This window comes from Coregonus clupeaformis, chromosome 35, assembly GCF_020615455.1.
Source record: "Coregonus clupeaformis isolate EN_2021a chromosome 35, ASM2061545v1, whole genome shotgun sequence".
NCBI lineage: Eukaryota > Metazoa > Chordata > Actinopteri > Salmoniformes > Salmonidae > Coregonus > Coregonus clupeaformis.
In genome coordinates this window covers 15274338-15346426 of record NC_059226.1, presented here as the reverse complement: position 1 = coordinate 15346426, position 72089 = coordinate 15274338, and the positions used below count along the sequence as shown (strand labels likewise).

General features: G+C 43.3%; 2 protein-coding genes across 2 annotated transcripts; both read left to right on the top strand.

Moving 5' to 3' along the window:
• Nucleotides 1–22338: 22338 nt before the first annotated feature.
• LOC121550793 (beta-1,4 N-acetylgalactosaminyltransferase 1) lies at nt 22339–43681 on the top strand. Its single transcript, XM_045211150.1, has 12 exons — nt 22339–22407; nt 23441–23488; nt 28063–28074; nt 28544–28662; nt 29000–29106; nt 29245–29282; nt 35329–35506; nt 35606–35692; nt 37574–37755; nt 40586–40729; nt 41574–41805; nt 42624–43681. Exons 1-12 carry the CDS (start codon nt 22339–22341, stop codon nt 42806–42808), a joined length of 1401 nt encoding a protein of 466 aa, XP_045067085.1. The 3' UTR covers nt 42809–43681.
• Nucleotides 43682–47471: 3790 nt separating this feature from the next.
• Nucleotides 47472–50529, top strand: LOC121550472 (guanine nucleotide-binding protein G(I)/G(S)/G(O) subunit gamma-T2-like). The gene is made up of 3 exons (XM_041862738.1): nt 47472–47578; nt 49351–49440; nt 49586–50529. The coding sequence occupies exons 2-3, from the start codon at nt 49357–49359 to the stop codon at nt 49712–49714; spliced, it is 213 nt and encodes a 70-aa protein (XP_041718672.1). The 5' UTR covers nt 47472–47578; nt 49351–49356; the 3' UTR covers nt 49715–50529.
• The last annotated feature ends 21560 nt before the right edge of the window (nt 50530–72089 follow it).

Below are 72089 nucleotides of genomic sequence, written 5' to 3'. Positions count from 1 at the left end.
CTGGGCATGGCTCTCCACCGGCGCCAGATCGTTGTTCTTACTAGAGCGGTAACTTGGCTCACCAGTAGAGTTTAATTGTCTTTGTCTTCAGCCTGGCTCTTTACTCTCCTTAACCTGTCGTTTGTTTTGTCTTCAGTTCAGACATACCTCCCTGCCTGCCGGCCTGCCTGCCTGCCTGCCTGCCTCAGCCTCTCCTTCCTCCGGAGCCGACTAGCCCACTCTGTTCCTTTTCTTCAGTTGTTTTTGGACTAAGACAAATTGAACTTTTATTAAAATAATTTTTGTTTCTTCCACTCCCTTAGTCGTGTTTGTTTCTCTGAGTGCTGGGTTGAACCATAGCCTAACAGAACGATCTGGCCATGGACCCAACAGAGAAACAGCACGGGGCAAACGAAGACAGCTTCCAACAAGCTATCCAGGCTCAAGGAACGTTGCTAGGACAGCATGACCAATTGATTCGGACTCTTTTGGAAAATAATCATCAACTGCTGAACCAGGTGACTCAGTTAACTACACAAGTCTCTAAATTGTCTGTTATCAGTTCTCCATCTCTCTCTGACCCCCAGTTTGATGCACCCCAAGTTGTTTCCTCTGACATTATGCAGGCTTCGTTCCATCGGGAACCCCCTGTCACGTCGCCTGAACCGTTCAATGGAGAATTGGACAAGTGTCGGGGATTTTTGCTTCAGTGTGACTTGATTTTTCGGCAGAGACCACTGTCGTTTTCTACTGATTCCTCTAAGGTACATTATGTTCTGGGGCTGTTAAGAGGGAGACCTTTGGTTTGGGCTGAGGCTGTGTGCTCAAATCAAACTTTGACTGGATTGACTTTTGCTGATTTTTCTGCTAAATTGAAGACTGTTTTTGACCATCCTGACCATGTGGGTAATTCCTCCAAGATACTTTTTAATTTGAGGCAGGGTTCTAACAGTGTGGCTGAGTACTCTATTGAGTTCTGGACTTTGGCAGCGGACTCCAAGTGGAACAATGTGGCACTTCAAGGAGCATTTCTAAACGGTTTGAATGAAGCCATTAAGGATGAGCTGGCTGCTCGTGACGAGCCACATGATTTACATTCTCTCGTTTCCCTGTCCATTAAGCTAGACAACCGGTTGCGGGAGAGGCGTCGGGAGAGAGGCGGTCGGCCACATCTAGGAGGACGAGTTCCCCAGCCTTCAACCACTCGAGTCTCGCCTCCCCGGAGCCGGCAGCTTCTTGTTCCTGATCCCATCCCGAGCACAGAGGAGGAACCAATGCAAGTGGGTCGAGCTCGACTACCTCCAGCAGAGCGGCAACGGCGCCTCCAGGCGGGTGAGTGCCTGTATTGTGGAGACGCCACACACATTCTGGCTACATGCCCTAAGCGACCAAAAGACAAGGCTCGCTCGTAACGGTGGGTCTACTTGCGAGCCCAGAGTTAGATCCTGAACCCATCATTCCCCGATTACAAGTACCTGTAACCTTACGTTTCCAGAGTCATTCCCTGCCACTCTCAGCTCTCATAGACTCAGGTGCAGAAGACAACTTTATTAGCCACCAGTTCGTTACACAAGCTCGTATCCCCATGGAGCCACTACCTACCCCCATTCGGGTCACAGCCCTTGATGGCGCCTCCTCGCGGAGATAACTCATCAAACCACCCCCGTTTCCCTAGTGATTTCTGGCAATCATTGTGAAAGCATTCAGTTAAGAGTTATGTCTGGCTCAGCTACCTCCCTAATCCTTGGCTTCCCCTGGTTGGCTCTTCACAACCCACAAATTGATTGGACACGTCACACCATTCTCAGTTGGAGCACTAACTGCCATTCAGAGTGCCTTAGGTCAGCGGTTCCCCCACTAAGTGTAACCCAACTCATCCCTCAGCTCCTCTCGATCTCTCATCTGTCCCCAAAGAATACCATGACTTAGCGGAGGTTTTCAGTAAGGACAAGGCTCTGTCTCTACCACCACATAGGCCTTATGATTGCCCTATTGAACTGCTTCCTGGTGCTCCCTTGCCCTCTAGTCGCTTATACAATCTGTCCCGACCGGAAAGAGAGGCAATGGAGCAGTATATTGGTGATTCTCTGGCCTCGGGCATAATCCGTCCCTCGTCGTCTCCTTTGGGTGCAGGTTTCTTTTTCGTTGAAAAGAAATTGTCACCCACAGAACGGAATTACGACGTTGGAAACCGGGAACTGCTGGCGGTCAAGCTAGCACTGGAAGAATGGCGGCACTGGCTGGATGGAGCTGAACTGCCGTTTGTGGTCTGGACAGACCACAAAAACTTGGCTTACATCCAAGCCACTAAGAGACTCAACTCACGCCAAGCCAGATGGGCCCTGTTTTTTAGTAGGTTTAACTTTATTCTTACATACAGACCGGGGTCAAGAAATGTTAAACCAGATGCTTTGTCCCGCCAGTTTGCTGACCCTTCAGAGACCAGCGAGCCTGAGGCAGTCCTACCTTCCTCATGCGTCGTGGCGGCAGTACAGTGGGAGATCGAGTCTCTTGTGAAGACTGCACTTGCCACGGACCCGGGACCTGGTGATGGACCTCCCAACCTACTCTTTGTTCCCGAGACGGTCCGGTCTCAGGTGTTGCAGTGGATTCACACCTCCCGTTTTGCTGGTCACCCTGGGATGAGACGCACGTTGACGCTGCTTAGGAGACATTTTTGGTGGCCTTCAATGGAAGCTGACGTTCGGGCTTTTGTGGCAGCCTGTTCAACCTGTGCTCGGGGCAAAGCCTCCCATCAGTCCCCTTCGGGGCTGCTGCTACCCCTCCCAGTTCCCAGCCGTCCCTGGTCCCACATAGCCATGGATTTTGTCACCGGCCTACCCAAGTCTGAAGGTAATGATACTATACTTACCATTGTGGACAGATTCTCTAAATCTGTTCACTATATAGCATTACCAAAATTACCGTCTGCCAGTGAGACAGCGGACCTCCTAGTCCAACATGTATTCCGTCCCCATGGAATACCTGTGGACATCGTATCTGATAGAGGCCCACAGTTTACTTCCCGTGTTTGGAAGGTGTTCTGTTCTGCTTTGGGTGCTTCCGTTAGTCTGTCCTCAGGGTTTCATCCCCAGACCAACGGTCAAACAGAAAGAGCCAATCAAAACCTCGAAGCAACCCTTCGTTGTGTGGCTGCTCAACATCCATCATCCTGGGCCAAACATCTGCCTTGGATAGAGTACGCCCACAACTCCCTCACCACCTCTGCCACCGGCCTTTCACCCTTCGAAGTAACCATGGGTTATCAACCCCCTCTGTTTCCTGCTCAGGAGAAGGAATTGGCTGTTCCTTCGGTTCAGGAGAACCTCCGCCGCTGCCAGAGAGTGTGGAGCGACGCTCGGGAAGCGTTGCTTCGGACCACCGACAGGAACAAGACGACAGCGGATTGCCCTCGCTAGAAGCCTGTGTTTCAGACATAAGGAAGTGGATGGCTGAAAACTTTTTACTTTTAAACTCGGACAAAACAGAGATGCTTGTTCTAGGTCCCAAGAAACAAAGAGATCTTCTGTTAAATCTGACAATTCATCTTGATGGTTGTAAAGTCGTCTCAAATAAAACTGTGAAGGACCTAGGCGTTACTCTTGACCCTGATCTCTCTTTTGACGAACATATCAAGACTGTTTCAAGGACAGCTTTTTTCCATCTACGTAACATTGCAAAAATCAGAAATTTTCTGTCCAAAAATGATGCAGAAAAATTAATCCATGCATTTGTTACTTCTAGATTAGACTACTGCAATGCTCTATTTTCCGGCTACCCGGATAAAGCACTAAATAAACTTCAGTTAGTGCTAAATACGGCTGCTAGAATCCTGACTAGAACCAAGAAATTTGATCATATTACTCCAGTGCTAGCTTCCCTACACTGGCTTCCTGTTAAGGCAAGGGCTGATTTCAAGGTTTTACTGTTAACCTATAAAGCGTTACATGGGCTTGCTCCTACCTATCTTTCCGAGTTGGTCCTGCCGCACATACCAATACGTACGCTACGGTCACAAGACGCAGGCCTCCTAATTGTCCCTAGAATTTCTAAGCAAACAGCGGGAGGCAGGGCTTTCTCCTATAGATCTCCATTTTTATGGAACAGTCTGCCTACCCATGTGAGAGACGCAGACTCGGTCTCAACCTTTAAGTCTTTACTGAAGACTTATCTCTTCAGTAGGTCATATGATTGAGTGTAGTCTGGCCCAGGAGTGTGAAGGTGAACGGAAAGGCTGGAGCAACGAACAGCCCTTGCTGTCTCTGCCGGGCCGGTTCCCTCTCCACTGGGGTTCTCTGCCTCTAACCCTGTTGCAGGGGCTGAGTCACTGGCTTGCTGGTGCTCTTTCATGCCGTCCCTGGGGGGTGCGTCACTTGAGTGGGTTGAGTTACTGACGTGATCTTCCTGTCTGGGTTGGCGCCCCCCCTTGGTTTGTGCTGTGGTGGAGACCTCTGTGGGCTATACTCGGCCTTGTCTCAGGATTGTAAGTTGGTGGTTGGGGATATCCCTCTAGTGGTGCGGGGGCTGTGCTTTGGCGGAGTGGGTGGGGTTATATCCTTCCTGTTTGGCCCTGTCCGGGGTTTCTTCGGATGGGGCCACCGTGTCTCCGGACCGCTCCTGTCTCAGCCTCCAGTATTTATGCTGCAGTAGTTTAGGTGTCGGGGGGCTGGGGTTAGTTGGTTATACCTGGAGTACTTCTCCTGTCTTATCCAGTGTCCTGTGTGAATTTAAGTATGCTCTCTCTAATTCTCTCGTTCTCTCTTTCTCTCTGAGAACCTGAGCCCTAGGACCATACGTCAGGACTACCGGGCATGATGACACCTTGCTGTCCCCAGTCCGCCTGGCCTTGCTGCTATTCCAGTTTCAACTGTTCTGCCTGCGGCCACGAAACCCCTACCTGTCCCAGACCTGCTGTTTTCAACTCTAAATGATCGGCTATGAAAAGCCAACTGAGATTTATTCCTGATTATTATTTGACCATGCTTGTCACTTATGAACATTTTTGAACATCTTGGCATGGTTCTGTTATAATCTCCACCCGGCACAGCCAGAAGAGGACTGGCCACCCCTCATAGCCTGGTTCCTCTCTAGGTTTCTTCCTAGGTTTTGCCTTTCTAGGGAGTTTTTCCTAGCCACCGTGCTTCTACACCTGCATTACTAGCTGTTTGGGGTTTTAGGCTGGGTTTCTGTACAGCACTTCGAGATATTAGCTGATGTAAGAAGGGCTATATAAAATAAAATTGATTGATTGATTGATAGGAGCAGGACTCCCGCACCTGTGTTTCATCCTGGTCAAGAAGTTTGGCTGTCATCTAAGAACGTACCTCTTTGTACCAAATCACGCAAGCTGTCTCCTCGGTACCTGGGTCCGTTTGTGGTGGAGTCCATCGTTAACCCCGCTGCGGTTCGTTTGAAGTTGCCTTCAGCCATGAAGATACACCCTACTTTCCACGTCTCCCAACTGAAACCTGTGTCCTCCAGCCTTTTGTGTCCGCCGGCAGATCCACCTCCACCTGTTCGCCTCATTGACGACCATCCTGCCTACACCGTCAGTAGGCTCCTGGACTCTCGGAGGCGGGGTAGGGGTCTCCAATACCTAGTCGATTGGGAAGGTTATGGATGAGAGGAGAGGTCTTGGGTCCCTAAGCGTTTTGTGTTGGATCCTCAGCTGATCACGGACTTCCATCACGACAACCCTGACAGGCCTGGTGGGTCGCCAGGTGGCGACCATTGAGGGGGGGGGGGTACTGTTGTGGGCAGCTTGTCTCTCCCTTTTCTGTTTCCCTTCCTCCTTGTTTTGTCCCCTCTTTGTCTGTTGTATCTGTATGTGTTTTTGTCCCCATTATGTGGGTGTGTCTGGAGTGGATCGGGGGGCGTGCTCAGGATCTGCCTCTCCTGTGCAGCTGCGGGTTGTTTCCAGTGATTCCTGCCTACGCAGCTGCATCCTATTCTCTCATCAACCTGCACTACTAATTCCTGGGCATGGCTCTCCACCGGCGCCAGATCGTTGTTCTTACTAGAACGGTAACTTGGCTCACCAGTAGAGTTTAATTGTCTTTGTCTTCAGCCTGGCTCTTTACTCTCCTTAACCTGTCGTTTGTTTTGTCTTCAGTTCAGACATACCTCCCTGCCTGCCGGCCTGCCTGCCTGCCTGCCTGCCTGCCTGCCTCAGCCTCTCCTTCCTCCGGAGCCGACTAGCCCACTCTGTTCCTTTTCTTCAGTTGTTTTTGGACTAAGACAAATTGAACTTTTATTAAAATAATTTTTGTTTCTTCCACTCCCTTAGTCGTGTTTGTTTCTCTGAGTGCTGGGTTGAACCATAGCCTAACAGATCTTTTTCCGGTCCTGATGCTACCAGCTGACACCCCCCTTTCGGATCTTCTGGGCACCCCTAGAATCCTTGCTCCGGGCCCCTATAAGGGTTCACCGGTCCTCCAGATGATCTTGACTGGCCCCTGTATCTTCCTCTGAAATTCCCTCTGGTGTTTCCTCCTGGCCCATTACACTCATAGCAAAGTCACCAACCTGTCCACAATTATAACACACTTCTGAAGATTGCTGGAAGTATGGCTTAAATCTTCCTCCTCTTCCTCTTCCTAAGCCTTCTCATCCTCTTCCTCTCTAATTCTGTGTCTGTCCAGAAACTGGCTGTGGATATGAAACAGCTAGTACCGCTATTGGTGGCTGGTACAATTGCGGTTGGAACTGGTCCAGTTGAAGCTGTGGCAGTGATTGTTGATTTGGTGCACACTGATTCTGCATAAACAAAGCTTGTTTCTTCTCCTTCTTATTCTCCACCAGTTGTATTTGATTGAGTTTTCTGAGAGTTTCTTGGTCCTGTTCTTTCTGGTTGTGTTCCTTTTTCCGGTACAGATCCACTTGATGGGCTATATGATCTGTATAGACACCTTTTGTCATGCTTCCAAGTCCAACCACCTCTGCCAGTTTGCTCCTTACTGGTGAGGGCAGTCCCATCTGCAATTTAGCTCTCAAAATTGACTGCTCAATTTGACTCACATCTGGATAATTTCCGGTAATATTTCTCCACACTTGATGAACTCTTGACACATAGGCTCTCGGATTTTCTTGTTGTCCTAGTGGGTCAATCAGAATGTTGTCAGGATGCACATTTGTTGGAAACGTATCTTTCAGTGCTCTCCACACCCGATTTCTACTTGCAGCCAACAATTCAGGATCATTCACTGCAGTCCCCACATATCTATTAAGTCCAGCTCTCTGAAAAATGTCTTCCATATCTGGAATCCCAAGGAGATTAGCCAAAAGTATCTTAATGTCTCCTATGGCAGACTGTGTTCCCACTGTAATTTCTTCCAATTTTGAAATCCAAGGATATGCTCCATCTTGAAGAGTAGGCAGCTTCTCAAGTATATCTGACATATCGGTATTCTGCAAAGGCTTATACTCCAGGTTCTGTCCTCGAATTATCACTGGCATCATCTTCTTACTTGTGCTCTCTTTTCTTGTAGGATAAAATCCTCTTGAACATGAAGCACCTTTAATCTCCAAATCTTCATCGCTTTCTCCATCTTCACTTTCATCAGAGATCGAATCTCTTGTATCCTTCTTCCAACTTCCATCACCCCTTCTTTCCTCTCTGGCCAACCTCCGTCTGATCACAGGGTCATATCCACCCATGATCTCTTCTGAATCACTCTGATCATCATCATCATCATCATCTTCAAGTTCCATCCTCCTGAACCTCACTCCACCCTTAGTTTCCAGACATCTCGTTTTCTTCTTACTTTTGGAGTTTGGATTAATCTTTATGGTCGTTTCTGCTTGTCCTGTCTCTATTATTCATTCATCTTCATCTCTGATGCAATAATCACCCTCCTGAATGATCATTGGAAGCTAAGGATAGACGTCCTTAAACTATACTTCTTCCTCGTAAGGTGGGGGTCTTTTTGCTGAATCCGTATGTGAGAAAGGTGTATTGACTTCTGCCATTAGTTTTTCTGTCACCTTCACCTCTTTTACCATTTTCTCTATACCTCTGTTTCTTTTATCTTTGGTATCTTTTATCAGTTTTTGTCCTTCATTTTCAAACAGCTTAAGAACACCCAGCTCTCTTTGTCTCTTTTCTTTACGTTGTTCCCTTTTTCCCCCCTTCTTTTGATCTGCCTCATAAATCGACACAAGCACTTTCATTATGTTGATGACGTCAGGTTGAGTCCCTTCCACTGGCCATGGTTGTTCAATGTCAGGCCAACGTTTATTCAATTTTCCAGATAACCTTGCAATACCATTAACTAGAGGATTACTATTTTCTGCTACATCAACAGGAGTAATTACTTTCATAGTTTTGATCTCCTTTTTCCCCATTGTGTCACGATCGTCGGGAAGAGAGGACCAAGGCGCAGCGTGGAATGCGAACATATTTTATTTAAATAATGATCACACGAACAAAACAACAAAACGATAATGTGACGTCCCTGGTTACATACACAAACCAACACGGAACAAGAAACCACACCAAATGAATGCCTAACGGCTACCTAAGTATGGCTCCCAATCAGAGACAACGAGCTACAGCCGTCTCTGATTGGGAGCCACCCTGGCCAACATAGATATACAAAACCTAGAAATTAACACCCTGGCTCAACATACGAGAGTCCCCAGAGCCAGGGCGTGACACATTGTAACAACTCTTTTATATTCCTTTATTGTGAATTGTTTTATTATTATTATTATTATTTTAAACCAATTAATTTGTAAACCAAAAAATACTTTTAGACTATGTAGCTTATGTTTCCCTCCCTTTTTTTTCTTTCTCCAAATTAATTAATTAATTAATCAATATATCTATTTATTTTTATTAATTTATTAATTTATTTTTATTTTATTTTATTTTACAAAATTATTGATTAGTGGCAATCTTACCACATCCGATCAGGAAAAGTAAAGGAAAGTAGTCAACTTCAGAGCAATCCAAAAAAGAAAGACCTGTAATCCAGCAACACTACAGCACTCACAAACCAATTGCTTAATAATCACCCAATTACCTTAATTTTACAGAATAATGTCAGTGCTGGATTTCCAACACAACTCTAATTAAACCAACCCATGCACAAAAAACTCCAATGTGCAATTCTTAATTACATCAATTGACCAGTCTGTTGCCAAGTCCCTGTCAAATTGTCACAACATGAAATATGCTAGGCACACACAATATCCTGTATGGAAAGGTACGTTTTGTGAACAGAACAGTACTGGCCTTGATTGGACTGGATCCGTGGCAGCACACACTGTCGCACTGGTCAGCACCTCCTCTCTCTCTCTGTCTCCTCCTTCTCGTCTCTCACTGTCACGATCGTTGACAGATGCGGACCAAGGCGCAGCGTGATAAGCGTGCATTCTTTATTCAGTAGTACACACGAACCAAAACAACAAACAAACGATACGTGAAGTCCTAGGTTAATAACACAAACCTTAACGGAACAAGATCCCACAATAAACTAGTGAACACAGGCTGCCTAAGTATGGTCCCCAATCAGAGACAACGAGCTACAGCTGTCTCTGATTGGGAACCACCCTGGCCAACATAGAAATAAACGATCTAGAACAAAACCCATAGAAAACTAAACATAACAAGTCCACACCCTGGCTCAACATTTAAGAGTCCCCAGAGCCAGGGCGTGACACTCACATGACAGAAGAACAAAGGAACAGACAATAATTTAGTCTTTCATGCACTCACTGGGTTATTTCAACCATACAATACCCTTTTAGACATACCTATGTTCACACTCGCGCTAAGAAATAAGCAAACAGCTTAACTCAGGAATATTATAAATAGCTCAATAACATTTTATTTTATTTATTTATTTAATTATTTTTATTTTTAATCCGTCACCATATCTCTCATTTATACATTCAATAGATCTCAATCAAATAGTTTCATCGTTAAGCAACAGCCGATTTAACAAACAGAATACTTTATTCGTGTGTAAGTCTCCCCCTCCTTCTCTGTCACAGCAGCTCAGTGCAGGCAGGGGAGTGGCATATTTGCTCTACGTAACTCTAAACTCATAAAATCCCACGCATGCGTAGTTCATTCACCAATGCGATTTCAGAGTGAGAAGAGCTCCCAAACAGCTCTCTCCAAGCTAAACAACAGAAAGTAGACAGACCAGCTGTCCCTCCGTTATTTCCAACATAGACAAACAGTAACACTTAACAAAACTCCCAAACCAACACAGAACATAGAACACAAATCCTACTTCGAAGTTTCTTATCTTTACTTATCCTAATCTGCAGATTTATAGTTATTTTCTTATCCATTACAAATAATCGTCCTCCCAGGGGCTCATATATACAGTGGGGTAAAAAAGTATTTAGTCAGCCACCAATTGTGCAAGTTCTCCCACTTAAAACGATGAGAGAGGCCTGTAATTTTCATCATAGGTACACATCAACTATGACAGACAAATTGAGAATTTTTTTTCCAGATAATCACATTGTAGGATTGTTTATGAATTTATTTGCAAATTATGGTGGAAAATAAGTATTTGGTCACCTACAAACAAGCAAGATTTCTGGCTCTCACAGACCTGTAACTTCTTCTTTAAGAGGCTCCTCTGTCCTCCACTCGTTACCTGTATTAATGGCACCTGTTTGAACTTGTTATCAGTATAAAATATACCTGTCCACAACCTCAAACAGTCACACTCCAAACTCCACTATGGCCAAGACCAAAGAGCTGTCAAAGGACACCAGAAACAAAATTGTAGACCTGCTCCAGGCTGGGAAGACTGAATCTGCAATAGGTAAGCAGCTTGGTTTGAAGAAATCAACTGTGGGAGCAATTATTAGGAAATGGAAGACATACAAGACCACTGATAATCTCCCCTCGATCTGGGGCTCCACGCAAGATCTCACCCCGTGGGGTCAAAATGATCACAAGAACGGTGAGCAAAAATCCCAGAACCACACTGGGGGACCTAGTGAATGACCTGCAGAGAGCTGGGACCAAAGTAACAAAGCCTACCATCAGTAACACACTACGCAGCCAGGGATTCAAATCCTGCAGTGCCAGACGTGTCCCCCTGCTTAAGCCAGTACATGTCCAGGCCCGTCTGAAGTTTGCTAGAGTGCATTTGGATGATCCAGAAGAGGATTGGGAGAATGTCATATGGTCAGATGAAACCAAAATAGAACTTTTGGTAAAAACTCAACTCGTCGTGTTTGGAGGACAAAGAATGCTGAGTTGCATCCAAAGAACACCATACCTACTGTGAAGCATGGGGGTGGAAACATCATGCTTTGGGGCTGTTTTTCTGCAAAGGGACCAGGACGACTGATCCGTGTAAAGGAAAGAATGAATGGGGCCATGTATCGTGAGATTTTGAGTGAAAACCCCCTTCCTTCAGCAAGGGCATTGAAGATGAAACGTGGCTGGGTCTTTCAGCATGACAATGATCCCAAACACACCGCCCGGGCAATGAATGAGTAGCTTCGTAAGAAGCATTTCAAGGTCCTGGAGTGGCCTAGCCAGTCTCCAGATCTCAACCCCATAGAAAATCTTTGGAGGGAGTTGAAAGTCTGTGTTGCCCAGCGACAGACCCAAAACATCACTGCTCTAGAGGAGATCTGCATGGAGGAATGGGCCAAAATACCAGCAACAGTGTGTGAAAACCTTGTGAAGACTTAGAGAAAACGTTTGACCTGTGTCATTGCCAACAAAGGTTATATAACAAAGTATTGAGAAACTTTTGTTATTGACCAAATACTTATTTTCCACCATAATTTGCAAATAAATTCATAAAAAATCCTACAATGTGATTTTCTGGATTTTCTTTTCTCATTTTGTCTGTCATAGTTGACGTGTACCTATGATGAAAATTACAGGCCTCTCTCATCTTTTTAAGTGGGAGAACTTGCACAATTGGTGGCTGACTAAATACTTTTTTTCCCCACTGTAGTTAACAATTATTAAACGTAAGATTTTAACCTTAACTAACATATTTCCTTACAAAAAACTAAAACCCCTGTTCTCAACCAAAACATATATACGTATATATCTCTAACATAAATCTTATCATACCATGAGTCGACACACAGCTGAAGCACAACAGAGACGTCTTTATTTTTTTTATTTCCCCCCCCCCCACACACACACAATTCAAGAGGAATGCATCCGTTCCTACGGTCCTCTAAAGCATGCTACCGTCGTTCCTTATTTCTCATAGTTCCTAAATTTCTGCTACCTCGAGTTTGCAGATATTCAATGAGAGGTTACATCGAACATATACCTCGTCAACTATAAGTCGAGGGGTAACTTGCAAATGAATGTATCTACCACAAACTCCAGTTCCCAGAACTGACCTTAAAAATCAACCTAGTGAGTTTTCAGGATTTTCGGCCCATCCTAATGATCGCCTCGTTTGAGGGCTTCCGTAGATCAACGACGTCCTAATTAGTATACATTTTTCCTTAGTTCCTGGCCTTATTCCTTCATTCTATTCTTTTTCAATTGTATTCAAGCCAAATATCCCTGTGCCCAGTGTTATCAATTCCTATAGACACTCCCCCCTGTTTGCGTTGTTTTCAACGCAAACAAATGTAGAAATTTAGAACGGATTCTCATCACACAGCAAATAACAGCAAAGCGCACACGCAAGTTCTTAACAGTGCAGTCATTCAACGCACACACACGGACACACGAACTGACCAGTGCCCAAAGTGGTGAGAAAACTCACCCTTATCTGCCGGACTCTGGAGCGAGAGTCAGCCCCGTGCCCATGATGCAACGTTGAAACAGACGCAACACGTCCAAAATACCTCGTCGCCATTAATGTAGTGTCGAGATAACGATGCTAATTCTGCTGTGATGACAAGAAATCCACTGACACTGTCCTTGATTATAATGGTTTATTAAATCAAAGATTTCAGCGTCAATTTACAGACTCCTGCAGACATCTGGAGAACAACTGACCCAATCTCTAATATGTTATATTCTCCCCGTCCTTTGTTTCAACCATGGTATTTATAATATGTAACATAATATGGGTGGTTCTCCTACAGACCAATCCCTGGCCTTCACATAACAGACTTCCTCTGTTTTAGGGGGCCCCTATAGTAATGCTTTCCAGATGCTTCCGCAAGCTGAGTCAACTTCCTCTAACACACCATTTGCAAACGTCAGCAAAGTCATAAACTGTTTAGATACTACACTAGCTACTAAGAAACTTTCCAATACACTTTCAAATCAACAAACCGAGCTCTCCCTCGTTCCGCGTTCAACAGGAAGTGACAATGCTTGATCTGGCTTGATCTAATACTTGATCCAATTGAAGTTTCGTATTGCTTAAGTTGTTACAAGTGTAATGATATAAGTAGGACACGTGACATCCCGGCAACTTTGAGAAAAAACACTTTATTTCGGAGTTGTGTCGAGATGGCTATGCATATTCATGACATTAGGCTAGTAGCATAGTGTGACCCCTTCAATTATCTTAATGAAGTGTCTAAAGATTATAACAATCTTATAATAATGTTTGCACATTCCTCAACTCAGCAGACAACAAAATAGTTTGAATATTCTTTAGTGAATAGGGGTTGAGATACAAGCATACAGGGGATACAATACATACATTTCATTCAACAATTAATAACCCTGAGCAGTGTTTGTTGTTTTAAAATTAAAATTAAAAAACGACTAAAAATTATAAAAAATATGTGTGCACACTTTAGAGATATCTCGCAGGGCCCCCCTAATATCAACGAGGTGTCGAGTTAATTGACTCTCAGTCACATTCAGTCCTCAGCTCAATGGTAAAGATGTCACGAGTTACAAAGCCAGAACCCAGAAGCAGACCAGGACAAGGTAAGTTGAAACGAAGGTGAGTGTTTATTTACAAATTCAAGAGTGATGCTGAATAATCCAGGGAACAGAGCGGGCGGCGTTGATTAGTTGTTGGGGGTGCAGTGGTTGATCCAATCATGGCTCGGCAGCCGCCGACCACCAGGCAGAGGTTGGATGAAGGTCCCGGATGAGTGATGTTCATGGCTAACGATCCGGCAGGGAATGGATGTTAGGCCAGAGCCTAAGAAGGGTGATGATCAGGACCAGGTGTGCAGATTGCTGATGGGATGCAGGTGCGGAAATCAAGAGAGCTCCCCGGAGCGTTCCAGAACCCTCGGGAAACTGGAGATCACGAGCAGAAAAACTAGTCCACAGACAGGACCCGACTCAGACTGCCGGGATCGTTACAGTACCCCCTCCGACGAACGCCACCGGGCGGACTCCCGGAGCGCCAGGATGGAGGCGGTAGAAGTCACGGATGAGGTCAGCATCTAGGATCTGTCGCCGCGGAATCCAACTCCTCTCTTCAGGACCATACCCCTCCCAGTCCACGAGATACTGGAAACCCCGGCCCCGCCGTCTGGAATCCATGATGCGTCGCACCGTGTAGGCAGGACCACCTCCGATCATCCGAGGAGGAGGAGGAGGAGGCGGAGGAGGCAACAGAGGACTGAGGGAAAACAGGCTTGAGGCAGGAGACATGAAAGGTGGGATGGACTCTGAGCGTCCTCGGGAGTTTGAGTCGAACTGCCACCGGATTGATCACCTTCTCCACCACAAACGGACCAATGAACTCCGGTAACAACTTCCTAGACTCAGTCCGTAAAGGAAGATCCCGTGTGGCCAACCAGACCCTATCTCTGATGGTGTAGGTGGGAGCGGGGATCCGGCGACGATTCGCCTGGAGCTGATACCGGTCCGAAACTCTAAGGAGTGCCTTTCTGGCCCGATGCCAGGTCCGGTGGCAACGAATATGGGCCTGAACAGAAGGCACTGAGAGCTCCTTCTCCTGAGAAGGGAACAAGGGAGGTTGGTAGCCATACAGGCACTGGAAGGGAGACATCCCAGTGGCAGATGTAGGGGAGAGTATTGTGGGCATACTCAACCCAAGGCAACTGAGAGACCCAGGAGGTGGGGTTGGAAGAGGCCAGGCAGCGTAGCGTGGATTCCATCTTCTGGTTGGCTCTCTCCGCCTGACCATTAGATTGGGGGTGAAAACCAGATGTGAGACTGACTGTAGCTCCAATGGCCAAACAGAAGGACTTCCAGACAGCAGAGGTAAACTGAGGGCCACGGTCGGAAACGATATCACTGGGCAACCCGTGGACCCTGAAAACCTCCCTAACCAGGATCTCGGACGTCTCCGAGGCAGAGGGAAGCTTGGCAATTGGCACAAAGTGGGCGAACTTGCTGAATCTGTCCACGATAGTCAGAACGACCGTGTTCCCCTCAGAAGCGGGCAACCCAGTGACAAAGTCCAGGGCCAGATGCGACCATGGTCGCCGGGGAATAGGAAGGGGGTGAAGTAGTCCAGAGCTGGGCCGATTGGTACTCTTATTCTGCGCACACACTGGACAGGCAGCAACATAACCCCCGAGTATCCTCGGCCATGGCAGGCCACCAAAAACGTCTGCGAAGAAACGCCATCGTCCGAGCCACGCCAGGGTGACAAGCCATCTTGCTGGCGTGGGACCATTTGAGGACCGCAGGACGAACCGACTCAGGCACAAACAACCGACCGGGTGGACCGTTACCGGGACCGGGCTGCGTCCGAAGAGCCGCCATCACCTCCTCCTCAATCTTCCACCTAACAGCTCCCACGACGCAGTTCCGGGGGAGAATTGTCTCGGTCTTGGACCCACTCTCCTCCGTCTTGGAGAACATCCGAGACAAGGCGTCCGCCTTGCCGTTCTTAGATCCAGGTCGGAACGTCAGGGAAAAATTGAATCGTCCGAAAAACAACGACCACCTGGCCTGGACGGGAGTTGAGACGTCTAGCCGATTGCACGTAAGCAAGGTTCTTGTGGTCAGTCCAGACAATAAACGGCTGCTCCGCCCCCTCCAACCAGTGGCGCCACTCCTCCAAGGCAAGTTTCACCGCGAGAAGCTCCCGGTTACCCACATCGTAATTCCTCTCCGCAGGCGAAAGGCGACGAGAGTAGTAGGCGCAGGGATGGAGTTTACTGTCCGTGGAGCATCGCTGCGACAGGATGGCGCCAACTCCCACATCAGACGCGGCCCACTTCAATGACGAACTGACGGGCCGTGTCCGGTTGAGAGAGAATCGGTGCGTTGGTGAATCGCCTCTTCAAATCCAGAAACGCTCGATCCGCCTCCGGATTCCACTTGAAGCTCCTGATACTGGAAGTCAAGGCCGTTAACGGAGCGGCCACACGGCTGTAATCCCGGATGAATCTGCGGTAGAAATTCGCAAACCCCAAAAAATCTCTGGAGCTGCAATCTCGTACCGGGCTGGGCCCATTCCAGAACCGCTCTAACCTTCTCCTGGTCCATCCTAATCTCTCCCCTGGAGATGATGTACCCGAGAAAGGATGTCGTGTGGGCGTGAAACTCGCACTTCTCGGCCTTCACGAACAGGCGATTCTCCAACAATCGCTGCAGAACCTGCCGGACATGCTGGACGTGGTCGGGAAGGTTCCTTCGAGAAGATCAGAATGTCATCCAGGTAAACAAACACAAAGAGACCGATCATATCTCTCAGGACGTCGTTCACCATACTCTGGAATACCGCTGGAGCATTGGTCAGTCCAAACGGCATCACCTGATACTCGGTGACCCATCGGTGTATTGAAACCCGTCAACCACTCGTCTCCTCTCTGATCCGGACCATGTGATACGCATTGCGTAGGTCTAGCTTGGTGAACACCGTAGCACCCTGTAAGGAGTCGAAGGCAGAACTCATCAAGGGCAGGGGATACTTGTTCTTGACCGTGATGTCATTCAAACCCCGATAATCAATACACGGTCGAAGAGAGCCATCCTTCTTACCCACAAAGAAGAATCCTGCCCCCAGGGGTGATGACGAGGACGAACGAGACCAGCAGCTAGGGACTCCTTGATGTAGGTCTCCAAAGCCTCACGTTCAGGGCGGGAGATACTGTATAACCTTCCCTTGGGGTAGACAGCTCCAGGGAACAGGTTGATGGCACAATCATATGGTCGGTGGGGAGGGAGTGACAGAGCCTTCTGCTTACTGAACACTTCCCCCAAATCGTGATATGTCTCGGGAACCAGGGACAAATCTGGGGGTTTAGCCTCAATCACCTGACTGGGAACCGAATGGGGACAGGCAGTCTTGAGACAGTTAGCATGACAATCAAGGCTCCAACTCGTTACCTTGCCCGTCACCCAATCGAACGTGGGATTGTGTTCCTTCAGCCAGGGGTATCCAAGGACCAGAGGAACATGGGAAGACGGCAGAATGAAGAATGAAATCATCTCCGAATGATTCCCCGACAACAGCATCTTAACCGGTTCAGTCCTCATCGTGATACGTGCCAGACTACTGCCGTTCAGAGTGGTCGCTTCAATGGCTTCCGGCAATTGCTCCTTGGAAAGCCCCAGCTGTTCCACCAACTCGGCATCAAGAAAGCTTCCATCGGCACCTGAATCGATAAAAGCGTTAATCGCTAAGCTCTGATTCCTGTTCACAAGGGTAGCCGGGAAACGGGGGTCTGACAGAGGTACTGAGAGGTTGAAACTGGCTCGCTAAAAGTCCTCCCAACTTTAGCGAGCCGGGCAGTTTGACGACCGCCGGGAACAAGTGGAGATGTAATGTCCCGAGCTACCACAGTAGAGGCAGCAGTTGGTCTTACGTCTATGTTGACGCTCCTCCTTGGTTAACCCGTGCCGCCCCACTTGCATGGGTTCAGAATCGGGAGAGAGGACCTCTCCACTAATCCTTTGTGGTGGAGAATGATCGACGTGTTCTGGTCCACCACCCGACCCGACTGGGAACTGAGAAGCTGATCGATTGGACGGACCCCATTGCTTCTCCCTCCTTCGCTCTCGGACTCGATTATCCACCCGAATAGACAAGGCTACCAAGCTGTCCAGGTCACTAGGCTCCGGATAGGAGATCAACTCATCCTTGAGCTGCTCCGACAGACCCTGGTAAAAGGCCGCTTGCAGAGACTCCTCATTCCACCCACTCTCCACAGCCAACGTCTTGAACTCGATCACGAAGTCGGCCACGCTGCGAGTTCCTTGGTGAAGCGAAAACAGGCGCCTAGCTGCGTCCCTCCCCTCGGACGGAATGGTCGAAGAGCTTCCTCATCTCGGCCGTGAACCCCTGGTATGAAGCCATGCAGGGGTCTTGTCGTTCCCAAACGGCTGAAGCCCACTCCAGCGCTCGACCACGCAGCAACTCAATCACAAAGGCTATCCTAGCCTTGTCTGTGGCATAAGAGTAGGGCTGTAGATCGAACACTAACCCACACTGCATAAGGAAAGAACGGCATCTTCCCAGCTCCCCCTCATATTTATCCGGCGTCGGAACCTTGGGCTCACGGAAGGACACAGCTCCAGACGCGGCAGGCGAGATGGGTGAAACCGGTAGTGGATCCTCCACCGGAAACTTGCGCTGGTTCTGGACCTCCGTCAGACCGGTAGAAAGGTTCCGAACTGACAACGCTATCTCCTGTAGTGTCGTGCTATGTTGTCCCAACATCTTCTCCTGATGGGAAATGGCATGGCGAACAGAGTCCAGGTCCGCTGGGTTCATTACTGGCCGGATCGTTCTGTCACGAGTTACAAAGCCAGAACCCAGAAGCAGACCAGGACAAGGTAAGTTGAAACGAAGGTGAGTGTTTATTTACAAATTCAAGAGTGATGCTGAATAATCCAGGGAACAGAGCGGGCGGCGTTGATTAGTTGTTGGGGGTGCAGTGGTTGATCCAATCATGGCTCGGCAGCCGCCGACCACCAGGCAGAGGTTGGATGAAGGTCCCGGATGAGTGATGTTCATGGCTAACGATCCGGCAGGGAATGGATGTTAGGCCAGAGCCTAAGAAGGGTGATGATCAGGACCAGGTGTGCAGATTGCTGATGGGATGCAGGTGCGGAAATCAAGAGAGCTCCCCGGAGCGTTCCAGAACCCTCGGGAAACTGGAGATCACGAGCAGAAAAACTAGTCCACAGACAGGACCCGACTCAGACTGCCGGGATCGTTACAAAAGAGCAAAGCAGAATGCAGCGTTGAGATCACATGCAGATATGTCAGCTCAACGAATCCAACAGCAACAGGCAACGAACAGTTCAGCTCTGTGACGTCGGCAGCAGCACTATGTGAAGTTTTTAAAGCACAGTAATGTACGATAAGCAAGGAGCAAGGATGTGACTCAGTGCCTCAGCAGCATGCCTAAAACACATGCACATCTAATTTGCATATACAGACTACTTTTCTGCAGTGAAATAACATCTCTTAAAGAATACACATGAAACCGAGTTTCATACAAGTGCTAATAAGACTGTATAGCATACTGTACCATAACACTTAACAAACTTGAGGTATGAAAGGCACTTACAACATTGACAATTACTAACCATACAAGGATGCTCTGGAGCTAGTTACTAAAACTGGTTAGCGTGGCTGATTTACAAGACGAGGTAAAAATGACTATATTTTCAATAATCACTTTAACACCATTACCCATGGAACTGCGTTATAGTAAGTACTCATAAAGTAATATAAAACATCTCACAGAAGTATTATTTGCCTATATGAAGTTTTTGAAGCACAGTAATGTAGGGTAAGCAAGGAGCAAGGATGTGACTCACTGTCTCAGCAGCATGCCTAAAACACGTGCACATCAAATTTGCATAGGCTAGGACCTAGCTGCATTACTATCAGAGGTCAGAGAGGGGGCGGAAGGATACGGACTGTACCTCTCAAAGCCCCAAAATAACAAGGGTTACATATTCCCCCCCCTAATTACTCGAAAGAGTAACTTGCACTGTCAACTGATAAAACTTGGACCAATAAATCATTCAGCCTATCTACTTGCTCCAACATTATGGTAGTTTGTTGTCAAACAAAAGCCACCGACTGTGCAATAGATTGGCTAACTAAGTGCAACTGGTCAACTGACAGCATCCGAGAAGCCACATCAAAGTTTCTCAGGTAAGTAGGCCTTCTTCTCCCTCTTGTAGACCGTCTAGGCAATGATGACACGGATTCAGGTTCCATCAACTCTTCAGAACTCCTGGATGTTTCATTCACCTGGCTCTGAGTCTCAAAGGTTCCATCCAATGGTTGCTGCTGAGAAGGCAAGCCCTGGTTGTCTTCCACAAGGGTAGAGGATTCAGGTGCGTCAGGATTCAGTTCATGAGTCCTCAAATCTTCTGTTTCATCAGCAATATACTCCTGGGAATGGACATCCTCTGCTTCTAATGTGACATCTTCCATTTCAGCCTCTCTGGCACGTTGTCTCATCCGAGGAGGTTGGGGCCTTGGTGGTGAATCTTGACATCTCACATCTGGATTAGAAGTATTGAATCCACACGGCTGCAGTAAATCCTGTTGAAGAGTCCTTTCACCACTTTCGTCATCATCTTCTGGCTTCACAATGTACACAGGCAGATCATCACTGGTCCTTTGGACTACAACATAGACACTAGGTTGAAATACATCCACAGGTACACCTCCAATTGACTCAAATGATGTCAATTAGCCTATCAGAAGCTTCTAAAGCCATGACATCATTTTCTGGAATTTTCCAAGCTGTTTAAATGCACAGTCAATTTAGTGTATGTAAACTTCTGACCCACTGCAATTGTGATACAGTGAATTATAAGTGAAATAATCTGTCTGTAAACAATTGTTGGAAGAATGACTTGTGTCATGCACAAAGTAGATGTCCTAACCGACTTGCCAAAACGATAGTTTGTTAACAAGAAATTTGTGGAGTGGTTGAAAAAGTGTATTTAAACTTCCGACTTCAACTGTAAGTTGACAGTGCATGTCAGAGCAAAAACCAAGCCATGAGGTCGAAGGAATTGTCAGTTGAGCTCCGAGACAGGATTATGTCTAGGCACAGATCTGGGGAAGGGTACCAAAACATTTCTGCAGCATTGAAGGTCCCCAAAAACACAGTGGCCTCCAACATTGTTAAATAGAATAAGTTTGGTACCACCAAGACTCTTCCTAGAGCTGGCTGCCTGGCCAAACTGAGCAATTGGGGGAGAAGGCCTTGGTCAGAGAGGTGACAAAGAACCCTATGGTCACTCTGACAGAGCTCCAGAGTTAATCTGTGGAGATTGGAGAACCTTCCAGAAGGACAATCATCTCTGCAGCACTCCATCAATCAGGACTTCATGGTAGAGTGGCCAGACGGAAGCCACTCCTCAGTAAAAGGCACATGACAGCCCGCTTGGAGTTTGCCAAAAGGCACCTAAAGGACTCTCAGACCATGAGAAACAAGATTCTCTGGTCTGATGAAACCAAGATTGAACTCTTTGGCCTGAATGCCAAGCGTCATGTCTGGAGGAAACCTGGCACCATCCCTACGGTGAAGCATAGGGGTGGCAGCATCATGCTGTGGGGATTTTTTTCAGTGGCAGGGACAGGGAGACTAGTCAGGATCGAGGGAAAGATGAACGGAGCAAAGTACAGATAGATCCTTGTTGAACACCTACTCCAGAGCGCTCAGGACCTCAGACTGGGGCGAAGGTTCACCTTCCAACAGGACAGCGACCCTAAGCACACATCAAAGACAATGCAAAAGTGGCTTCAGGACAAGTCTCTGAATGTCCTTGAGTGGCCCAGCCTGAACCCGGAGTTGAACCCGATCGAACATCTCTGGAGAGACCTGAAAATAGCTGTGCAGCGATGCTCCCCATCCAACCTGACAGAGCTTGAGAGGATCAGCAGAGAAGAATGGGAGAAACTCCCCAAATACAGGTGTGCCAAGCTTGTAGCGTCATACCCAAGAAGACTCGAGGCTGCAATCGCTGCCAAAGGTGCTTCAACAAAGGACTGAGTAAAGGGTCTGAATACTTATGTAAATGTGATATTTCCGTTGTTTATTTTTCATAAATTTGCTAAAAAATCTAAAAACCCGTTTTTGCTTTGTCATTATGGGGTATTGTGTGTAGATTGAAAGGGAAAAAAACAAGTCTGAATACTTTCCGAATGCACTGTAAATACTAACATATTTTCAATAAACACTTTAACACCATTACCCATGGCACTACGTTATACTAAGTACTTATAAAGCAATTGTGGGGTTCTATTTTCTAATAATTGGATCTGTATGTGATGAATAGCTTAGAAGGAATGCATTAATGACAAGCATAGGTTTGTACTGTACTGAAATGAATTGTTTCACATAACAGGCTGTGATTCATGTAAGAACGTTAGGGGGAAGGACAGATAAGACTTGTATTTCTTACAGATAGGAACACTGCCTCTTTGTTGTCTGTGAACCGTTGTCTGTGAACCATCCTTGGACGTAGGAATGGTGTCTAGGGGAGCTGGCTCTTCTCACCATGACAGGTTGTTATGATAAGAACTTATGCCTGGCAACAGAGAGCGCCAAGGGAATGGGACTAGCCTGTGCGCCAACGGATTGGCCCAGCAGAGAGTGGGAACTATCTCTGTCAGAGTATTTGAAGAAGAACTCATAACAATGGATTAGTTCTCTGTCTGCCCTGCGTGGTATTTCAGGGAGCCCGTATATATACGAACATCATATTTACCACTGAAGGTTTTGCATTAATTAAAATACTAGTCTATTTTAGAAGACGTGTATTGACCTCTTTTGTTCCTAATACCAGATTTGAATTGACACAACTTTGACACAATATAAAAGAGCTCACAGGTAAGCAATACTTCTATGTGTCGTTTTCGAAGTAATGTGCAATAAGCAAGGATGCTACTCCGTGTCTCAGCAGCATGCCTAAAACACTTACACATCTCATTTGCATAGCTGTACCTCTCAAAGCACCAAAATAACAAGGATTACAATAGCATCTCTCTCCATTGAATACAGGCGGTTGACGTCAACGACCCTCATCGAATATTCAGAAAAGGATTACAATATTGACATATACACCAATCGCGCTAGACAGCCGCTGTGCTGCTTTGTGGATAACGACTCCCATTGTTGGGGCAGAGAGATGTGTTTCTAGCAAAAATATCCATCATCTTTGGTTTACCCTCTGATTAGAGCTGCTGTAGTTTTTCTTTTTTCAAAAGTTAATTGACTGGACTGACTGGACCATCGTAGAATTGTCTGCAAAAAGGTTCGTATTTTAGCCTTACTTTTCACTAAGCAGTTAAAAAATTTAGTTAGAATAATTTATATAGGCTTTCCGTTAGTAGGCTATTTATTTATTTATTTTTATTTCACCTTTATTTAACCAGGTAAGCCAGTTGAGAACAAGTTCTCATTTACAACTGCGACCTGGCCAAGATGCTTCAAGGCATATAATTAGCCCTATAAATTAATTCGTAAAGCTGGAATTAATTCGAAATTGTCTGTAAGTGTCATATATATATATATATATATATATATATACTACCGGTCAAAAATTCAATGCATATAAATGAATGCAATGCTATGCGTGTGCTTAACCTGAAAACGAGGGTGCGTCGGTTTTGACAATTCAGTGTAGGGTGCACGTCTGACTGACTGTCAGCTGGCTAGAGATCGTGTGTGTGGGGTAACGTTACTGATTCAAATAACCCATGAAATGTAAGAATACAATTATAGGGATTATATTCATTACAGGGATAATAGATTGAAGCTAGTATAAATTGCTGATCGCCTCTTCTGGGAGCAGGTAGGACAAATCTATTGCTTCATGCTAGCTAAATAGGTTTTGACATTTTGGTAGGGGCGCGTCAGTTCTAGTTACGTGGCTGTCATTGGCTAGACATCGTGTGTGGTGTACTGATTCAAAGAAACCATCAGATGAAATTTCAGAAAATATATCATTATAGGGCTGATAGATTTTAGTTAGTATCAATTGCTGATCTCCTTTTATGGGAGCATGTTATTCTATGCTCGCTAGCTAGTTAATTCATTGCTACGCGTTCCCGACTGTAAGCAATGCCTTGTGATTGGGCTACACAACCCACAGCTAGGCTATACAATCTATTGATTCTCTGTGGCTAAATTACAGGCCTACTCCTGGTGTAGTATTCTGAACAGTGGCGGCTGGCCGATAGAGGGCGCTAGGGCGCCGCCCCCTTAAATAAAATTATTTTAAAAAATAAAAAAATAAAAAATAATAATAATAATAATAATAAAAACATCAGTATGTCAATATTTGTGTGTTTGAAATATGGAATGCACACAGTAATATGTGTAAGATATGATAGAAAATCATATTCGCAACCTTTCCTCTGCCTGTCAAACGCCTCGTCAGCTCTGGGCGATACAGAAAGTGCCCCGAGGAGGCGGGTCTACGTAGCAGTTAAGCCAATTGCTAATTTAAGATATGAATGTATGACATAAAATGTAGTCAATAAGCGATCTTAAATCGAATCCAAGGAGGGCGATTATTTTACCGCCCCAAGCTCGCCCCTGATAAAATAAGGACCGGGGTCCAGTGACGCCATTTTTACTAGACAACAATGGCGAACGCAAACGTTACTCCTCCAAGACCCAACCCTAACTCGGTGAAATCTCTCCTCCAAGATCCGTTTGAGAGGAGAACTTTGTCAGAGAAAGTTCGGGTGAAAGAGCTGGGCCCAGATCAACCTGACCTCTCAATCAGACAGCAGGCTAGCGAGAAAGGGAAGCAGTATATGCGCGGCTTCTCCCGTAGCTGGTACACCAGGAAGGCTTGGCTAGCTGGGTGCACTGATGCTAATGCTTTATTTTGCTTTCCGTGCTTGCTTTTTAAAACGACGGGGTCAGATTCAGCATGGACAGGTACCGGAGTGAGGGATATGAAGCACCTGTCAGAGAAGGTAAAGAAACATGAGAACACCAGGGCACACATGGACAACTCTGTAAAGCTAGCTGTATTAGGAAGGGTGAACATTGCTACGCAGCTGGATGACGGCCACAGGATTGCGGTGAGGAAACACAATGAGGAGGTGGATAAAAACAGGCACATTCTATCCAAAATTATCGATTGTGTGAAGTTCTGTGGGGCTTTTGAGTTGGCCTTGCGTGGGCACGAGGAGACTGACTCCTCAGACAACCCCGGCATTTTCCGGGGCTTAGTGGATTTTGTTGCCTCCCTCGACAGTGTGCTGGAGGAGCACCTGAAGACAGCTACCGTTTTAAGGGCACGTCAAAGACGATACAGAACGAGCTGTTGGACTGTATGCTGTCAATGCTTAAGGATTACATCCTGGAGGAAGTAAAGAGTGCTGATTTTATCGCCATTCAAGCTGACGAGACGACTGACGTTTCCACCCACTGCCAGTTGGTGCTTGTGTGAGTGATTATCATAGAGCCGTCACAATTATATTTGTTTTAGTATTTTAAAAGGAAAGAGAAGACACAATCAGACGTTGATAATAATGCAGGAAAGTACTACACAGTTTGTAATAATTATTCAGGTGTCCACCAGGTCAATTTCTAGAAGAGGCCTAGTTGTTATTGAATATTAACTTTATTGCTAAGTGAACAGCAGAACAAAATTATGTTGCATCCCTCTCACAAATGTAATAGAAAAAGGCTTTAAAACGTAATAACATCAGTTAATTATGTACATCACAGGTTAAAAGCAGTTACTAGACATAGTTTGTGTGTATATACACACTGTCTGTCTGTCTGTCTGTCTGTCTGTCTGTCTGTCTGTCTGTCTGTCTATATATATATATATAAGTCACTGGTTGTGTGTTGAGGGGGAATTACAGTGAGTTAAGAAGTCTGATTGCAAGTTATCAAATTAAACTTTATTTTTGGACCCAGGGCCTCAATTCCCTCTTTGTGTGGGGACAGCGCATCTGACGAGCAGCAACAGCCCATCAAGCGACGGAGGATGCTGGGACCAGGAGAACAACAGAGGTTGGCTATAGAGGTAAGTTGTGATGTAATTGTCAGTGTTTCCCACCTAGAACTTTTTTCAGGCCTGGTAGTATGTAGCCAAAACCCTGAACAATCAGCACCTTGGTAATCATATACTTGAGTTGGACATAGGCATGTGTCAGTCAGGATCACTTGCATCAAAATAGCTTAATTGCAAATTAAAGCTGATGATGTATCTTTTACAGGTATGTGATACCATCCTGAGTCATGCCAAAGAGAGGTTCTCCTTCACCCAGCACCTCATCAGCGCAACACTATTGCACGGAGAGTTGTTCCCACAACACAGTGTGAAGTTCCCCGATACAGCGCTTGAAACAACCGTGGAGGCGTACCCCATGTTGAACAAGGCCAAGCTCAAAACCAAACTGTCCCTCATCTATGAGAACAGTGAGTTCAAGGCTTGTAGTGGTGCAGTGCCCCTGTACCAGTTCTTCATGGAGAACAACCTTCAGAGCACTTTCACAGAGACTGCCAGCCTCCTCAAGATCCTCATCACCACACCCATGACAACTGCTGAGTCAGAAAGGTGCTTCTCTACACTGAAAAGGATCAAGACCTTCCTGAGAAACAGCATGACACAGGATCGCCTGAACGCTCTGGCCATGCTCTCCATGGAGAAGAAACTTGTCAGGGACATTCCTGACTTTAATCAAAGGGTCATTGAGAGGTTTGCCACTCAGAAGGACAGACGGGCAAAATTCCTGTACAAATAAGATGACAGACACACACACACAGAGCAGCTCTGGCCGCATGTTTCTTTGTATATAGTTGACCTTAGCATAAAAAATCCAGTTATATATGGTACTCTAGAAAGTCTTAATAGTGTCTTTGCTAATATTACTGTATATATGTTGTTTTGTATCAATTAATTGTTGCAGTTCTGGAGCACATTAACAATTAGTCACATTTAGTATGATCATAAAATACTGTATGCTATTCTTCCAGTCAAAGGTTTGAGTTCATCCACTTGATATCCATTTCTATATTATACATCCTTTCATACAGTGTAAGATTTCCTATAAACTTTATAATAATTTCATGTTATTGTCCACTTTCCACTCTGTTCTGACAGCATGCCTGTTGCGTTGCCTGTTTACTACCAATGGTGAAAAGTTCACTTTAAATGCAAATGAAAGGCTTGGGTTTGTGTAATATGTTTTTGTGTAAGAATGCCTCAACTTTTTAATATTGGCATTAAATAATTACTGAATGTTTCACTGAGCACTGCTGTCCTGCAGTTTGTGTTAAAATATATCGCGATGGTTACAGGAAAAAAAAGTATGGCACAGCCCCACCGAGAATATTTTTCACCAGCCGCCACTGATTGAATATTTGAAAAATAATAATAATAATAATAATAATAATAATATGCCATTTAGCAGACGCTTTTATCCAAAGCGACTTACAGTCATGCGTGCATACATTTTTTTGTGTAACTTTGGCAAATGTATTTCAATTTATCAGGGGTGCTCCAGCACCCTTCCCATGGCTATGATTCTATACGGAAATAAATGCTGAAGTACAACTCTGGAGAGATGGTAGTTGCAGGCTCATGCAGAGAGAGAGGGAAAGATCATTAAATTAATCTCATTCTGCTTCTGTGAGAGATACAGGCATGCTTCTCTCTCGCACCACAGCAACTGGTCTCTAGGCGACAATATTGTGCAAATCCTAAACCCGGGCTGTAGTGGAAGGACCACACACCATTTCCCGAGTTGTAGCGGGAGGACCATACACCAAGATGGTTATGATATCAATATTTGCGTATAAAGACGTTTCCACCGCCATTTCTTGCATAATTAATTTTACAGACACAAAAAGATCCCACCATGTCAACGAACAAATTCGGTCGGTGTTTATAACATTTCCATCACAGCTGTCATTACTTTTTTTTTTTTTTTTTTTTTTAATATGGTGTGACTTTATTTGCAAAAAAAACGTGCATAGAAATGGTGATTGGAAACGTGGTGATAAATGATAAGCTGCTACTAACCCTTCACATGGAAGTGAAAGGTTAGTAGCAGAGCTGTAATTTATGAGTGAGAAAGCATATGCAGGAGCTAATATGCCTACAGCATATTACCCACGGGGCACAGACATACGTTTAAGGTCTAGTTTTGATTAACATTTGAGTTGTCAACTATCAAACAACAAAAAGTGGAACCATGTCATTGGATTTAGGTTTTTGCAAATCCAATCTATATATTTATGATGGCAATAATGTTGATTCAACCAGTTTGTTCCCAGTGGGTAGCCCTTCAAGATTTTACATTGCTTCCCTGGTCAGAATTTGATGCTCTTGTCTTCTACAGATGGACAGTCTTTTACAGATGGGTAGATGCAAGCAGGCACTTGTCCTAGCTATTCTCTGTCTGTCAGCATCAATGATGTACTTCTTCTTACTCCACTATTGCCCAACAGAGGAAGACACAGATCAATTAGTTCCTCAGCAAATAAGGTATATTTTCTTTTTTAGCAACTGTTTGTTTTAACTTTTGGTTTGAAGACTTCCACCAGTTATGGTGAAGCCTGAAATCACTTAGACATTTAAAAATGTAAAGGTACAATACACTTGTTTTTAAGATAGTTCTGCCATCGTGAAAATCAATAAAGTACTGTACCAGTTTTAAAATTGTATATTGGGCCTCTATCCTCAGCAATGTTCTTGTAGATTATTTTATATTTGTCCCTGTGAATCAATAGAGTCTTACCATCCACCAGTCCCAGACAACCCAATTGCAGTTGTCAGGGAAAGGGAGTGCTTGTACTGAAAGATCACCTTCCAAAAGACCAGTATGATGACATAGTCAAACGAAGAGCTGAGGAGTACAGGAAGCATCATATCAGGTGGGTGAAAATACTACAAATGTAACCTGGTGTTATGGACATCAGTAAGCCTTTTCCCCTGATTTGGCGTATACCTGGCTCGAACTCGGGACCTCTGCTTCGCAACACTCGTGACCGCCCTCCTTAACAACATTTCAAGCTAACTGTGGAGTTAGTTTATTGCACATTCTTAATTCCGTTACACTGGCAACAAGGTCATTTCTGGACATGATATTCTTCCATTTCAAGAATGCAATAAAATCCACTAAATTGATTGTTATGTCTTAAATATGCACATGTGGACGGCCTAGGTGCTGTACTCAGGAAACATTTATGGGACCATTTGATAATCTCCTAGGACAAGCTCCAGTCTGAACAGGCTTATCTTTGCTCCATCCAACTCCCCTCTTCAGTATCCAATCCAGGGGTTCACTGTTGTCCCTCTTCAGAAGACATTGATACCAGGTAGCCTATGCAAGAACCACTTGTTTATGTACCGTCCATCATTAATAAAGAATAACTGTATACAGTATGTTCTTTGCAAAGCAATTACACAATAGATTAGTAACTATATTTAAATTGTTCTATAAAATATTATTTCAGGTTTAGCTCTCCATGCAGCAAAAATACAAAATTACAAGGTTGGTTCGAAACGCTTTGAATGGATAATGGTCTTGAGGGTCTTATTTTCTCCATGTTGTAATGAACAACTGTTTGTTGGTGTTTGATTGGAATCTTTGGTAAGACTTTACAGTAAGGATAGTTATTGACATAATTTATGCAGTGTATGTTATGGCTAAGGCCAGTGTACAGACAAATGCAGAAGTCAATTTTACCCTTAATGTTAAGAGTTACCTGCTCTTTTTGGTGGTGGTTCTTTACATCAGGTGTCATACAGTGGGGGAAAAAAGTATTTAGTCAGCCACCAATTGTGCAAGTTCTCCCACTTAAAAAGATGAGAGAGGCCTGTAATTTTCATCATAGGTACACGTCAACTATGACAGACAAAATGAGAAAGAAAAATCCTGAAAATCACATTGTAGGATTTTTAATGAATTTATTTGCAAATTATGGTGGAAAATAAGTATTTGGTCAATAACAAAAGTTTCTCAATACTTTGTTATATACCCTTTGTTGGCAATGACACAGGTCAAACTTTTTCTGTAAGTCTTCACAAGGTTTTCACACACTGTTGCTGGTATTTTGGCCCATTCCTCCATGCAGATCTCCTCTAGAGCAGTGATGTTTTGGGGCTGTCGCTGGGCAACACGGACTTTCAACTCCCTTCAAAGATTTTCTATGGGGTTGAGATCTGGAGACTGGCTAGGCCACTCCAGGACCTTGAAATGCTTCTTACGAAGCCACTCCTTCGTTGCCCGGGCGGTGTGTTTGGGATCATTGTCATGCTGAAAGACCCAGCTACGTTTCATCTTCAATGCCCTTGCTGATGGAAGGAGGTTTTCACTCAAAATCTCACGATACATGGCCCCATTCATTCTTTCCTTTACACGGATCAGTCGTCCTGGTCCCTTTGCAGAAAAACAGCCCCAAAGCATGATGTTTCCACCCCCATGCTTCACAGTAGGTATGGTGTTCTTTGGATGCAACTCAGCATTCTTTGTCCTCCAAACACGACGAGTTGAGTTTTTACCAAAAAGTTCTATTTTGGTTTCATCTGACCATATTTTTTTATTTTTATTTTATTTTATTTCACCTTTATTTAACCAGGTAAGCCAGTTGAGAACAAGTTCTCATTTACAACTGCGACCTGGCCAAGATAAAGCAAAGCAGTGCGATAAAAACAACAACACAGAGTTACATATGGGGTAAAATAAACATAAGGTCATAAAATACAACAGAAAATATATATACAGTGTGTGCAAATGTAGCAAGTTATGGAGGTAAGGCTATAGTGCAAAATAATTACAATTAGGATTAACACTGGAATGCTAGATGTGCAAGAGATTATGTGCAAATAGAGATACTGGGGTGCAAAAGAGCAAAATAAATAACAATATAGGGATGAGGTAGTTGGGTGGGCTAATTTCAGATGGGCTGTGTACATGTGCAGTGATCGGTAAGGTGCTCTGACAACTGATGCTTAAAGTTAGTGAGGGAGATAAGAGTCTCCAGCTTCAGAGATTTTTTCAATTCGTTCCAGTCATTGGCAGCAGAGAACTGGAAGGAATGGCGGCCAAAGGAGGTGTTGGCTTTGGGAATGACCAGTGAGATTTTACCTGCTGGAGCGCAGACTACGGGTGGGTGCTGCTATGGTGACCAATGAGCTAAGATAAGGCGGGGGGGGATCCTCTTCTGGATCATCCAAATGCACTCTAGCAAACTTCAGACGGGCCTGGACATGTACTGGCTTAAGCAGGGGGACACGTCTGTCACTGCAGGATTTGAGTCCCTGGCGGCGTAGTGTGTTACTGATGGTAGGCGTTGTTACTTTGGTCCCAGCTCTCTGCAGATCATTCACTAGGTCCCCCCGTGTGGTTCTGGGATTTTTGCTCACTGTTCTTGTGATAATTTTGACCCCACGGGGTGAGATCTTGCATGGAGCCCCAGATCGAGGGAGATTATCAGTGGTCTTGTATGTCTTCAATTTCCTAATAATTGCTCCCACAGTTGATTTCTTCAAACCAAGCTGCTTACCTATTGCAGATTCAGTCTTCCCAGCCTGGTGCAGGTCTACAATTTTGTTTCTGGTGTCCTTTGACAGCTCTTTGGTCTTGGCCATGGTGGAGTTTGGAGTGTGACTGTTTGAGGTTGTGGACAGGTGTCTTTTATACTGATAACAAATTCAAACAGGTGCCATTAATACAGGTAACGAGTGGAGGACAGAGGAGCCTCTTAAAGAAGAAGTTACAGGTCTGTGAGAGCCAGAAATCTTGCTTGTTTGTAGGTGACCAAATACTTATTTTCCACTATAATTTTCAAATACAGTGGGGAAAAAAAGTATTTAGTCAGCCACCAATTGTGCAAGTTCTCCCACTTAAAAAGATGAGAGAGGCCTGTAATTTTCATCATAGGTACACGTCAACTATGACAGACAAAATTAGAAAAAAAAATCCAGAAAATCACATTGTAGGATTTTTAATGAATTTATTGGCATATGATGGTGGAAAATAAGTATTTGGTCAATAACAAAAGTTTCTCAATACTTTGTTATATACCCTTTGTTGGCAATGACACAGGTCAAACGTTTTCTGTAAGTCTTCACAAGGTTTTCACACACTGTTGCTGGTATTTTGGCCCATTCCTCCATGCAGATCTCCTCTAGAGCAGTGATGTTTTGGGGCTGTCGCTGGGCAACACAGACTTTCAACTCCCTCCAAATATTTTCTATGGGGTTGAGATCTGGAGACTGGCTAGGCCACTCCAGGACCTTGAAATGCTTCTTACGAAGCCACTCCTTCATTGCCCGGGCGGTGTGTTTGGGATCATTGTCATGCTGAAAGACCCAGCCACGTTTCATCTTCAATGCCCTTGCTGATGGAAGGAGGGTTTCACTCAAAATCTCACGATACATGGCCCCATTCATTCTTTCCTTTACACGGATCAGTCGTCCTGGTCCCTTTGCAGAAAAACAGCCCCAAAGCATGATGTTTCCAACCCCATGCTTCACAGTAGGTATGGTGTTCTTTGGATGCAACTCAGCATTCTTTGTCCTCCAAACACGACGAGTTGAGTTTTTACCAAAAAAGTTATATTTTGGTTTCATCTGACCATATGACATTCTCCCAATCCTCTTCTGGATCATCCAAATGCACTTCAGACGGGCCTGGACATGTACTGGCTTAAGCAGGGGGACACGTCTCGCACTGCACGATTTGAGTCCCTGGCGGCGTAGTGTGTTACTGATGGTTGGCTTTGTTACTTTGGTCCCAGCTCTCAGCAGGTCATTTACTAGGTCCCCCCCGTGTGGTTCTGGGATTTTTGCTCACCGTTCTTGTGATCATTTTGACCCCACGGGGTGAGATCTTGCATGGAGCCCCAGATCGAGGGAGATTATCAGTGGTCTTGTATGTCTTCCATTTCCTAATAATTGCTCCCACAGTTGATTTCTTCAAACCAAGCTGCTTACCTGTTGCAGATTCAGTCTTCCCAGCCTGGTGCAGGTCTACAATTTTGTTTTTGGTGTCCTTTGACAGCTCTTTGGTCTTGGCCATTGTGAAGTTTGGAGTGTGACTGTTTGAGGTTGTGGACAGGTGTCTTTTATACTGATAACAAGTTCAAACAGGTGCCATTAATACAGGTAACGAGTGGAGGACAGAGGAGCCTCTTAAAGAAGAAGTTACAGGTCTGTGAGAGCAAGAAATCTTGCTTGTTTGTAGGTGACCAAATACTTATTTTCCACCATAATTTGCAAATAAATTCATTAAAAATCCTACAATGGGATTTTCTGGAATTTTTTTTCTCAATTTGTCTGTCATAGTTGACGTGTACCTATGATGAAAATTACAGGCCTCTCTCATCTTTTTAAGTGGGAGAACTTGCACAATTGGTGGCTGACTAAATACTTTTTTGCCCCACTGTAAATTCATTAAAAATCCTACAATGTGATTTTCTGGATTTTGTTTTCTCAATTTGTCTGTCATAGTTGACGTGTACCTATGATGAAAATTACAGGCCTCTCTCATATTTTTAAGTGGGAGAACTTGCACAATTGGTGGCTGACTAAATAATTTTTCCCCCCACTGTATCTACCATTTTCTGCTTAGCTTTTACTTCATGTAGGGGAGACCCGGGATGAAAGTAACACTTTTAGATTTTTCCTATTTACTCAGAGATCGATAGTGCTAGAGAAACCATATTTTATTATAAACAACTTACAGTATATATGTCCTACAACCTGCAACTGTAATTAAATGTCTAGGATAAATTACTTTAAAATATAAAGGCAGAGAACGAAACTAGCACAATGCTACCTTTGTACCTGCCAGGCGGGTCTAAACTAACACAGGCTTGGGTCAAAATTAACAGCTGGTCAAAAGTGCGCAATATCTGTCTTATTTACATTTTTCTGGTTTGTAATGCTGCTTACGTTCAACAAAGGTACTATCAGCCATAGTTTCTTGTTTGTGTAGATTCAATAAATAAGTATATGATTTTGAAATTAATTCAAATTAACCATGCGTCAACATCGCAATGTTGCGCAACCACTATTTTGATTTTGATTAATCGGACTAAAATTATCACATAATAGCTATATTAACAATAATTTCTTTAATGGAAATGTTCAATGACTATTCATGTTTAGCCCTTCAAATCAGATGTGCGCCAGTTGTCTTTGTCATGCGTGCTCCTCGTGTCTTGATAGAATACACATTTATATTCTCTTAACAAATGGCAAACTCATCATGCTTTCCATGGCTTGAGGTAATTGACCCCCAGAATCATAGATATTTTTTTAACCACTAACCTGTTGATAAAGAAGCTAATCAAGTCAATTAATGCAGAATTCTAATGATGTCATATGTAATTTTAAAACTTTTAGATGACATTATGAAAGCAATATGAACTAGAAGAGACAAGGGCCAGTGCTTAAACATCTCTTTATTTTATTCAAGGTCGTCCCACCTGTCTCTCCTGTAACTTCTCCAAGGCTAACACCCAACACTAGCTATGATGATACTTAAAACCTGTGCTGTCGTTTAGTCACTAGATGGGTTAAGAAAAATGGCATATGAAAGCACAACTCTACAACCAAAAAACATTTCTGGGTCGGATTTGGCAGATTTTTTGCAGGGAGGTCGTCCATTAGGGACGTGCTGACTTCACTACATCATTCTAGGTTCTGTGTTATCTGAGAAAATGGGCATGTTACTTTCGCCCTGTGTTACTTTCGTCCCAGTATTATGATACTCATGATTTGTCCCACAGATGGTTTGTTTACGCTTCTACAGTTGTGACTAGATGGAGTAGGCCTACAACAGCTTCATCTAGTGGACGCATCGGGGACAACAGTTGTTGACCATTGTAGCAAACCCTAACCTATTCTCCTAACCTGCTACATTTATTCACCTAACCTGCTGCGTTAGTTCTCCTAACTTGCCACGTTAATTCACCTAACCTGCCGCATTAATTATCCTAACCTGCTATGTAAGCAAACCATCTGTGGCGACAAATCATCAGTACCATCACACCGGTTCTCCCTGTCTTCCTTTCCTTTTTGCAATGAAGTAAGCAGCAAATAGTTTTTTCCTCAGTTACAGTATGTCTGTTTGAGACCGCATTGATATGAACAGGATTGACAAGGTTTTTTCAAATATTTTACCTAGCTAACTGCCTATCCACAGACAGTTACACAAATATTAAAGGCAGATGTTCAAATTAAAGTTTTACCATGTAGAACAAATCCTCCACCTATTTTTCACAGTTGTTTACAATGACAAGTTTTGTTCTCCAAAAGACACAAATCATTTTTGAACTGTATATCTAAACGCTAAATCTCAATTCACAAAGTGTTGTTCTGCTTCAATCTAACTTCTAACAACAAAACTTAATTTTAATACACATTTGAGGAACTTAATTGATTATAGAAAGAAGTATGCAGATGCTAACAGGAACCACATTAATTCAACAACTGTACAATCACATAAGTTCCATAGAAGTGGAAAATGGTCCATCTTCTCAACCTTTGACCTCAGTCTACGAAAATGCTATGGTGTTATGTACCTGCAGGTTACTCTGAGTGTGTCCAGTGGTGTCCTGGCCATCAAGGCCCTTGGAGAGGGGGACAAAGAGAGACAGGGAGAGAAAGAAATCACTGTCCAGTCTACCAGCCTATCTGACCTCAACAATCTTCTGGGACGAATTACCTACACCAGCACTGTGTACCGGATGAGGACTGGAGACCTGGGTAAGGCCGTAGATCCAGGTTTCCTACCATACCCATGTCTTTCTCTCTACATGATCTGAGACCATCATATGACACCACCCTTCCCTGCTCTTTCACCAGCTCACTTCACGTTTGAACACCATGAGGCTGTCTTCCCTATTGTCATCCAGCAGCCATCAGTGCCTGTTTTATATGACATAGGAAACGGTGAGATCCCCCTTTATTCCCTTGTAATGTAGCCTGTATCTGAAAGTGAAAGTGTGGCATTAAGCATCCTCATGAACGCTGGTGTATTGACATAGTCAGGTCCAACATTTTTGGCACCCTTGATAAAGATGAGCAAAAAATAATTAAAATACTAATTTGCTGTATATTGTATGCAAGAAAATAGAGAAATTATGTAATTTTATAGTAATACAATTGCTCAGAGAAAGAGATTTTGTTTAAGAAGTAAAAAAGATAGGGGTGAAAATGATTGGCACCCCTGTTTTCAACACTCAAGCACCCTCCCCTTGCGAGAATAACGACACTGAGACTTTTTCTAAAATGCTTTATGAGATTGGAGAACACATTGGGATGGATCTTAGACCATTCCTCCATACAGAATCTTTACAGATTTTTGATATCCTTCGTCCTGGTACTTGGTAAAGTTCATGATGCCATTGACCTTAATGGCCCCTGGACCAGTGGAAGCAAAAATAGCCCCATAACATCAAAGATCCACCACCATATTTACAGTAGATATGAGGAAATGTTCTGCATATACAGTACTTCCGTTTTTTCGACGCCAAACCCACCACTGGTGTGCGTGGCCAAAACCTCTATTTTGACATTTGACCATAGCACCGGTTCCAATCCAAGTGCCAATGCTGTGCCAAACTCCAGGCGGTGCTATAGTCAGATGACAAGAAAATAGAGCTCTTTGGCCACGTGCACCAGTGGTGAGTTTGGCATCGGAAAACTGATACACATACTCGCCAGCATTGCTAGTAATTAGCTTGCAAAAAACTGAACAGTCCGTGGGAAGCCAGAAGTTATATAAAATTGAATTTCAACTTACTCTGCCGGTTGTCTGGTAACGTATTATTAAACAGACTTTCCTAATGTGACAGCCTGTGAGGTCAGTGAGAGGGTTTTGTGGATGCAGGAACAGTCATGTATGCTTTTTTACGTAATAGTGTAGGTTAATAGGGAGAATAAAACCAATATCAAAGTTATCAATATCTTATTGAATTATCATTTTACATTTTAGTCATTTAGCAGACGCTCTTATCCAGAGCGACTTACAGTTAGTGAATATATATATATATTTTTTTATACTGGCCCCCCGTGGGAATCGAACCCACAATCCTGGCGTTGCAAACGCCATGCTCTATTAACTGAGCTACATCCCTGCCGGCCATTCCCTCCCCTACCCTGGACGACGCTGGGCCAATTTTGCGCCGCCCATGAGTCTCCCGGTCGCGGCCGGCTGCGACAGAGCCTGGATTTGAACCAGGATCTCTAGTGGCACAGTTAGCACTGCGATGCAGTGCCTTAGACCACTGCGCCACTCAGGAGTACATTATTATCAATATTGATTACCACCACTAGCAAACATTTTGTATAAAACCTTAAAAGGACCCCTAATCTATGGATTTCACATGATTGAGAATACAGATATGCATCTGTTGGTCAGAGATACCTTTAAAAAAAGTAAGAGCGTGGATCAGAAAACCAGTCAGTATCTGGTGTGACCAACATTTGCCTAATGTAGCGCGACACATGTACTTTGCATAGGGTTCAGGCTGTTTAATCATTTTCTTGATATGCCACACATGTCAGGTGGATGGATTATCTAGGCAAAGGAGAAATGCTCACTAACAGGGATGTAAACACGTGTGCACAAAATTTTATAGAAATAAGCTTTTTGTGCGTCTGGAAAATTTCTGGGATCTTTTATTTCAGCTCATGAAGCATGGGACCAACACTTTACATGTTGCGTTTATATTTTTGTTCAGTGTACAAATCAAATAGACACGTCCACCTCCAATTGCTGTAGGATCTAGGATGTCGCTGCATTAAACCAGAGATGATCTCTCATTGCAGATATCAACTCCCGGGTGACCATCGTCACTAAGACGTTTCTGAGATACACCGAGCTGCAGGTCCTCATCAGTAGCATAAGGACCTATTACAAGGACATCAAAATCATTATTGCCGACGACAGCCTGGAGCCACAGAAAGTGAACGGCTCCAACATTGAGCAGTACATCATGCCCCCAGCACAGGTACAAGCTGGTTTTGGTCAAATTGAAAACCTCAAAGTGGACATTCAGTGTGAATTGATGATGGACATAAAAAGTTTCTGAGTTGAAAGGAATAGAAATACGATTTTATTGAAATGTTATTGTCAATTATTGTGACATGTGCATGTCTTAATTAACCCAGGTGTATGTATGTGTCTCCTGGAGCAGATCAGTGCAATAAGGGCAACCTGCCATAGACCTACACTTACAGATGTAGGATCTTAATTTGAGCCAGTTTGCTACAGCAGGAAAATAATCCTGCAGCAACAGGAAATGTGGATTATAATTAATGGACATTTTTGTAGGGGTTGATGCTTTTTTTGTTAGGGCAAATTAAGTCAAGTTTTAAAGTGCAAATTACAAACGTTAGCTGTGCAGGAAAATTCTCAGCAACAGTCATCAAATTAAGATCCTACATCTGTAACAAACTCCAGTCGGCCACACTGGAATTTAATATATTATTTTTAGAAGAACGCAGACAACAACCAAAGCCTTGAGAAGTTTGAATTGTCATTATCAGCAGCAGCAGTCAAACAAATGAACAGGTTTTGGCAACAGCCTTCATTAGCATGCACGTTTATTTAAATGACGTCACAACCATTTTTCTCATTCATGGTGGCTATTGTTGAAACAAAAGGCTTGTATAAATGGCTGAGTTTACACAGGCAGCCCAATTCTGTTTTAGTTTTTTTCACTAATTGGTCTTTTGACCAATCATATCAGCTGTGAAAAAGATCTGATATGAAAAGATCAGATGTGATTGGTCAAAAGACCAATGAGTGGAAAAAATATTACAATTGGGCAGCCGGTGTAAACACAGCCTACCTGGCTGTATCATCTGTCCTTTGTCCTGATCTTGTCCACATTCTTATTGTGGCCACATTTTTAGACTGGTGTAGACGATTAAAAGACTAATTGTTCTTCCTGACCACCTCCCGAGGTAGACACGCATTGTCTGGATATCTTACAAGTGTAGACGGATCTGGACAGTGAAACCATTTAAATCATCATTATCACGCCCTCTAAAATCATTGACAGGTGATGCCATTGACCTATGGCATCAATATGTCTTAAAATAAATATTATTTAGAAAGAATATCTGTCGAATATTTTGCATACAAGGAGGCACTAGGATATGGTCACAATGCAGACAGTGGACGGTTAAGAGACATTTCACTACCATGTGTAGATGCAAACGGTTACAATGTGGACAGGTGCGTTGTCAGTGGGGTGGCAGGGGTGTAACCCCCCTTGAAATATCATTGCCCCCCCCCCCCCCATTCTCATTGGGTCAGAGCGCTGTCAATCTGGCTCAGATTGTAGATGAAATTTTGCTATTCAGCAGTTAAGTGGTTTTGGTTTTCTTCCTTAACATTTCGACCTTTGCAATATTCAAGTAATTTGATATATTTTCTTATTAGCCTTATCAACATAGAAACTGGTTGTAGTTTTTGTGCTACAATGGTTAAAAAGGCCATTCTGTAACAATATAGCTAAAACCACTATTGTTTTTCAGTGTCAGGGTAGCCTGTCATTTCGGTCATTTGTGTGGTATTAAAAAAGATTCTGCTAACTCCAGTAATGTAAATTGCTTTCATCAATCTAACCATGTCAGAATAACTTTATTTTTACTCTCAAAATATACTGAGCAGTGGAGGCTGGTGGGAGGAGCTATAGGAGGAAAGGCTCATTGTAATGGCTGGAATGAAATTAATGGAATGGTATCAAACACATGGAAACCACATGTTTGACTCCGTTCCGTTTATTCCATTCCAGCCATTACAATGAGCCCATCCTCCTATAGCTCCTCCCACCAGGAAGCATGTTTTATTCTGAGTTCGGACATATAAAGTTTGTATGTGAACTACTTCTAAGAGGCATACATTCAGTTGTTCCGAACACACTTCACTTGCGCTAAAGAGGGAGGCTCGCTCGGCTGGTGCTATCACATGCGCAAATCAAATACCTCTGGAACGCTGATTTAAGGTGTCCTGATAATTCTAAAGACTGCTCAGAAACCCATGTGTTTTAATCGGCGTATGCTTACTTTGATTTTGACCTTAGGCAGATTAAAATAAACAGAGTGTTGTTTACATGACTATTGCATAATCTGGCTACTGCCATAATCAGTTTAATATCCAATTATTAGTGTGCATGTAAATGTATTCACTGATTGAAGTGGATTTAACAAGTGACATCAATAAGGGATCATAGCTTTCACCTGGTCAATCTATGTCATGGAAAGAGCAGGTGTCCTTACTGTGTTGTACACTCAGTGTATAATCATGCCAACCATTGTGAATATGTTGTGGAATTTAATTTGAATTTTTATCATGTACATAATAAATGTTAAATATGAAGAAAAGCAGTATGACAATCAGCTAGAAATAATAGGTTTGATCACTGTTGTTGCTGGGAATTTTCCTGCGCCACAGGAAATGCAGATGAGCTTTGTGATTTACATAAATTCACTCAAAACCTGTGCTAACACATGGTAATATTAACAGTATTGCACTTTTTATGTAGCATAATTTTGGCCAGCTAATAGCCTAACCACTGATCAAGCAACATTATGTACTAAACTTTCAAATCCCTTTGCTGCAGGACTATTTTGCTACGACAATGCCGGTCAAATTAAGATCCTACATCTGTATGCATTACGAACCCTGCACCCAAAGACTTTTGATGATGAACTATTGAGTTGGGAACACATTATGCAGTTAACAAGTCTACCATTCTTTTTTTATAGGATATTTTTATCACAGATAGGCACTGATACAAAGTAATTTTGAGGACATTTTCCTTCCCAAAGGGCTGGTTTGCTGGCAGGAACCTGGCTGTCTCTCAGGTCACTACCAAATACTTATTCTGGGTTGATGACGACTTCCTGTTCACAGACAAAACCAAGATCGAGAATCTGGTGGAGGTGATGGAGGCCACACCAGAACTAGACGTGGTGAGCAGAGTAACTGTAACCTGATCCCTGATCTGTCACCAGGCTAGAAAAAGTTTTACCTGTTTTGCTTAGACTGGGGCTGGAATTCAGTGGTAACACAACTCTCAACCAACACTTTCTCTTCACAATATTGATGGTGTCAAGGTCCTCCCCTCCAGTGAGGTTCAAAACCTTTGTGTGATACTTGACAACCAGCTCTCTTTTGAGGCCCTCATCAAAAGTGTGACCAACATCACATTTTCCATCTATAGAACATCTCCCTTCAGCAGCCTAATAACTATGTGACAGGGCTTTCAGTTGTGCGGCTCTGCGGCTGTGGAACACACTTCCATACACTGTTAGGGCTGCAGAGTCTCTGTCCTCGTTTAAGGCACAGCTCAATACCCTGCTGTTCAGAAAAGCTTTCAAGGACCTCTGCTAATTCTATTCTCATGTCCTCTGGATCTGACAACACGTGAATATAGCTTTATTTGTTGTCTGTGTTCCACACTCTTGGAAAAAAGGATTCCAAAAGGGTTCAACAGCTGTCCCCATAGGATAACCCAATTTGGTTCAAGGTAGAACCCTCTGTGGAATGGTGTCTACATGGAACTGAAAAGGGTTCTACCTATAATTAAAAATAGTTATTCAAAGGGTTCTCCTATGGGGACAGCAGAATAACCCTTTTAGGTTCTAGATACAGTATTAGGAAGAAACAAAAGTGCTATGTTCTCTGTGTTTTGGATTGTTTCTATTGTATTTTTTTCTACGCATTGGGTCTGAGAAATGCGCTTTACAAATTAAATGAATAATAATTATTATTACTACATGTGAACCTGCTCTGTTCTCTGCCTCCTGTGATTAGGTGGGCGGCTCTGTGGCGGGCCACGGCCAGTTCTACTTCTCTTTGGTGTACGAGGAGGGTAATGGTGAGGACGGGGGTTGTCTGAACAGAAAGCGTGGAGTGAAATACCAACCTGTTCCAGGCTTCCCCAACTGCTCCTTCACCAGCGGGGTGGTCAACCTTTTCCTTGGTCGCACCGACGCCGTGCTCAAAGTGGGCTTTGACCCCCTGCTGAAGAGAGTGGCGCATTCAGGTGGGCTTATTTTTTTATTTCTTTCATTTAACCGTTATTTATCCAGGATGTCCCGCTGAGGTCCGAAGATCTCCATTAGGAGGGATACTTTTTTAAATCTATGTCTGTCTGTCTGTCTGTCTGTCTGTCTGTCTGTCTGTCTGTCTGTCTGTCTGTCTGTCTGTCTGTCTGTCTGTCTGTCTGTCTAATCTCCTTCTTGATTATTTTAGGAGGGAGACTTGGCCAATATGTATTATGTATGTACATATACAGTATGAGAAGTGCACAATGTGTATGACAGAGGTATTGTATAATATATGTAAAATGATGAGTGTGTAATGTACAGTCAGTCTATTTTTTACTGTATATAGCAGTACTGTGTGTCTAAGATAATTTTCCCACCAGGGACATTTAAAGTTCATCCTATGCTAAGAGGGCAGTTAAAACCCCAGTAAAAACAGTTGCACATATTTTACATTTACATATTAGTCATTTAGCAGACACTCTTATCCAGAGTGACTTGCAGGAGCAATTAGGGTTAAGTGCCTTGCTCAACGGCACATCGACAGATTGCAGCAAGTCTGTAAACTATGTCAATAGGAAATCTGGAAAGCTGTGTCAATAAGAAAGACAGAGGGACAAATTCAAGAGTGATGTTCAGTTTCAGTGTTGTTGGGTTACGTGTGGTAAGTTTTGAAGAAGTCAATTGTTTATATAGATGATTATGAACCTGTTGCTGTTTTAACCCATGCTGCTGTTATTATGCTTAAGGCACTGCTCTGTCTTTGGTAATTCATATTTGGTCCATTCCATTTTCCCTGTCCATATGTCTGTTTCAGAGTTCTTCATGGATGGGTTGGGCAGTTTGCTGGTTGCCAGCTGTAGTCATGTCAGCGTCGACCACCAACCCAAAATTAAAAACGCAAAGTACTCATCGTTCCGAAAACAACAATCAAAAGACGCAGAAGACAAACTAGCCCGCCACTTCTTCAAGAACCACCTGAAATGTATCCGTTATGGATAGTTTACAAAGAAGTAAACAGTGAAAATAGTGGTTCAATTGTGAGGTGCAATAATCCAAATATGTCATCGCGGCATCCCGTCTGTAGTGGCGCAGTTCTCTTCAAAAAATGTAAAGCCACAGGTATCTACAGGAAGCAAATTAGTATGAGGCGAAGAAACCAGTATCTTCTTTTGACAATTTAGTGAAAAAATAAAGGTTTTACAGAGTCACATTTAGAACGGTCTAGAAACTGTGTTGCTCCAGGTACTTTCTCCTCTACTGAGTTATGTGGTCACAGGAGTGATGTCACATGGATTCAACTAATGGAGCATTCTAACAGAGTGTTTTCTAAACAAAATGGAATGTTCTCAATAGATATAAATATGTTGACAAATATGCAGAAATATGTGCAGAAATAATTATCTTTCTAGCAAAATGCTCTTTCTTGCAATATGGATCCTACACGTCTATTTAAAATGATACGGTTACTTGGTGCACCACGAAACGTTTAGAGGATATCAATATGCCTTTTATATCATGAAATGTTTATCTTGAGTCCAACAGTTTGCCTTAATGACTTAACAACCAACTTGATCTGTCCCCTTAGTTGCCACACTACTTGTCGGACCAGTTAGAATGAACACTGTTATTTCTGTTCATTTGTTGCAATGTTTTTTTTAATTTTTTTTGTCTGTTTCCTCATCTCCTCTCCTTCATGACTACTGATGAGTGAACTGACTGTATAGAAATGCAGCTGTTTTATGGGAAGCACATAGAGGTAGATAGAGGACTCCTCTTTTATATATGTGCCATTATATCATCTGTGACAGCATGGACAGCTCCATTGAGGCTACAACCCATAGGAATCCCCACTACTTTAAAATGGCAGAAGCATGGTGGAAGCCCTCAATGGCGCTGCCCATGCTAAAACGGCCTTTTGGCCACTAGAGGCCTCTATCATTCTCTATGGGGAAGCAGCTCAAGCCCTAGTCTCATACAGGCTAACATGCACTTCTGCTCTCCATATCTGCAACTTGGTGGCAATGGAACTAGTGCACTCACACAGAGATGAGGACGACAGTGTTAGCTTGTAGTCATTGGTTAGCATGTTAACTATCCTGACCACCATCTGAGCACTGATTTGAAAGAATAGGTGAAAAGACTGGCGATACAAGTGACTATGGGACTAATGCACCAATCTGTCCTTTCAAATAAAGTATCAACTGTAGGAAGAAATCATTGTGCATCACAAGTAACTTTTCTCATATCTCTTCCAAGACATTTAATGTACCTCCTCCTACAGCTTTGAAGATAAGTCAGTTTTTTAAAATTTGTATTGAAATGAGTTGTGTATAATTTGTATTATTCAAATTATCTCCAATCCTTGTTCTTTCAATGATTAAGAAGCCACTTTAAGCTGGTTTATCATTTTCTTGTTAAGATGTTGTAAAGAGAGACACACCATTGACCACTGATTTATTGTAAAAAAGTATGATTTTTTTATTTTAAAAATTACAATACAAAACATCCATATACAAACGAAAACATACAGACAGTCAAACATCAATAACATCACCCCTGCCCAGATCCACCTGCTCACACCCATCTCCAGCACCCGCATCATTCTCCGCCACATGGCCTCAAACTGCACCATTTTGTTTCTCTCCGTCACCCACGCACTTTCAACATTTAGATAATAAAACATTTGACCTGTCCATTGTTTAAAGGTGATTGACGAGAAAAGTATCATCCAACCCATCAGGTATCTCGCTGCACACTCATATGCCATTTCTTAAAATATGCAGACAGACGGATTGAAAGTGATTATTTCAGATGAAATGTGTTTCTTTACTGTGACCCTTTCACCCGCCATCTACAGTTTGAATAAACAAATTACAAATCGAATCTAATTGTTGAAAACGGAATGCTTACTTACACTATACACTATATACAAAAGTATGTGGACACCCCTTCAAATTAGTGGATTTGGCTATTTCAGCCACACCCGTTGTTGCCGGTGTATAAAATCGAGCACACAGTCATGCAATCTACAAAGACAAACATTGTCAGTAGAATGGCCTTAATGAAGAGCGCAGTAACTTTCAACGTGGCACCGTCATGGGATGCCACCTTTACAACAAGTCAGTTCGTAACATTTCTGCCCTGCTAGAGCTGCAGTCATGCACTCACTACCGAGTTCCAAACTGCCTGCCTCTGCCTTAGTTTCAGTGAAGGGAAATCTTAACGCCTCAGCATACAATGACATTCTAGATGATTCTGTGTTTCCAACTTTATGGCAACAGTTTGGGAAGGCCCTTTCTTGTTTCAGCATGACAATGCCCCCATGCACAAAGCGAGGTCCATACAGAAATGGTTTGTTGTGATCGGTGTGGAAGAACTTGACTGGCCTGCACAGAGCCCTAACCTCAACCCCATCTAACACCTTTGGGATGAATTGGAATGCTGACTGCGAGCCAGGCCCGACCTCACTAATACTTGTGGCTGAATGGAAGCAAGTCCCCACAGAAATGTTCCAACATCTAGTGGAAAGCCTTCCCAGAAGAGTGGAGGCTGTTATAGCAGCAAAGGGGGGACCAACTCCATATTAATGCCCATGATTTTGGAATGAGACATTCGACGAGCAGATGTCCACATACTTTTGGTTATGTTGTGTATTTTCCTTTTAAAATGACACACAAGTAATCCAGCAATTAATTTATGTGTGTGAGAGAGTGAGTGAGAGGTCTTAGTAAACGTGGGGGTTTATCTTGAGTACTTGTTTTCCTACCTTTTCAGGACCCCAGTGTCCTAACAATTCACCTGAATATCCTGACAAGGTAGGAAAACAATACATTGTTTTAAAAATCTGAACTTTTTTCATATCCTGAATTTGTTAAAATGCAATTTTAAGCTTAAGAGTTAGGTTTAGGGTTTTTGTTAGGTTTAGGTTTTTGGGGGTTAAGGTTAAGTTAAGGGGTATGGTTAGGTTTAGGGAAAAACATTTTTACTCCCAAACAAAAATAAATACTCTCCAAAAAATCCTGAAATGTCACGAAAATAAAGAAAATAAAACTGTGTGTGTATGTGTGTCAGCTGTAATGTGTATTGTAACACAGTGGTCACACAATATTCTATTTTAGATTAACCCCCCCCAGGGTTCAGTCATTAATCTAATGGATTAAGACGGACAAGACTCTGAAATGGGATTGGGAGGATTTGACTCAGGAAGCAATTTGTCTCTGGGCTAAAAAGGGTTGGTCATTCAGGATGTGGCCTTTAAAGGGGCAATCTGGGATTGATACACAATTTTGGATTGATGATATATAGCCATTGATTTTAGAAGAATATCATTAATAAGTGCCTCATGAGATTAGTTCAACGGTCTTTCTCCATCACAATCCCAAATATTAGATTGTTTAACAAAATTATTTGTAAATAATGTAATTGTAAACCATCAGTGTATAGCTTCAAAACATGGTTAAAACTATCATGTTGATCCCATAGATAGGCTATGGATGCAAGAACTGACCGTCTATACATTTGACAGTGTTACATTTCTCCAGCCCTACAGATGTAGGATCTTAATTTGAGCCAGTTTGCTACAGCAAGAAAATAAGAGGGGTTGATACACTTTTTGTTAGGGCGAATCAAGTCTGACATTTTAAAGTGAAAATTACAAATTTGGAAGCCTTTTTAAACATTGAATACACTATAAATTTGCATTTCCGGCTGTGCAGGAAAATTCTCAACAACAAAAGACAGATCAAATAAAAATCCTACATCTGTATCCATCGATCCTACATCTGTATCTGTCTGAGATTGCTCCTTCGATTAGAGGTGACATGGGGCCAGATACCAAATGTGACAGGGCTCAGGATCAGATGGGACAGAAGCAGATGACCAGCAAGGTCACTGTTAAGAGGCAAAACAGGGATGAGGGATTGGAATTGTTTGTGCAAGTGAAGTCCTGAAGGATCTAGAAGGGTTTGAATGGGGCTTGCCTAGAAACCAACTCATAACATGCCTGACAATTAAACAGTATGCCTATGTTATACTGTATAGTTCTTATTGTCATCCCTTATCTAATCTGAACTTTAACCCCCCAATTAAATCCATCACAATCCTCACCTGTCCTTACAATACAGAGTTAACATTCTGAGTGAACCCAGTGCAGTGCAGTTTTCCTTTCCAAATCAATTGATTGAATTGGGGCCTCATTTTGGCACTGAGAGTGTGTGAATGAAAGTCTGTAAGTGGGCCAGGCTGTTTTAAAATGATTACCTGGTCATGATTCCTGGTCAATCAGAATGCTCATATCCGTGTTCCATTTAAAACTTTTTTTCTCCTGTTTTTGACCTCTGGTGAGAGTGGAAGTTGCTCATAATAAGCACAGATTTAGGGCCAGTTTAAACTTTTAAACCCCATAATAAAGGTCAGGATTGGCATTGTGAGAGCTGATCCAGGACCTGTGGTTTGGGAGCATTTGGCTGAGGCTGATACTCTCTCTATATCCTCCTGTGATACTCAAAGGTCATATGTAATTTGAGGTTGACATTTGGCCCAGATAATTATTATAGACTAATCTGATTAGGAACAGAGAGGGGGGCATGTTTTTCTGGGCAATAGTCTCCTCCCAATTTGTCACGTGCCATCTGGAGTACACCCTGAAGAGGAGAGCTGAGGGACAGGGTAAGCCAGTTGGACTCAGGAGGGAGGCAACCCAATCACAACGGTCCTATAGAGGGCGAGAGACTACACTTTCCCTGCATCGACTGTCCCCACAACCAATAGGTGAGTGATGCCCAGAGGAGAGGATGAGGAGGGGATGTAGATGTAACTACAGTCTAGGCCATTAGCCTGGACCAGTGTTCAGGGAGATTCTAGCTCAATTGAGCAATTCATTGAATTCAATCTATGCATTTAAAACTTCTTTTCGATTTTCAATTGAGGGACAGATTTTTTTTATTGACCGGAGTTGACAAGCCATACTACTACATTTTATGTAGTATCACATTTCTAATAGGATCAATTAACCGATGTATTTGTGTAATTGACTACTCTGAGTTGTTTTCACTATTGTTAGACATAACTCAGAGGTCTCTTTTTAGACTAAATTTCTGTCTTTCCTCTTCTTTTCATAGGCCATATAAATGGCCTTGTTGGGACAGAAATGAATGGATGAATGCAGTGTGTGTTTGCTCAGTGTGGCTAGAAGTCACAATGTAATGAAGCTGTTGTCTGCACCACCCACTGTCACAGTGGCTTCCTTACCTGCTATAATTGTTAATGTGACATATAATTGCTTGTTTTGGGTTTGGTTGGTTGCCTGATTATGTTGGCACAGTGTGTTGGTAGAGGGTAGGACTGAAGTAGTACCAAACAAAGAACACCAACCACATAGCCTTCATGTATTTCAAAAGTTCAGTTGTATGACATATTCTTTTAGGAAGGACTACAACTGAGTACCGTGGAAACCATGGAAACAGATGTCAATAGTTCATTAGTTTGTTCATACAGTCATATCTAAGGCTCCCCTTTTGTAGGCCTGCGAATGAATTTCCCTCCCCCCAAAATATAATATATACTGTATATATTTTGGAACTCAGTTGGGGTATTCTCAACTCCCCATGGCAAAATTTAAAAAATTTCAATTTAGCAGACGCTCTTATCCAGAGCGACTTACAGGAGCAATTAGGCTTAAGTGCCTTGCTCAGGGGCTCATCGACAGATTTTTCACCTAGTTGGCTCGGGGATTAGAACGAGCGACCTTTCGGTTACTGGCACAATGCTCTTAACCACTAAGCTACCTGCCGCCCTATGTGTAGAATTGCAGCAAACTTGCTTTAAAACTGCAACATTTTCTTTACGGCCTATGGCAAAATGTGTAGAATTGCAGGAAATTAACTCTAAAACTTAAAAAATGTCTCTCTGCGGTCAAGAGACCAGCGAGCCACTGCGGCCCCTCATGATCAGTTCCGATTTTTTGTGGCCCCGACCCCTTCAAAGTCACCCATCCCTGACCTAAGATGTCTTTTACTGTGTCAGTGTATGCCCATAGAGATCAACTCTACTTAAAAACAAGATATTATTAGAGTAGCATTCCTGGCGACTGGCCATACAAAGTTACACAATGTATAGGCTGTGTTCTTATTGGATAATCCTGTTCTGCAACCTTCTTTAGCTTGTTGTGACATCATATAGTTATTTTACCACACATGCAATAGAAAACAGGCCAGGGTGCCTTGGACCGGTCATCCCAGCATGAGATTCCTAAGAAAGAGGAATTATATGGATTTGAAAGGTGAAGATTAAGACCTGGGTTCATGGGCTTACACACTAAAGTGCTTTGTTGAAGACTGATACAAGAATATCAAACAAGTATGCCAACCTGTTCAATTAGTGAATTCATTCACAAATCCAAAAGACCCTCACGTGGATTTAGATGAGTTATGATCTTTATTGACAAGCAACAAGATAAGAGGCACCCGTTATAGCATGGTGAATGTTTGATGTTTCTTTTCTGTGCCCTCTCTAATGGGTCCTCTCCCCTCCTTCCTTCTCAGGGAAAGATGGCTCGGGATATGTCAGATATTGACATCCTCAAGATGGAGCTGGAACAGCTGAAGAAAGAGGTCTCGACACCCAGGGAGCCTGTAAGTACCATCAATGGGTCCATATAGAGAAGCTCTGTAGCATTGCAAAGGCATCACTGTAAACTGATACAGTCCCATTGAACTGAAGTAGAATGTTGAATTGAAAGAATCCAAACTTCTATTGACCCCTCTCCGTTTCTCTTAGGTGTCCAAGACATCCAAGGACATCATGGAGTGGTGTGAGGCTGCGTCTGGTACAGACCTCTTGATAACAGGAGTACCAGATGATAAGAACCCCTACAAGCCTGAGAAGGGAGGCTGCATAATCAGCTAGCCCGCCTGGGGACAAACAGCCGCAGGTGGGACACAGGGAAAAACATCAGATTTCTCTCAGTTTCAGCCTTTTCAGCACTGTAAAGAGTGGTATATAGCTGCAATAAATTTGCCATATGTTCCTATGTGAGTACAACATGAGAGACTTCCACTAGGTTAGCCAGTTTTGGACAACACAACTTGTCACACTGACTAGGCCACACAAAGTCACCTGAGGTCACTGGAGCTGAGGAGGAGGGGATTTATCTGGGGACGATTCAGGGGATTAGTGGGATCTCTTGGTTACGATGCTGTCCTTCCTTTCTCCTTGACAACCTATGACCCTACCCTCCTCACCTGTCTGTTATCTCTGGCGGTTCTAGAGATTCCAAACAGGCTCCGGAATGTTCCAATTGCACCCACCACTGACTTGGTTTTGTTATGCTTGTAAATAACATGTATCCAGTACAGCAGTTTCTGTGACTTCTCTGTGACTTCTCTGTGACTTCTCTGTGACTTCTCTCTTGTTTTGCACCTCATATGAACATGGATCCTCTCATGCTGCACGTATCCCTTGATTCAATCAAGTTGTAATGTACTGTGAATGGATCAGCTTGTCTGAAGCACCCTAACACAAGTGGGAGGCATGAAATGAACAGACCAGAGGCAGTGGTTGTGGTTCCTTTTCTTTTTGTATTGTTAATGAACAGGTTTTTCTTCGCCCGACAAAATAATTCCAATACAGTATAACGTTCAACCACTGGTCCTGGAGTGGCCTAGCCAGTCTCCAGACCTTAATCCCATAGAAAATCTGTGGAGGGAGCTGAAGGTTCGAGTTGCCAAACGTCAGCCTCGAAACCTTAATGACTTGGAGAAGATCTGCAAAGAGGAGTGGAACAAAATCCCTCCTGAGATGTGTGCAAACCTGGTGGCCAACTAAAAGAAACGTCTGACCTCTGTGATTGCCAACAAGGGTTTTGCCACCAAGTACTAAGTAATGTTTTGTAGAGGGGTCAAATACTTATTTCCCTCATTAAAATGCAAATCAATTTATAACATTTTTGACATGCGTTTTTCTGGATTTATTTGTTGTTATTCTGTCTCTCACTGTTCAAATAAACCTACCATTCAAATTATAGACTGATCATTTCTTTGTCAGTGGGCAAACGTACAAAATCAGCAGGGGATCAAATACTTTTTACCCTCACTGTATATGATATATATCACTGAATTGATACAGTCCCATTGAATGAGTACGTTGAATTGAGAGAATTCAAACTCCTCTTTCTGTTTCAGTCACACTTGATTTGGATAGTCCCATATAGATGATATACAGATGGGCATACTATCAACAAACTATCTCTTGATATCGAACAGCTTGCTAAGGTTACAGTTAGGGCTAGAATAAGGGTAAGGGTTAAGGGTTAACAGTTACCTTTAAGGTTAGGATAAGGGTTTAGGTTAGTAGATAGTTAGTTGAAGTGTTGTTGAAAGTTATTGAACTACAAACCCTCTACTTGGGAATATCCAAATAAGTGGTCTCTCTCTCTCTCTCTCTCTCTCTCTCTCTCTCTCTCTCTCTCTCTCTCTCTCTCTCTCACTCACTCACTCACTCACTCAGTCACTCACTCACTCACTCACTCAGTCACTCACTCACTCACTCACTCACTCACTCACTCACTCACTCACTCACTCACTCTATCTCTCTCTCTCTCCGCATGAATGGCAAAACTACTGTTGCTAAAGCAAAGTGAGATAATGACAACAATAACAGTAAACAAATAAATAATAGTCATGGTGATTAGAGAAAGGAAATACAGTACCAGTCAAAAGTTTGGACACACCTACTCATTCAAGGGATTATCTTTATTTCGACTATTTTCTACATTGTAGAATAATAGTGAAGACATCAAAACTATGAAATAACACATATGGAATCATGTAGTAACCAAAAAAGTGTTAAACAAATCAAAATATATTTGAGATTTGAGATTCTTCAAATAGCCACCCTTTGCCTTGATGACAGTTTTGCACACTCTTGGCATTCTCTCAACCAGCTTCACCTGGAATGATTTTCCAACAGTCTTGAAGGAGTTCCCACATATGCTGAGCACTTGTTGCCTGCTTTTCCTTCACTCTGCCGTCCGACTCATCCCAAACCATCTCAATTTGGTTGAGGTTGATGCAGCACTCCATCACTCTCCTTCTTGGTCAAATAGCCCTTACACAGCCTGGAGGTGTGTTGGGTCATTGTCCTGTTGAAAAACAAATGATAGTCCCACTAAGCCCAAACCAGATGGGATGGCGTATCGCTGCAGAATGCTGTGGTAGCCATGCTGGTTAAGTGTGCCTTGAATTCTAAATAAATCACAGACAGTGTCACCAACAAAACACCCCCACACCATAACACCTCCTCCTCCATGCTTTACGGTGGGAAATACACATGCGGAGATCATCCATTCACCCACACCGCGTCTCACAAAGACACGGCGGTTGGAACCAAATATCTCAAATTTGGACTCCAGACCAAAGGACAAATTTCCACCGGTCTAATGTCCATTGCTCGTGTCTCTTGGCCCAAGCAAGTCTCTTCTTCTTATTGGTGTCCTTTGGTAGTGGTTTATTTGCAGCAATTCGACCATGAAGGCCTGATTCACACAGTCTCCTCTGAACAGATGATGTTGAGATGTGTCTCTTACTTGAACTCTGTTAATTGACACCTGTTAATTGAAATACATTCCAGGTGACTACCTCATGAAGCTGGTTGAGAGAATACCAAGAGTTGCAAAGCTGTCATCAAGGCAAAGGGTGGCTATTTGAAGAATCTCAAATAAAAAATACTCTGAAAGTGATAGATTTTGAACAACCCCATGCCATGATTAGATAGTGAAAAAACACACCAATCTCTTTCCTAATTTCTTTAAACAATAAAAAGCTAATTTAGCAACATTAAAAAATGATATATAGCATTTTGGAAAGAAACTTCATGCAGTGCCTTAAGAAAGTATTCATACCCCTCCACATTTTGTTGTGTTACAGCCTGAATTCAAAATTGATTAAATATATTTTTCTCTCTCACCCATCTACACAGAATACCCCATAATGACAAAGTGAAAACATGTTTTTAGAAATGTATACAAAATCGAATAAATTAATATCTCATTTGTATAAGTATTCACAACCCTGAGTCAACACATTTTAGAATCCCCCTTGGCAGCAATTACAGCTGTGAATCTTTCTGGGTAAGTCTCGAAGAGTTTTGCACACCTGGGTTGTACAATGCTTGCCCATTATTCTTTTTGAAATTCTTCAAGCTCTGTCAAATTGGTTAGACAACCATTTTCAAGTCTTGCCATAGATCTTAAGCAGATTTACGTCACAATTGTAACTCACCCCCTCACGAACATTCACTGTCTTCTTGGTAAGCAACTCCAGTGTAAATTTGGCATTGTGTTTTAGGTTATTGTCCTGCTGAAAGGTAAATTAATCTTCCAGTGTCTGGTTTTCCTCTAGGATTCTGCCTGTGCTTAGCTCCATTCCATCTATTTTTTATCCTGAAAAACTCACCAGCCCTTAACAACTACAAGCTCACCCATAACGTGATGCAGCCACCACTATGCTTGAAAATATGGAGAGTGGTACTCAGTAATGTGTTGTATTGGATTTGCCCCAAGCATAACACTTTGTATTCAGGACAAAAAGTTAATTGTTTTGCCACATTTTTTGCAGTATTACTTTAGTGCCTTGTTGCAAACCAGATGCCTGTTTTGGAATATATTTGTATTCTGTACAGGCTTCCTTCTTTTCACTCTGTCAATTAGGTTGGTATTGAGGAGTAACTACAATGTTGTTGATCCATCCACAGTGTTCTTTACAGCAATTAAACTCTGTAACTGTTTTAAAGTCACCATTGGCCTCATGGTGAAATCCCTGAGCAGTTTCCTTCCTCTCTGGCAACTGAGTTAGGAAGGACGCCTGTATCTTTGTAGTGACTGGGTGTTTTCATACACCATCCAAAGTGTCATTAATAACTTCAACATGCTCAAAGGGATATTCAATGTCTGCTTTAAAAAAAAAAATCCATCTACCAATAGGTTCCCTTCTTTGCGAGGCATTGGAAACCCTCCCTGGTCTTTGTGGTTTAATCTGTGTTTGAAATCCACTGCTCGATTAAGGGACCTTACAGATAATTGTATGTGTGGGGTACAGAAATTAGGTAGTCATTCAAAAATCATGTTAAACATCATTATTGCACACAGAGTGAGTCAATGCAATTTATTATATGAATTTTTAATGCTGAACTTATATAGACTTACCATAACAAAGGGGTTGAATGCTCATTGACTCAAGACATTTCAGCTTTTCAATGAATTTGTAAACATTTTGAAAAACAGATTTCCATGTTGACATTATGGGGTATTGTGTGTAGGCCAGTGACAAAAAAATCTAAATTTTATCCATTCTATATTTAGGCTGTAACACTACAAAATGTGGATAAAGTCAAGGGGTGTGAATACTTTCTGAAGGTGTATCACACATTAGGAACACCTTCCTAATATTGAGTTGCACCCCCCTTTTTGCCGTCTGAACAGCCTCAATTTGTCGAGGCATGGACTCTACAAGGTGTCGAAAAGCGTTCCACAGGGATGCTGACCCATATTGACTCCAATGCGTCCCACAGTTGTGTCAAGTTGGCTAGGTGTCCTTTGGGTGGCGGACCGTTCTTGATACAAACGGGAAACTGTTGAACGTGAAAAACCCAGAAGTGTTGCAGTTCTTGACACAAACCGGTGCCCCGTTCAAAGGCACTTCAATCTTTTTTCTTGCCCATTCACTCTCTGAATGGCACACATACACAATCCATGTCTCAATTGTCTCGAGGCTTAAAAATGCTTCTTTAACACGGTGTTCTTAATATTTGTATACTCAGTGTCTATAGATACAATGAGATCATGCAGTATACGTGGAACAACATTGAATAGATACAATGAGATAATCTATGGAATGTAGCAGTGCATGCAGGTCAGTAGTGGGTGTCTGCGTTTGTGTTTTTGTGTGTGTGTTTTTGTGTATGTCTGTGTGTGTGCGACGTCTGCACATGGTTTTGTATGGGTGTGTCTCCCTCCCTTTCCCTCTCTATCATGCTTTCTTACCCATGTATATCTTTGAGTAGAGTCTCTGGGACTTAACAAGTGTTGCACATTAATATTGAGAGACTAGAGGGCATCTGCTCTATTGATCGTACTGAACCACTTAATCTGATCTGATTAATTCATTCCTTGATTCCTAATCAGCCTCTGATCTAATCAGGGTCTGGATCAACCCCCTCCCCCTCACTCTCACAGTAAATACTGTACTACCCTCCCACATGCAAACGTTATTGAAAAAGCGTGTTGAATCATCCCTTTGTTGCTGTATTCATTTGAATATTAATTATGATATGTAGTTGTTTTACCTACCTTAGTTGAATGCGCTGACTGTAAATCGCTGTGGATAAGAGTGTCTGCTAAATGACCAAAATGTAAATGTACAATTCATCAGCCCTCAATGCTGTAGGAACATCATTTTCTGCTGAGGTCAGGCTAATGACAAGCTCTGTTTGTTGTTTGTGTCTGAAGCTCCCATAGAAAAATAGGATGACTAAGGGAACAGATGCAGTTGTTTGTAAAGTGGGAATCACCCCACCTTGCGACCTGGTTTTTCAAGAACACGCACGTGAATGGAACGTCTGGCTCCACTTGACGTTAAATGGGATCAACACTAGGTGGTGATGTTGACCACAGTTTCAATGGTAAACTTCCAGCCATAACGGACTGTTTCGCTATGGTTCCAGATTACTTGAAATGGAAACTCAGCCCAATGCTAGACGTCTATTGTTGCACCCTTTAACTAAACTCTCTCAAATCGGTATGAGTGGAGAAAAATGGCTTCTCCAAAATGGCTTCATTTGCAAACCAGTCCCAAATATTAAGGACATAATCTAACATGATTTAAAGCAGCTTCTCTTTTTTTTTCCTACAACTGAAAACAGAATTTGAAAGCCCTCTAGAAGACAGTAGGGTATAGAGTGTACTCCTCTCATATGAACTACATCAGTTCTGGATGGTTTTATTATTTTATCCAAGAGATTTTGAAATTGTGTGTGTTGTGAGTGTGAGCGTGCATGCGTGCGTAAGTGATTGGTGCGTGGGTGTATGTGAGCAGGAATGTGAGCGAGAGTGTGTGTGGGCATGTGTGTGCGATGGCTTGTGGCTGCGAGCCAGCTCTGGAAACACTTGCTATCATACTGTATGGGAACTGCAGATCTGTGTATGTGGCAGACCAGTGACTGTGAGAGACAACCTCCTTGAACCTTCAATCACAACACTGCTATTTCCCCTTAAAGGAGTGATGGTTGTGACTAACAGGCTTGGAGCTCCCCCTGCAGGTCAAACAGCCTCATAGCTTGCGGAGACATTCCCCTTGTTGAGTGTTTCCAAAGCTGGGCTAATAGACAGGGCTAATAGACAGGGCTAACAGACAGGGCTAATAGACAGGGCTAATAGACAGGGCTGCATCCCAAATGGCACCCTATTCCTTTTATACTACACTACTTTTGAGGTCTCTGGTCAAATGTGGTGGGCTATATAGGAAATAGGGTGCCATTTGGGATACAGGGAGGGCCTCTACTTGGATAATAATGCGAAACAAATGCTGAGAGGGTATCTTCTGAGACCTCACTAGAGGACACATTGGAAGTGCAATTGAATACATTTGAACAAGAAACAACAGGCCCTTGTTGCAGCTTGTATCATAACTTTCATAGCCACAGCAAGTGGCCTACATCACAGAAAAGTAATTGTATAGAGTTGCTGACACCAGTTCCTCCCAATAAGGAAGTTACAAGGGAACAATTAGGTGAAAGGTTTAGCGGGCACTAAGCATCAATTGATCCTATATTAAGTGTAAAGAGGACTTGGAGCAAGATCTAAATCATGAATCTGCTGAGGGCTCCCAGAAAATGCTAATGCACATATGGTGTCACGGGGTGGTCTCACAGTAGGCTACTCTTCAATCCCCCTTCATACGTTTCCTGCTACAGCACAAGCTCCAGTTCAAACCCTATGGGTCTGCACTGTAGAACCTGAGGGAGGGATTACAGGGGGATTAGAAATAAAACTTTTGTCACCTTGTTTAGCAACCTAGCAGGTTAGGGTTTGAAATATTTATGTGTATTTTTTTTAGGATTTTCCTTTTTTATTGTTCTTTGTGTTTCTTATGCTCCTGCCTTGGTTGTGTAAGTGTTTGGTCTTGTCATGCAGGGCTCCCTCGAAAAAGATACCTTGGTCTCAATGGGACTCCCCTGCCTAAATAAAGGTTAAATAGATCGATAGTATATACTGTGGTCACCGTTCATATATTCAACACTTATGGACACACTGACATTTGACAACACCCTACTGTTCACACCACAGATTCATCTCTCCTCATATTTCCCTGCTAACATCATATCATATGGTTACAATCCGTTAACAATTGTAACTGAAGAGGTTCAATTTGTCAAGGAGAAAACAAAACAAGTCAAGTGCATGCTTGCCTACAGCCTTGATATTTCTTGGTAAAATATTGATGGTAAAAAAGGGTGTCTTCTGTGTTATTAATAAAAAAATGCCAGGAATGGAATGACAGATCTGTTTATGAGTGTCTCTATGTCTCCTTAGCTCTATAGCTAGGATTGAAGTAGAGATGTATTGTAAGAGTGTCATTCCTTTATACAATTCTGTATTATCTTTATTCTACAGGTACGTAGACCTACATAATGCATCTGCATTTTGTGCACAAAACAGGATTTGATGCAGAAGTATTTGATGCAGAGTGAGTTGATGCCCTTTGCTACACTGGGAGGTAAAAGGATGCTTGCACACACACACACACACACACACACACACACACACACACACACACACACACACACACACACACACACACACACACACACACACACACACACACACACACACACACACACACACACACACACACACACACACACACACACACACACACACACACACACACACACACACACACGCACTCCGCCAGACCATCTGATGATACTCATGTCTCATATCCTGTAACAGCTCTGTTGTCATTATGTGATAATACTCTATGGAACATTACATTTACATTTACATTTACGTCATTTAGCAGACGCTCTTATCCAGAGCGACTTACAAATAGAACATACCACCGGCCAATCAATACTCACCAGGTGGGTGGCTACTGGCTACTGGCTAATGGCTAATGCCCTCATACAACCCTATATAAATATATTCTCACCTCTCAAGTTCACAGCAGTAGGTAGGCGGCAGGTAGTTTAGTGGTTAAGAGCGTTGGGCCAGTAACCGAAAGGTCGCTGGTTCTAATACCCGACTAGGTGAAAAATGTGTCAATATGCCCTTGAGCAAGGCACTTAACCCTAATTGCTCTGGATAAGAGTGTCTGCTAAATGACGTAAATGTATAGTAGGCCTCTTAACGAAACATGGGACAAATGTAAAGTGGTGAAAGTGAGCAGTTACAAGGCTAACATTTGGATATGAAAACAGGAGGTGTCTGAAGGCTTCCTCATTAGAATTTGTCTTTGCCCCGTGCGTTTATTTACCAGTGTCCCCCGGGTCACCCTGACCCGTGTAATCGCCCTGGCAACTATTTGGACAAGGCCGGAATCAAAGGTGACGTGGGAAGCCTCCGACTTCCCAGAACTAAGTGGACATTTCCTAAGGAAACACGGAACAGATTGACTGGGCCCAGAGTGGCAACCTGGAGGATAATGACCTCTTTGTGAGGAACTGGCTGGGGAGCCAGGGGTAGTAGAGTATAGCAGCAGCTACCTCTTCTCTTTACTCTCCATCTCTCTCTCTGTCTCGTGTGCTCAATCTCTATCTGCTGATGGCTGACTGTAAAATGGTTTGCTGTGTTTGTGTCCTTTGTACTCTTGACCACTGGTCTGAAAGATATCATGACAGAAAATTAACATCATATTGACATAGTTGTAAACATTTCATAAACTGTGGATCCTAAGTGATGTGCTTGTGGGACTATCAGTATTTTGTCGAGGCCTATTGTTCCGTCTTGAGAAGAAACCTTGGAAGACTGGCATAGACGTGCTGAGGACTAAAGAAAGCAGGACATGTATCTAAAGGCCCAGAGGCGAACATAACAACGGGTCAGACATAGTTTATTGTGTGTACTTTGCCCGCAATGGCAGCTTGACTGGTTCCACACCCTTTAAGATTGCGGAACTGATGGATTTAGAAAGGACTTTTAGCCGTTCCCGAACAGAACTTTTAAACTGTTGCTCTTTTATGGAAGAGTTTATTTATCCATTTCCTTTTATTTATCCAATGTGAGCTATCAGCTCAAACTGGTCAGCATCTTTCCCTAAGCCACTGTCACACCCTGGCTCTGGGGACTCTATATGTTGAGCCAGGGTGTGTAGATTCTATGTGTTTGTGTTCTGTGTTGATATTCTAGTTGTTCTATTTCTATGTTGGCCAGAGTGGTTCTCAATCAGAGGCAACGAGTGTCAGCTGTTGCTGGTTGTCTCTGATTGGGAACCACATTTAGACAGGCTGTTTTCCCACAGTAGTTGTGGGATCTTGTTCCGTGTTTAGACCTAGGATGTCACGATATCGTTTATTGTTTTGTTCGTGTTATCACTATTGATAATAAAGTATGTTTGCATTTCACGCTGCACCTTGGTCCTCCTCCTTCGACGATCGTGACAGCCACATGGGCAAGTATCATAGTGGAATTGTTTGCAGAAGCAGGATGAGCAGTGCGATAAATTGATCTTAAATACTGAAATACTGCAAATAATAATGTGTACACACACACACACACACACACACGTGTATGACACACAGCATGACAACTGTATGACCCCTTGTAGACTGTTAGCAGCCGACCTCTCCCTAGGGAACTCCAGCCAGTCACAGGGCAGAGAGCATGGCCAGTGAGTCACAGTGTGTGGGTGTGAGCGGTCTGACCAACACTGTCTGACAGTGAGAGCAGTCAATTATACTGGAACTAGCCCAGACGACCAACAAACACACACACACACACACTCACACACAGAGTAACATACAATTACCCTGCCCTCACTTAGCCCTAGCTATACATAGTATAAAGACATTATCCCATTATTAGACAGACTGCTGTGATTCAGAGAGGCTTTCTCCTCTGATTGAAATGTTGAAGATTGAAAATTTTACAGTAATATCACTAGTGTGTTTTTCTCAAATTTTGATAAATGCCCTGAATAGCATTGAGGAGACATTAGAAAAATAGTGCTAGGGACAGGCTGATAACAGGAATGTGTTTAGTATCTGTGATTCTGGAAATATACATAGCCATGTTCAGTAGGGCACACCCATGGTTCAATTGGGAATTCAAACCCCTATTTGGAGGGATTTAGGTTAAGGGTTGAGCCAAGGTTGAACATAAGGCTAGGGTTAGGGTTATGCCAAGATTAAGGTTATACCAAGACTAGGGTTAGGTTTAGGTTTAGGGTTAGTACTTTTATCCTACTCCTTTTCAGACCAATAGGGTGCTGGTTTGGCTCCTACCTGGCTTTCTTTTTGACCCAAGGTGCAGGACCCCGACTGGGCACACCATAGTGAAACAAAATCATACATTTCTTACTGGATATGATCATATACCTCCCCATTTCACTCCGTTTCAAAAACCTTTCCTCCTACTGAACACGACCTAGGTTTGCTCAGACTGACATGTGAGCCTGGGAGAGGGGGAGGAGGAAGAGGGAGTCTTTGTCAGTCTTTCCAAGATGAGCTCTGGGCTCATCTGGCTCTGGGTAAGGATTGACTCTGCCACTGCTCTGACAAGACTCCCAGCTGCAGCGTGGCCAACCGCCTGCAGCTGCAGCCAAGATGTGAGCTGCTGGCCAATCAACCCAAACCCAGCCCAGAGAGAGACAAGGGCTCAGGCTCAACTCACACGTGGACCTTCCTTAGAGGCATAAGGGCCCAAAGTAAGCTTCCCTAAGATAACTATGTCTATCATTAAGTGTGCCTTGAAGAAACCTGCATTAGTTAAATTGTTTGAGTGGTTGATGGAGATTGTAGTGGAAATGTTTGATTATTTAAATTGTTATGGAGGTATTTTTATTACCATAACTGAACACTGAAAATATTGTATATTATGGTTCTATATTATGACAATGTGTTATGATACAGTGTGAACTAATGAGAAAGAATCAGGCCATAGTTACTACTTTGTAAAGGTTGAATTACATAGATTATGTATAGGTTGAATAACTTAGATTTACACAGACACTGAGCCCAGCTCTATAAATACTACTGAAGCAAATACTTACTCCAGTCTCTCTCTAGAGGAAGTAGAACCAGACTGGCTGTTCAGATCTACCTACTGACCCCCCCCCCTACAGTTCTCTCTCTCTCTCTCTCTCTCTCTCTCTCTCTCTCTCTCTCTCTCTCTCTCTCTCTCTCTCTCTCTCTCTCTCTCTCTCTCTCTCTCTCTCTCTCTCTCTCTCTCTCTCTCTCTCTCTCTCTCTCTCTCTCTCTCTCTCTCTCTCTCTCTCTCTCTCTCTCTCTCTCTCTCTCTCTCTCTCTCTCTCTCTCTCTCTCTCCCCTTTGCTCCCCATTCTGCCCGCAAACACCTGAGACGACACGACAGCGTCGTTCAGAAGAAAGCTGCGACGTCCACCTGAAGTGGACTAACTCCTCCTGATTTCAATATGGTTCTCCATACTGTCTGTAGTCCAGAGGAAGTCTCCATAGCTGCAGTGTGCAGTCAGATCAAGGGGACTGGCACTCCATGCACTCGCAATGTACTACCATTGGGATCAGCTGTTTGTAATACTGGCTGAGCAGCCTGGACTGCTATACACATGAATAATGCCACATGCTCCAGCAAGCCCTGAGGAGAAGGGAGAGACGGAGGCCCTTATCGGGGGAGAGGATACATCTTTATGTGCACATCATCTATTACAATCTGCTGCTGTGATAGGGAGACGTGGAAGCACTAGAATGGTTAGTCTTAAATTGATTGTGTGTCCAGTTTATGCTCGGCCATTAGTATGTTCTAGATATTAGTACTCTTAGAAAAAAGGGTTCCAAAAGGGTTCTTCGGCTGTCCCAATAGGAGAACCCTATTTGGTTTCAGGTAGAACCCTTTTTGGTTCCAGGTAGAACCCTTTTTGGTTCCATGTAGAACCCTATGTGAAAGGGTTCTACCTGGAACCCAAAAGGGTTCTACCTGGAACCAAAAGTGTTCTACCTGGAACCAAAAAGGGTTCTTCAAAGGGTTATCCTATGGGGACAGCTGTAGAAACCTTTTAGGTTCTAGATAGCATCTTTTTCTCTAAGAGTTTATGTAGATACAGATATAATTTAGTAAAGCAGTAAGAATACTCACTGATTTTATTTGATCTTTTGGTACAATATACAAAATGTGTGAAATGAGCACACTGTGGCCTTTCAGGGATAGCAAACGCCACATTATGTGTATCATAAAGCATGAGATCATCATCGTGATATACTTTGCATTCCACAGTTAGCTGTTGCTACTTCAATCTCCTATTCCTACCATTGATCTAGGAAAAGTTGAATAACGTTGGGAGTGAAGAGTGAGGTGTCAGACTGTTATGAAGTACAGCCTTTGCTGGCTGAAGATCACAGCCTCTTGCCTTTATAGACGGCGCTATCTAGAGGAGATATATAGGTAACAAAATGGCAGGGGGGGTAGGAAACACTCACACCTGGAGCACTTTACCATTCCCTCTAGCTGAAGTCTTTGAATTCATGCCTCTGCCTTTTTGGAATCCCTTCTGTTCCCTCTCTGCCATCAGATGGATTCTCCATGTTTGTCCTTCCACACACTCTAATATAGATTTCCAAGTGGAAAGCCTGAGTCTGGGCTTATCTTCATTCAGAACAATTCAAGATCAATATCTGGAGAGTATATGACTATTGAAAATACTAATCTGTGCTATTTACCTTGTCTCTTATGTTGACAATAGTATCCCCTGTTGTCTGTGAGTGTGTGTATGTGTTTTAAAGATTTCTGATTGTGATTAAGTGTATATTGTTCTAGGGGTGCAGAGCAGGCCCCTTTGTTTTTCCTGGAAGGGCTTCAGTGAGCTCCTCTCATATTGGCTGGGTCTCACAACTTGTCCCACAGCACCAACCGGACGTGTCTTTCCAGCAGGAGGTCCCGGTTGGGAGACTTCCCTCCAATCACAAGCCTGGCAGTCTCAGGCTAGACAGACATGGTGGAAGGAAGACTCATTGGTTAATATGAGGTGATCATTTCCCTTTTCATTGCAGGAGTCAGTCTGTCATTCTCTCTCTCTCAATTTTCTATTCAATTCAATTTGCTTTATTGGTATGATGGAACAATGTACATATTGCCAAAGCTTACTTTGGAAATTTACAATATTAACATAATGAAAATAATAATAATCAATATTGTCAATGGGACAACAATAACCAAGGGTCAAAATAACCATACATTGAACAATAACAATAACAATGGCATAGAGGACATGTGCAGGTTGGTTGGTCTGTCAGACACTGTCCCTCATCTTATGGCAGGCAGCAATGTAGTGTTCCGCCACAGCTATCTGTGTCCTCTCCCAACAGGACGGGTAGTCTATTCTCATCAGAGAGGTCTTTGAAACCTTGAATAAGGGTTTCAAATTTGGGGAAATTACACTCTTTAATTGTTTTATATTTTCTACATTCTGTCAGGAAATGCAGCTCTGTCTCAGGTTCTGCTGTGGTAGAGTGGTTGCACAGCCTTTCCACTACATGGAGCAAGATTTTCCTGTGTCTACCCTTCTCAATGGCAAGGCTGTGCTCACTGAGCCTGTACTTTGTCAAGGTTTTTCTAAGGTTTTGATCAGTAACAATGGTCAAATAGTTTGCCACGGTTTACTGTCAATTTAGGGCCAGATAGCACTGCATTTTACTTTGTGGCTTGTGTTTCCCAATAAGTAATGTCGTTTTGTTTTGACTGTGTAATTTGGTTTATTCTGATTGATTGGATGTTCTGGTCCTGAGGCTTCAGTATGTTAGTAGAACAGGTTTGTGAACTCAGCCCCAGGACCAGCTGGATGAGGGGACACTTTTATTTGCTCAACTCTTGGCATTGCAGGGCTTGGCAATGATATGAAAGGGGGTCACTGCATTTGAAATGTTTCCAAAACTGAATTGCTCTTTTTTTAGTTTTTATTATTAGTGGATATTGGCCTAATTCTGCCCTGCATGCATTGTTTGTAGTTTTCCTCGGACATGTAGGAGAATCTTACAGAACTCTGCATGTAGGGTTTCAAAGGGTTGTTTGTCCCTTGTTTTCCAAGTGGACCCCACACCTCGCTGCCATAAAGTGCAATTGGTTCAATAACACATTCAATTAGTTTTAACCAAATTTCTATAGGTATTTCAATTAGAATTTGTTTTTTAATGGCGTAGAATGCCCTGTGTGCTTTCTCTCTCAGTTCATTCACTGCCTCATTAAAGGTGTACAGTTGAGCTTCTTTTTTAACCTAAGTAATTGTAGCGTGTGCAGTACACTATATATTTTGTATCAATTGAGAACTTTGGTCTAATTCCCTGAGATCTGGATCTACTCTGGGAAATCATAATTTTTGTATTTTGGGGGTTTACTGCCAGGGCCCAGGTCTGGCAGTACTGCTCTAGCAGGTCCAGGCTCTGCTGTAGGCCATGTGCTCTGGGTGACAGCAGGCACAGGTAATCTATGAAGAGCAGGCATTTAACTTCTGAATTGTGGAGACTAACAGCAGGGGCTGAGGAATGTCTAGAATAGGGGCCAATTAGTTGATGTAAAAAGAGTGTAGGGCTCAGATTGTAACCCTGGTTAAAGGCCCCGCCCCTGGTTAAAGAATTATGTTATTTCCTTGCCAATTTTGATGCTGCACGTATTGCTTTAATTATGTCATATGTTTTACCCCCTACACCACTTTCAGTAACTTTGTAGAACAGTCCTGTATACCAAATATAATTAAATGCTTTTTGGAAGTCGATAAAGCAAGTGTACATTTTGGTATTATTTTGGTGGACATCTATCAGTTTTAATATAGCCAATTGAAATGTTACACTAGTGAATTTGAGCATCTCATTTAGGATGCCATCAGGTCTGCATGCTTTTTTTTAATTTGAGGGCCTGAAGTTTCTTATAGAGGGCCTGAAGTTTCTTATAGAGCCAATGGGTTTTGATTGGCATTTATAGCTTTTTCTAATCAATTCAACTTCTAATGAATTTTACATTGTTCTGCGTTTGCATCAATTTGAACAGTGTTGTAGAGTGTTTCAAAATGGGTTGTCCATATTTTCACCATTTTGTATCGCTAATTCATCCATTTTTTTCAATTTTTAGGTTTTCCAATTTTGCCAGACGTTGTTTGTGTTTATGAATTAGTGTCATCTGCTTACTGTTGTACTGTGCTTTTTTGGTTCTGAGTGTACATTTATAGAGTTTTAAAGTCTCACAGTAATTAAGGCGTAATTCACCATTATTTGGGTCTCCTGTATTTTTACAGTATACTACAGGCTACTGGTTGCAGTGAAAGTACAGAATTATGTGTATTTCTGCCAATAGACAGTGAAAGTGTTGTACCAGTTTAAGTGGTTGATGGTTATGTTGTTAAAGTTTGAGCACCTCTTAACACTGTCAGTTCTGCAATCCTTGTAAGAGCATGTGTCAATAAATAGCTGTACTGTTATTATTGTGCATTTTACAGTAACTTAATAGCAAGTAACTGCTAGTAACTTACTTGCAACTTTTACTGACATTTTCTGATTACAAGATAGCTAACTAGTTAACATTAAATAACAGTAGATAACATTAGTTAATTACCAGGCATTCTTTGTGGTGAGCACACTTGAGACTCAGCCTCACCTGGCCTCAACCTCTTGGTTGACAGCAAACTGATCTTCCTGCCACACCATCAGGTCAGTGAGTGTGACAGAGATCAGCCACAGTAAGTTACTGTGAGTTTTACAATAACTACCTGCAGCAAGCGGACATCAAATTATTGAAAAATAAACATGCATTTCCTGGTGACCAACTGCCATTATGTTACTGGAAAATGCACAGTAACCCCTTAACAGTGCAGCTCAAGTGTCACACGTTCTTACAAAGACTGTAGCACTGGGAGTGGACAAATGAGGTGCTCAACTTTCATCAACATAATGATAAAACCACTTAAACTGGTACAACACTTCCACTTACAGTTGGCACAAATACAACATATTTTAGACCATGCCCCCAAATATGCTAATGAAGCCCGGCCTGCACATTGCCCCATTTCAAAATGCAGTAATGATTGTACCTTACATTTTTCTACCCAATATATTAAATATATCAATTCACTAGATTTTGCGCACATGTAACTTTAATGGTACCGATCATTACCATGTCAGTACCTAACAGTGTGTGCCATAAGAGTATCTGAAGTATCCTATAAGTATAACTTTAGAACTTGTCATTGATTCTACCTGGAACCAGAGGGTTCATCATGAGAGTGTTATAAATGGAACTCAAAAGGGCTCCACCACAGGGACAAATGAAAGGGTTCTACATGGCACCCAAAAGGGTTCCCCAAGAGGAACAGATGACAAAACCCTGGAACCAGAGGGTTCTTCATGAGACGGTTGTACGTAGAACCCAATCGGGTTCCCCTACAGGGCCAAAACAAAGAGAGTTCCTTGTGAGAGGGTTCTAAAACAACTAAGGGTTCTACGTGGCACCCAAAAGGGTTCCCCATAGTGACAAATTACAGAATATCTATTGGTTCTAATCTTTTAACAATACCCACAGACTGGTGGTGTAGCAGGAAATTCAGATTGCTGGCAACAGAGAGGATGTGAGTTCAAATCCAAAGTGAGGTTGACTTCTACAGTGCATTCGGAAAGTACTCATACCCTTTGATTTTTTCCACATTTTGCTACGTTACAGCCTTATTCTAAAATTGATTGAATCGTTTTTTCCCCTCATCAATCTACACACTACCCCATAATGACAAAGCAAAAACAGGTTTTTAGACATTTATGCAGATTTATGAAAAATAAATAAACTAAAATATCACATTTACATAGGTATTCAGACCCTTTACTCAGTACTTTGTTGAAGCACCTTTCGCAGCGATTACATCCTTGAGTCTTACATTTACGTCATTTAGCAGACGCTCTTATCCAGAGCGACTTACAAATTGGTGCATTCACCTTATAGCCAGTGGGATAACCACTTTACAATATGTAGAAGGATTACTTTACCCTATCCCAGGTATTCCTTAAAGAGGTGGGGTTTCAAGTGTCTCCGGAAGGTGGTGAGTGACTCCGCTGTCCTGGCGTCGTGAGGGAGCTTGTTCCACCATTGGGGTGCCAGAGCAGCGAACAGTTTTGACTGGGCTGAGCGGGAACTGTGCTTCCGCAGAGGTAGGGGGGCCAGCAGGCCAGAGGTGGATAAACTCAATGCCCTCGTTTGGGTGTAGGGACTGATCAGAGCCTGAAGGTACGGAGGTGCCGTTCCCCTCACAGCTCCGTAGGCAAGCACCATGGTCTTGTAGCAGATGCGAGCTTCAACTGGAAGCCAGTGGAGTGTGCGGAGGACCGGGGTGATGTGAGAGAACTTGGGAAGGTTGAACACCAGACGGGCAGCGGCATTCTGGATGAGTTGTAGTGGTTTAATGGCACAGGCAGGGAGCCCAGCCAACAGCGAGTTGCAGTAATCCAGACGGGAGATGACAGGTGCCTGGATTAGGACCTGTGCTGCTTCCTGTGTAAGGCAGGGTCGTACTCTCCGAATGTTGTAGAGCATGAACCTACAGGATCGGGTCACCGCCTTGATGTTAGCGGAGAACGACAGGGTGTTGTCCAGGGTCACGCCAAGGCTCTTTGCACTCTGGGAGGAGGACACAACGGAGTTGTCAACCGTGATGGGAGGAGGAAGAGCAGCTCCGTCTTGCCGAGGTTCAGCTTGAGGTGGTGATCCGTCATCCACACTGATATGTCTGCCAGACATGCAGAGATGTGATTCGCCACCTAGTAATCAGAAGGGGGAAATGAGAAGATGAGTTGTGTGTCGTCTGTGTAGAAATGATAGGAGAGGCCATGTGAGGATATGACAGAGCCAAGTGACTTGGTGTATAGCGAGAATAGGAGAGGGCCTAGAACTGAGCCCTGGGGGACACCAGTGGTGAGAGCACGTGGTGCGGAGACAGATTCTCGCCATGCCACTTGGTAGGAGCGACCTGTCAGGTAGGACGCAATCCAAGAGTGAGCCGCGCCGGAGATGCCCAACTTGGAGAGGGTGGAGAGGAGGATCTGATGGTTCACAGTATCAAAGGCAGCAGACAGGTCTAGAAGGACAAGAGCAGAGGAGAGAGAGTTAGCTTTAGCAGTGCGGAGCGCCTCCGTGACACAGAGAAGAGCAGTCTCAGTTCAAATGACCAGTCTTGAAACCTGACTGGTTTGGATCAAGAAGGTCATTCTGAGAGAGATAGCAAGAGAGTTGGCTAAAGATGGCACGCTCAAGAGTTTTGGAGAGAAAAGAAAGAAGGGATACTGGTCTGTAGTTGTTGACATCGGAGGAATCGAGTGTACGTTTTTTGAGAAGGGGTGCAACTCTCGCTCTCTTGAAGACGGAAGGGACATAGCCAGCGGTCAAGGATGAGTTGATGAGCGAGGTGAGGTAAGGGAGAAGGTCTCCAGAAATGGTCTGGAGAAGAGAGGAGGGGATAGGGTCAAGCGGGCAGGTTATTGGGCGGCCGGCCGTCACAAGTCGCAAGATTTCATCTGGAGAGAGAGGGGAGAAAGAAGTCAAAGCATAGGGTAGGGCAGTGTGAACAGGACCAGCAGTGTCATTTGACTTAACAAACGAGGATCGGATGTCATCAACCTTCTTTTCAAAATGGTTGACGAAAGGGGGGATTCAGCAGGGAGGAGAAGGTGGCAAAGAGCTTCCTAGGATTAAAGGCAGATGCTTGGAATTTAGAGTGGTAGAAAGTGGCTTTAGCAGCAGCAACAGAGGAAGAAAATGGGAGTGGGAGGGAGTGAAAAGATGCCAGGTCCGCAGGGAGTGTAGTTTTCCTCCATTTCTGCTCGGCTGCCCGGAGCCCTGTTCTGTGAGCTCGCAATGAGTCGTCAAGCCACGGAGCAGGAGGGGAGGACCGAGCCGGCCAGGAGGATAGGGGACATAGAGAGTCAAAGGATGCAGAAAGGGAGGAGAGGAGGGTTGAGGAGGCAGAATCAGGAGATTGGAGGGAGAAGGATTGAGCAGAGGGAAGAGATGATAGGATGGAAGAGGAGAGAGTAGCGGGAGAGAGAGAGCGAAGGTTGCGACGGCACATTACCATCTGAGTAGGGGCAGAGTGAGTAGTGTTGGAGGAGAGCGAGAGAGAAAAGGATACAAAGTAGTGGTCGGAGACTTGGAGGGGAGTTGCAGTGAGATTAGTAGAAGAACAGTATCTAGTAAAGATGAGGTCAAGCGTATTGCCTGCCTTGTGAGTAGGGGGGGACGGTGAGAGGGTGAAGTCAAAAGAGGAGAGGAGTGGAAAGAAGGAGGCAGAGAGAAATGAGTCAAAGGTACACGTAGGGAGGTTAAAGTCACCCAGAACTGTGAGGGGTGAGCCATCCTCAGGAAAGGAACTTATCAAGGCGTCAAGCTCATTGATGAACTCTCCAAGGGAACCTGGAGGGTGATAAATGATAAGGATGTTAAGCTTGAATGGGCTAGTGACTGTGACAGCATGGAATTAAAATGAGGAGATAGAAAGATGGGTCAGGGGAAAAAGAGAGAATGTCCACTTGGGAGAGATGAGGATTCCTGTGCCACAACCCCGCTGACCAGATGCTCGGGGTATGCGAGAACACATGGTCAGACGAGGAGAGAGCAGTAGGAGTAGCAGTGTTTTCAGTGGTAATCCATGTTTCCGTCAGCGCCAAGAAGTCGAGGGACTGGAGGGTAGCATAGGCTGAGATGAACTCTGCCTTGTTGGCCGCAGAACGGCAGTTCCAGAGGCTGCCGGAGACCTGGAACTCCACGTGGGTCGTGCGCGCAGGGACCACCAGGTTAGAGTGGCAGCAGCCACGCGGTGTGAGGCGTTTGTATAGCCTGTGCGGAGAGGAGAGAACAGGGATAGACAGGCGCATAGTTGACAGGCTAAAGATTGACAGGCTTCTTGGGTATGACGCTACAAGCTTGGCACACCTGTATTTGGGGAGCTTCTCCCATTCTTCTCTGCATATCCTTTCAAGCTCTGTCAGGTTGGATGGGGAGCGTCGCTTCACAGCTATTCTCAGGTCCCTCCAGAGATGTTCGATCGGGTTCAAGTCCGGGCTCTGGCTGGGCAGTTCAAGGACATTCAGAGACTTGTCCCGAAGCCACTCCTGCGTTGTCTTGCCTGTGTGCTTAGGGTCATTGTCCTGTTTGAAGGTGAACCTGTCAGGAGTAATGGGCCAAAATTCACCCAACTTCTTGTGGGAAGCTTGTGGAAGGCTACCCGGAACGTTTGACCGAAGTTAAACAATTTAAAGGCAATGCTACCAAATACTAATTGAGTGTATGTACACTTCTGACCCACTGGGAATGTGATGAAATAAATATATGCTGAAATAAATAATTCTCTCTACTATTATTCTGACATTTCACATTCTTAAAATAAAGTGGTCCTAACTGACCTAAGACAGGGAATTCTTACTAGGATTAAATGTCAGGAATTGTGAAAAACTGAGTTTAAATGTATTTGGCTAAGGTGTATGTAAACCTCAGACTTCAACTGTATGTAAACTGATAGTTAATAGATAGCCCTCCGTGGAATGAGTTTGACAGGGTCAGCCATAGTAGTACGGCACCCCTGGAGTAAATTAGGGTTAACTGCCTTGCTCAAGGGCACATCAACAGGTGTTTCATCTTGTTGGCGCAGGTATTCGAACCAGCAACCTTTCAGTTACTGGTCTATATAACTTTTTAACAGTTTGTCCTAGAACCTCGTGGCTTTCTGCACAAGAATGTTGCACATATATATAAGTATGATGTCCCCAGAGGCTGGGCAACACTGATCTGAAGTCAATTTGTAGTAAATTTGGCATGGACCTTTACCTTTCACCTTGACTTTTGTGCTAGAGACAAATGGTCTGTGCAGTAAAGATCTACTCATGATGATCACAAGGATATACTGTAAGCATGCTTTCCCTGTGATGTTCAGAGGCAGAGGAACAGGGATCTGAAGTTTGTCTAAAAATGAGCAAAAAATGTCATGAATGTCATAAAATGTCATAAGAGAGATATTTATAATAAGAGTTACATGGAGAAAATAGGACCTCTCTGAAATGAAAATGGATGGCCCAAAAAAAACTCCCCTATACCCAAAATAATAATTAAATCAAAGTGGATAGCAGAGAACATCTCTACTACCGTTTACCCTCACTACTTGGACAGACCAGAGCTTTAGATATGCAGTTTTAGAAACTGTTCATTGTCCTGTAAGCATTTCATGACAACGCAGGAATTTTGATAGCGCACAGGGCTGCGGGCCAGAAGGTTGTGGGTTCGCAGACCACCGTTGACAAGAGTAGGGGTGGAAAGATCTCCTTTATAGTATCTATCATCGTATTTGCAGGTACTAGAAAAAATAGCCTTTTATAAACATTTCATGCAATTCTACATTATTTAACATATTAGCGGAATCTTATTTTAATACCACACAAATTAGAGGGATAGGCCTATGTGTTCATCTTATCATATTTCTCCAATGCCAAATCAGTGTGTTTTATTTGCATCGAAAATTTGTACACAAATAATTAAATCTGAGACGTCATTAGGAATCTGAGCATCGTACTTTCAAAAGTTAGGCCTATCTTTCCACCCCAGACAGAGTAGGCCTACAGATGCAGAGAAATGTAAGCTTCAACTGCTGGTGGCTACTCTCCTTCCATTGCTTAACCCAACGAGAGAAGGCCACAAGTGTGTCCCTAACAGCTGTCTAGGTTTAAACATCTTCTATTGTACAGAATGTGAAATCTAGTTTGTTTCCCTATTTCTGTTCTTAATTTTTTTCTTTTGTTGTATTCCTTTTTGAGAACTCTAACGGCTCTGTATAGCACTGCTGCAGAAGCTTATACTGCATCTTTCCAGATGTGTCACTGAGGGGTTGATGTCTTTCTGGTCAGACAGTAGGGAATATGATATGGAAAGTAGGGAGATGTTTAATGGAGGATTGTCTTTTCTCCAGGAATGACTCCGAGTAGAGAAAGAGCTGTCTTCTGGCTTCAGAAAGCTTTTGTCCTATTCAACTATTTTCTCTTCTCTTCTTTTCTCCCCTCTTATTCTAATATTTAGTATTCATAATTATGG

What these genes read in the sequence shown, in the direction of transcription:
- LOC121550793 (XM_045211150.1), top strand. Translation starts at nt 22,339, where the DNA reads ATGCCTGGCAACAGAGAGCGCCAAGGGAATGGGACTAGCCTGTGCGCC. An exon ending in TCAGAAGACATTGATACCAG is followed by an intron (nt 29,107 to 29,244) that starts GTAGCCTATGCA and finishes ATATTATTTCAG; the next exon opens with GTTTAGCTCTCCATGCAGCA. An exon ending in GAAGAGAGTGGCGCATTCAG is followed by an intron (nt 41,806 to 42,623) that starts GTGGGCTTATTT and finishes TGTCTGTTTCAG; the next exon opens with AGTTCTTCATGGATGGGTTG.
- LOC121550472 (XM_041862738.1), top strand. Translation starts at nt 49,357, where the DNA reads ATGGCTCGGGATATGTCAGATATTGACATCCTCAAGATGGAGCTGGAA. An exon ending in TCTCGACACCCAGGGAGCCT is followed by an intron (nt 49,441 to 49,585) that starts GTAAGTACCATC and finishes CGTTTCTCTTAG; the next exon opens with GTGTCCAAGACATCCAAGGA.